General features: G+C 42.5%; 3 protein-coding genes across 21 annotated transcripts in view; 1 reads left to right on the top strand and 2 right to left on the bottom strand.

Annotated features, from left to right (window-relative positions):
• Positions 1 to 12,722: 12,722 nt before the first annotated feature.
• Positions 12,723 to 24,323, bottom strand: LOC110524602 (epoxide hydrolase 4). The gene is made up of 7 exons (XM_021604423.3): positions 23,882 to 24,323; positions 22,664 to 22,749; positions 19,232 to 19,389; positions 16,708 to 16,836; positions 15,469 to 15,572; positions 14,993 to 15,141; positions 12,723 to 13,959 (listed from the first exon to the last, which is right to left on the bottom strand). The coding sequence occupies exons 1-7, from the start codon at positions 24,122 to 24,124 to the stop codon at positions 13,719 to 13,721; spliced, it is 1,110 nt and encodes a 369-aa protein (XP_021460098.1). The 5' UTR covers positions 24,125 to 24,323; the 3' UTR covers positions 12,723 to 13,718.
• Positions 24,324 to 27,113: 2,790 nt separating this feature from the next.
• Positions 27,114 to 43,035, bottom strand: brdt (bromodomain testis associated). 18 transcript variants are annotated; one of them, XM_090236046.1, is made up of 21 exons: positions 42,683 to 43,035; positions 37,584 to 37,880; positions 36,432 to 36,569; positions 36,162 to 36,306; positions 35,850 to 35,980; positions 35,264 to 35,629; positions 34,995 to 35,123; positions 34,617 to 34,850; positions 34,338 to 34,525; positions 33,864 to 34,162; positions 33,616 to 33,735; positions 32,874 to 33,005; positions 31,638 to 31,693; positions 31,323 to 31,431; positions 30,554 to 30,937; positions 30,182 to 30,255; positions 29,761 to 29,881; positions 29,556 to 29,656; positions 29,229 to 29,419; positions 28,795 to 29,059; positions 27,114 to 28,679 (listed from the first exon to the last, which is right to left on the bottom strand). In XM_090236046.1, exons 2-21 carry the CDS (start codon positions 37,785 to 37,787, stop codon positions 28,611 to 28,613), a joined length of 3,456 nt encoding a protein of 1,151 aa, XP_090092172.1. In that variant the 5' UTR covers positions 37,788 to 37,880; positions 42,683 to 43,035; the 3' UTR covers positions 27,114 to 28,610. The 18 variants fall into 18 exon arrangements, with proteins under 18 accessions (XP_090092172.1, XP_090092171.1, XP_090092175.1 ...); XM_090236045.1 differs by having other exon boundaries at positions 37,584 to 37,883; positions 42,683 to 43,023; XM_090236049.1 differs by having other exon boundaries at positions 29,761 to 29,878; positions 37,584 to 37,883; positions 42,683 to 43,023.
• Positions 43,036 to 67,699: 24,664 nt separating this feature from the next.
• The window catches only part of LOC110524600 (transforming growth factor beta receptor type 3), a 134,551-nt gene continuing 130,161 nt past the window's right edge, over positions 67,700 to 72,089 (top strand). The window contains exon 1 of one of the 2 annotated variants that reach the window (XM_021604412.3): positions 67,700 to 68,009. The gene's annotated coding sequence lies outside the window, so the exon portion shown is untranslated. The remainder of the gene's footprint in view (positions 68,010 to 72,089) is intronic. The other variant, XM_021604413.3, reaches the window with a different exon arrangement.

Raw genomic sequence — 72,089 nt, 5'->3', positions numbered from 1 at the left:
GGGTGAATGAGAATATGTACATATAAATATATGGATGAGCAATGGCCGAGTGGCATAGGCAAGGTGCAATAGATATGATATGAGTAATGTAAGATATGTAAACATTATTAGTGGCATTATTTAAAGTGGCATTGCTTAAAATGACTAGTGATCCATTTGTTAAAGTGACCAGTGATTGGGTCTCCATGTAGGCAGCAGCCTCTCTGAGTTTGTGATTGCTGTTTAGCAGTCTGATGGCCTTGAAATAGATCTCGGTCCCAGCTTTGATGCACCTGTACTGATCTCGGCTTCTGGATGCTAGCAGGGTGAACAGGCAGTGGCTCAGGTGGTTGTTGTCCTTGATTATATTTTTGGCCTTCCAGTGACATCGGGTACTGTAGGTGTCCTGGAGGGCAGGTAGTTTGCACCCGGTGATGTGTTGGGTGTAACAGTTTAACTTTAGTCCATCCCCTCGCCCCAACCTGGGCTCAAACCAGGGACCCTCTGCACACATAGACAACTGACACCCACAAAGCATTGTTACCCATCGCTCCACAAAAGCCGCGGCCCTTGCAGAGCAAGGGAAACCACTACTTCAAGGTCTCAGAGCGAGTGGTGTCACCGATTGAAACACTATTAGCGTGCACCACCTCTAACTAGCTAGTCATTTCACATCCCTGCAGTTGCGGGCGGTGCAGTTACCATACCAAGCGGTGATACAGCCCGACAGGATGCTCTCAAATGTGCATATGTAAAGGTTTGTAAGGGTTCTAGGTGCCAGGACAAATTTCTTCAGCCTCCTGAGGTTGAAAAGGCGCTATTGCACCTTCTTCATCGCACTGTCTGTGTGGGTGGACCATTTCAGTTTGTCAGTGATGTGTCCCCCGAGGAACTTGAAGCTTTTCACCTTCTCCACTGCGGTCCCGTCGATGTGGATAGGGGATGCTCCCTCTGCTGTTTCCTGAAGTCCACGATCAGCTCCTTTATTTTGTTGATGTTGGTTGAGAGGTTATTTTCCTTGCACCACACTCCCAGGGCCCTGACCTCCTCCCTGTAGGTTGTCTCGTCATTGTTGGTAATCATGCCTACTACTGTTGTGTCATCTGCAAACTTGATGATGGAGTTGGAGGCGTGCGTGGCCAGACAGTCATTGGTGAACAGGGAATGCAGGACGGGGCTGAGCACGCATCCTTGTGGGGCTCCATTGTTGAGGATCAGCGGTGGAGATGTTGCTTTCTATCTTCACCACCTGGGGGCAGACCGTCAGGAAGCCCAGGACCCAGTTGACCCCTCAAACTTAATGATGAGCTTGGAGGGTACTATGGGGTTGAATGCTGAGCTATAGTCAATGAACAGCATTCTTACATGGGTATTCCTCTTGTTCAGATGGAAGTATGAAGTACTTCCATCTTGAAGTGTGTGGAGACAACAGACTTGGATAGGGAGATATTGAACATGTCCATAAACACTCCAGCCAGCTGGTATGCGCATGCTCTGAGGACGCAGCTAGAGATGCCGTCTGGGCCGGAAGCTTTGCGAGGGTTAACACGCTTAAATGCCTTACTCATGTCAGCCATGGAGAAGGAGAGATCACAAAATAGCGGGCAACATCTGTATTATCCTCAAAGCAGGCGAAGAAGATGTTTAGCTTGTCCGGAAGCAAGACGTCAAGTGTCCGCGGTGTGACTGGTTTTTCCTTTGTAGTCCGTGATTGTCTGTAGACCCTGCCACATACATCTCATGTCTGGGCCATTGAATTGCGACTCCACTTTGTCTCTTTACTGACGTTTTGCTTGTTTGATTGCCTTACGGAGGGAATAACTACATTATTTGTATTCGGCCATATTCCCAGTCACCTTGCCATGGTTAAATGCAGTGGTTCGCACTTTCAGTTTTGCACGAATGCTGTCATCTATCCACGTGTTCTTGTTAGGGTAGGTTTTAATAGTCACAGTGGGAACAACATCTCCTATACACTTCCTGATGAACTCAGCCACCGTATCAGTGTATTGGTCTATGTTGTTCTCGGACGCTGCCCGGAACATATCCCATGATCAAAACAATCTTGAAGTGTGGATTACGATTGGTCAGACCAGTCCTTAGCACGGGTACCTCCTGTTTGAGTTTCTGCCTATAGGAAGGGAGGAGCAAAATGGAAAAATTGTGATCAGATTTGCAGAAGGGATGGCGGGGGAGGGCCTTGTAAGCATCCCGGAAGTTGGAGTAGTAGTGGTCGAGTGTTTTAGCAGCGCGAGTACTACAGTCAATGTGTTGATAGAACTTCGGTAACATTTTTTTCAAATTGACTTTGTTAAATATGGCCTCAGGCCATGTGGTTTACAGTTTGCAGAAAGTCCAGTGAAGTTCTTTGAGGGCTGTCGTAGTATCGGCTTGAGGGGGTATGTACAGTGGCTTGCGAAAGTATTCACCCGTCTTGGCATTTTTCATATTTTGTTGCCTTCCAACCTTTTGGGGGGATTTGTATCATTTGATTTACACAATATGCCTACCACTTTGAAGATGCAAAATATATTTTTAATGTGAAACAATAAATAAGACAAAAAACAGAAAACTTGTGCGTGCATAACTATTCACCCCCCCAGTCAATACTTTGTAGAGCCACCTTTTGCAGCAATTACAGCTGCAAGTCTTTTGGGGTATGTCTCTATAAACTTGGCACATCTAGCCATTCTTCAAGGAAAAACTGCTTCAGCTCCTTCAAGTTGGATGGGTTCCGCTGGTTTACAGCAATCTTTGTCATACTACATGTTCTCAATTGGATTGAGGTCTGGGCCTTGACTAGGCCATTCCAAGACATTTAAATGTTTCCCCTTAAACCACTTGAGTGTTGCTTTAGCAGTATGCTTAATGTTGTTGTCCTGCTGGAAGGTGAACCTCCGTCCCAGTCTCAAATCTCTTGAAGACTGAAACAGGTTTCCCTCAAGAATTCCCTGTATTTAGCGCCATCCATCATTCCTTCAACTCTGACCAGTTTCCCAATCCCTGCCGCTGACAAACATCCCCACAGCATGATGCTGTCACTACCATCCTTCACTGTGGGGATGGTGTTCTCGGGGTGATGAGAGGTGTTGGGTTTGCACCAAAGATAATGTTTTCTTTGATGGCCAAAAAGCTACATTTTAATCTCATCTGATCAGAGTACCTTCTTCCATATGTTTGAGGAGTCTCCCACATGCCTTTTGGCGAATGCCAAACGTGTTTGCTTATTTTTTTCTTTAAGCAATGGCTTTTTTTTCTGGCCCTACTTCCGTATAGCCCAGCTCTGTGGAGTGTATGGCTTCAAGTGGCCCTATGGACAGATACTCCAATCTCCGCTGTGGATCTTTGCAGCTCCTTCAGGGTTATTTTTGGTCTCTTTATTGCCTCTCTGATTAATGCCCTCCTTGCCTGGTCTGTGAGTTTTTGTGGGTGGCCCTCTCTTGTCAGGTTTGTTGTGGTGCCATATTCTTTAAAAAAAAATATATATATATATAATGGATTTAATGGTTCTCTGTGGGATGTTCAAAGTTTCTGATATTGTTTTATAAACCAACCCTGATCTGTACTTCTCCACAACTTTGTCCCTGACCTGTTTGGAGAGCTCCTAAGTCTTCATGGTGTCGCTTGCTTGGTGGTGTCCCTTGCTTAGTGATGTTGCAGACTCTGGGGCCTTTCAGAAAACGTGTATATATACTGAGATCATGTGACAGATCATGTGACACTTATATTGCACACAGGTGGACTTTATTTAGCTAATTATGTGACTTCTGAAGGTAATTAATTGCACCAGATCTTATTTAGGTGCTTCATAGAAAAGGGGGTGAATACATATGCACGGACCACTTTTCAGTTTTTAATTAGTTTTTAAAAATTTGAAAACAAGTATTTAAAAAAAATTAACTTCACCAATTTTAACTATTTTGTGTATGTCCATTACATTAAATCCAAATAAAAATCCATTTAAATTACAGGTTGTCATGCAACAAAATAGGAAAAATGCCAAGGGGGGTGAATAATTTTGCAAGGCACTGTACACGGCTGTGACTATAACCGTAGAGAATTATTTTGGGAGGTAATACGGTCGGCATTTGATTGTGAGGTATTCTAGGTCGGTTGAACAAAAGGACTTCCTGTATGTTATCACAATTACTGTGTACCATGAGTAGTTAATCATGAAACATACACACCCTTCCTTCTACTTCCCGGAGGGATATTTATTCCAGTCTGCGTGATGAACTGAGAACTCAACTGGCTGTACGGACTAAGACAGTATATCCTGAGAGAGCCATGTTTCTGTGAAACAGAGCATGTTACTACCCATGATGTCTCTCTGGAAGGAAATCCTCGCCCTGAGCTTGTCAACTTTATTATCCAGAGACTGAACATTAGCGAGTAATACACTCAGAAGCGGTGGGTGGTGTGCACGCCTCCTGAGTCGGACTAAAAGTCCACTCCGAGTACCTCTTTTCCGTCGGCGGGGTTTTGGAACAGCCTCTGGAATCAGTTCAATCGCCCTGGGGGGTACGAGCTAAGGATTCGATTCGGGAAAGTCATATTCCTGGTCATAATGCTGGTAATGCTGGTAAGTTACTGCCACTCTACATCCAAAAGTTCTTCCCGGCTGTATGTAATTACACAAAATAATTCCTGGGCTAATAATGTAAGAAATAACACATAAAAAAACAAAATATTGCAAAGTTTCCTAAGAACTAAAAGCACGGAAGCCCTATCCGTCGGCAACATTTTCCACTTTTGCGCATAAAAGCATTTCCACTGACATTCCAATTGAGATGGTTTTGGATGAGTTGGACCACAGAGTGAAGGAAAAGCAGCCAACAAGTCCTCAGCATATGTGTGAACTCCTTCAAGATTGTTGGAAAAGTATTGCGGGTGAAGCTGGTTGAGAGAATGCCAAGAGTGTGCAAAGCTGCATCAAGGCAAACGGTGGCTACTTTGAAGAATCTCAAATAAAAAATATATTTAGATTTGTTTAACACTTTTTTGGTTACTACATGATTCCATATGTGTTATTTCATAGTTTTGATGTCTTCACTATTATTCTACAATGTGGAAAATAGTACAAATAAAGAAGAACCCTTGAATGAGTAGGTGTGTCCAAACGTTTTACTGGTACTGTATATTGTACTATTGTACATTGCACTATCAATTGGTTAGAGGAAGCTTCAAATATCACATTTTGTCAAGATGTTGACAAACGCCAGTCATCGCTTTTCAAAGTGTGTTGCATTATGGGTATACAAATGTCTGCAGTTGCACCTCACCAATTGCAACTTGAAGTTGGAACCAAAGCATTGTGGGAGACGACCTTCTGTTTTTTTGGAAGCAAAAGGCACTACATGCTCACAAATTGTTGATGTCACCACCATTGGTTATGCTTGTTGACTTTTCTGGGTAGATGACTATTTAGAGCTTAAATGCTGTATTCTTACAATGTAATTACTTAGGCCTACATTTGATCCAAATGTATAACATAGATAAATAAAATATTCTACTTGTGACAGCATAGCTAATGTATTAATTTAGTTGTTACTATAATGTTGTGTCCTATGAATGTTTTTGTGGACAGCAGTGGCTTCTTCCGTGGTGTCCTCCCATGAACCCTATTCATATTTAGTGTTTTACGTGTCGTAGACTCGTCAACAGAGATGTTAGCATATTCCATATTTCTGTAACTCTTTAGCTGACATTGTAGGATTCTTTTTAACCTCATTGAGCATTCTGCGCTGAGCTCTTGCAGTCATCTTTGCAGAACGACCACACCTAGGGAGAGTAGCAACAGTGCTGAACTTTCTCCATTTATAGACAATTTGTCTTACCGTGGACTGATTGACATCAAGGCTTTTAGAGATACTTCTGTAACCTTTCCAGCTTTTTGCAAGTCAACTATTCTTAATCTTAGGTCTTCTGAGATCTATTTTTTTCGAGGCATGGTTCACGTCAGGCAATGTATTGTGAATAGCAAACTCAAATTTTGTGAGTGTTTTTTATAGGGCAGGCCAGCTCTAACCAACATCTGACCCCACAGTACAGTTTCTGTACAGCACTTTGAGATATCAGCTGATGTAAGAAGGGCTTTGTAAATACATTTGTTTGATCTCCAATCTCGTTTCATTGATTAGATTCCATCCAGGTTAGCTGACTCCTGAATCCAATTAGCTTTTGGAGAAGTCATTAGCCTAGGGGTTCACATACTTTTTCCAACCTACACTGTGAATGTTTAAATTATGTATTCAATATAGACGAGAAAAATACAATAATTTGTGTGTTATTCGTTTAAGCACACTATATGTCTATTGTTGTATCTTAGACAATGAAATTTTATGACCAATTCATGCAGTAATCCAGATCATTCCAAAGGGTTGACATACTTTTTCTTGCCACTGTATAGCTTAAATAATTTCTGTACAGTGAGTGTTTTGTCCTTCATGTGATTAAATTAAGTTATGTTCTTCATATGCTTACTGACAAAAGCAACATAAAGGTTGAGAATTAAAGAGATAAACCTACACTACAGGCTGTAATGATGCTGACATGCAATCAATTACCATACAGTAAGAATCTTTGTGGACTCCATTTAATCACATCTGTTACAATTCCATGTTGCACAATAACATAATAATAAGGAAGGTACAAGGGCATGAAGTAATGGAAAACATAGCTTTTCAATATGCTGCAAAAACACCTATATGTCTCATTCTCTGTCTCATTCTATGCACTCACTACCTGGTTATGTTTTGAGATAACCAAACAAAAATACTAAACAAGTCTTGGGCTGGTATCTAATGTCCTTGTCATCAGGATATTCATTCCTTGGACCATGTTGATCATGTTGAGCTTCGTGTATGAGAAGTGGAATTTCGATAGCGCACACTTCATCAGCAATAACAAAGGCAAATGCCATGTCTGCCTTTGTCGCGTTTTCTAGAAACAGCAGAAGTTGTCTGACTTGCTATCGGTGCATATGTACTTCCCCCGAATTGACTTGTCGACTTCCTTCTACAGTCGACTACAGCATTACCACTCAAACACGCCCATTAATTTGTCCACTGTATATTTATTTTATTTTATTTTATTTCACCTTTATTTAACCAGGTAGGCAAGTTGAGAACAAGTTCTCATTTACAATTGCGACCTGGCCAAGATAAAGCAAAGCAGTTCGACACATACAACGACACAGAGTTACACATGGAGTAAAACAAACATACAGTCAATAATACAGTATAAACAAGTCTATATACAATGTGAGCAAATGAGGTGAGATAAGGGAGGTAAAGGCAAAAAGGCCATGGTGGCAAAGTAAATACAATATAGCAAGTAAAACACTGGAATGGTAGATTTGCAATGGGAGAATGTGCAAAGTAGAAATAAAAATAATGGGGTGCAAAGGAGCAAAATAAATAAATAAATAAAATACAGTAGGGAAAGAGGTAGTTGTTTGGGCTAAATTATAGGTGGGCTATGTACAGGTGCAGTAATCTGTGAGCTGCTCTGACAGTTGGTGCTTAAAGCTAGTGAGGGAGATAAGTGTTTCCAGTTTTAGAGATTTTTGTAGTTCGTTCCAGTCATTGGCAGCAGAAAACTGGAAGGAGAGGTGGCCAAAGAAAGAATTGGTTTTGGGGGTGACTAGAGAGATATACCTGCTGGAGCGTGTGCTACAGGTGGGAGATGCAATGGTGACCAGCGAGCTGAGATAAGGGGGGACTTTACCTAGCAGGGTCTTGTAGATGACATGGAGCCAGTGGGTTTGGCGACGAGTATGAAGCGAGGGCCAGCCAACGAGAGCGTACAGGTCGCAATGGTGGGTAGTATATGGGGCTTTGGTGACAAAACGGATTGCACTGTGATAGACTGCATCCAATTTGTTGAGTAGGGTATTGGAGGCTATTTTGTAAATGACATCGCCAAAGTCGAGGATTGGTAGGATGGTCAGTTTTACAAGGGTATGTTTGGCAGCATGAGTGAAGGATGCTTTGTTGCGAAATAGGAAGCCAATTCTAGATTTAACTTTGGATTGGAGATGTTTGATATGGGTCTGGAAGGAGAGTTTACAGTCTAACCAGACACCTAAGTATTTGTAGTTGTCCACGTATTCTAAGTCAGAGCCGTCCAGAGTAGTAATGTTGGACAGGCGGGTAGGTATAGGTAGCGATCGGTTGAAGAGCATGCATTTAGTTTTACTTGTATTTAAGAGCAATTGGAGGCCACGGAAGGAGAGTTGTATGGCATTGAAGCTTGCCTGTAGGGTTGTTAACACAGTGTCCAAAGAAGGGCCAGAAGTATACAGAATGGTGTCGTCTGCGTAGAGGTGGATCAGAGACTCACCAGCAGCAAGAGCGACCTCATTGATGTATACAGAGAAGAGAGTCGGTCCAAGAATTGAACCCTGTGGCACCCCCATAGAGACTGCCAGAGGTCCGGACAGCAGACCCTCCGATTTGACACACTGAACTCTATCAGAGAAGTAGTTGGTGAACCAGGCGAGGCAATCATTTGAGAAACCAAGGCTGTCGAGTCTGCCGATGAGGATGTGGTGATTGACAGAGTCGAAAGCCTTGGCCAGATCAATGAATACGGCTGCACAGTAATGTTTCTTATCGATGGCGGTTAAGATATCATTTAGGACCTTGAGCGTGGGTGAGGTGCACCCATGACCAGCTCTGAAACCAGATTGCATAGCAGAGAAGGTATGGTGAGATTCGAAATGGTCAGTAATCTGTTTGTTGACTTGGCTTTCGAAGACCTTAGAAAGGCATGGTAGGATAGATATAGGTCTGTAGCAGTTTGGGTCAAGAGTGTCACCCCCTTTGAAGAGGGGGATGACCGCAGCTGCTTTCCAATTTTTGGGAATCTCAGACGACACGAAAGAGAGGTTGAACAGGCTAGTAATAGGGGTGGCAACAATTTTGGCAGATCATTTTAGAAAGAAAGGGTCCAGATTGTCGAGCCCGGATGATTTGTAGGGGTCCAGATTTTGCAGCTCATTCAGAACATCAGCTGAGCAGATTTGGGAGAAGGAGAAATGGGGAAGGCTTGGTCGAGTTGTTGTGGGGGGTGCAGTGCTGTTGACCGGAGTAGGAGTAGCCAGGTGGAAAGCATGGCCAGCCGTAGAAAAATGCTTATTGAAATTCTCAATTATGGTGGATTTATCAGTGGTGACAGTGTTTCCTATCTTCAGTGCAGTGGGCAGCTGGGAGGAGGTGTTCTTATTCTCCATGGACTTTACAGTGTCCCAGAACTTTTTTGAGTTAGTGTTGCAGGAAGCAAATTTCTGCTTGAAAAAGCTAGCCTTGGCTTTTCTAACTGCCTGTGTATAATGGTTTCTAGCTTCCCTGAACAGCTGCATATCACGGGGGCTGTTCGATGCTAATGCAGAACGCCAATAGGATGTTTTTGTGTTGGTTAAGGGCAGTCAGGTCTGGGGAGAACCAAGGGCTATATCTGTTCCTGGTTCTACATTTCTTGAATGGGGCATGTTTATTTAAGATGGTTAGGAAGGCATTTTTTAAAAATATCCAGGCATCCTCTACTGACGGGATGAGATCAACATCCTTCCAGGATACCCCGGCCAGGTCGATTAGAAAGGCCTGCTCGCTGAAGTGTTTCAGGGAGCGTTTTACAGTGATGAGTGGAGGTCGTTTGACCGCTGACCCATTACGGATGCAGGCAATGAGGCAGTGATCGCTGAGATCTTGGTTGAAAACAGCAGAGGTGTATTTAGAGGGCAAGTTGGTTAGGATGAGATCTGGATTTTTAAAAGTAGAAGTTCAAATTGTTTGGGTACAGACCTGGATAGTAGGACAGAACTCTGCAGGCTATCTTTGCAGTAGATTGCAACACCGCCCCCTTTGGCAGTTCTATCTTGTCTGAAAATGTTGTAGTTTGGAATTAAAATGTCTGAATTTTTGGTGGTCTTCCTAAGCCAGGATTCAGACACAGCTAGAACATCCGGGTTGGCAGAGTGTGCTAAAGCAGTGAATAGAACAAACTTAGGGAGGAGGCTTCTAATGTTAACATGCATGAAACCAAGGCTATTACGGTTACAGAAGTCGTCAAAAGAGAGCGCCTGGGGAATAGGAGTGGAGCTAGGCACTGCAGGGCCTGGATTCACCTCTACATCGCCAGAGGAACAGAGTAGGAGTAGAATAAGGGTGCAGCTAAAAGCAATAAGAATTGGTCGTTTAGAACGTCTGGAACAGAGAGTAAAAGGAGGTTTCTGGGGGCGATAAAATAGCATCAAGGTATAATGTACAGACAAGGGTAAGGTAGGATGTGAATACAGTGGAGGTAAACCTAGGTATTGAGTGATGAAGAGAGAGATATTGTCTCTAGAAACATCATTGAAACCAGGAGATGTCATTGCATGTGTGGGTGGTGGAACTAATAGGTTGGATAATGTATAATGAGCAGGACTAGAGGCTCTACAGTGAAATAAGCCAATAAACACTAACCAGAACAGCAATGGACAAGGCATATTGACATTAAGGAGAGGCATGCTCAGTCGAGTGATCAAAAGGGTCCAGTGAGTGGAGAGGTTGGTTGGGGGTCACGGCGATTTAGACAGCTAAATCGGTAGCAAGCTAGCATAGGAGCAAGCTAGCATAGAATGGAGGTCTGTTATTAGCCAACTCTTGCGTTCCGTCAGTAGATTAGAGGGTTTCCGTGTGGTAGAGGGGATTAATCCAAATCACACAACAACAACAAAAATAAAAACAATAGATATAGTTATAGAGGCCCAAGAAGAAAAATAAATAAATAAATAAAAATAAAATAAAAATTGTCCGATTGTCTATTCAGATAGCAGCCGATAAGATATCCAACGGCTAGCAGGCCGCAGATGGGCGCCCAGGCAACGTTGCGCCGGAGGAGCCAGCCGGACAATTCCCTCGGGTAGACAACGTCGGCAGTCCAACTGTGAAGGCCCGGTGGGGCTCCGCGTAGGCAGAAAAACTGCAGCCCAGGAGTGATTGATGGAACTCTTCAGCTGGCTAGCTGCGGAACAATTGATGTTAGCTCCGGAATCGACGAAAGCCGATAGTTACACGGATAGCAGCTAGCTAGCTGTGAGATCCAGGTATGGATGTCCAGAGCCAGCGGCCGAAATCCGGTATGTTCTGTTCCGAGCCGCGCTGCGCTGCACCGCGCCGTACAAGACTGGCGATAGATTCTCGAGCCAAAGGACAGCCGATGACCACAAACCGTGGTTAGCTGAGTACTAACGATTAGCCAGTAAATAAGCTAACTAGCTTCTGAACCAGCTTCAGAGTAGCTTCTGGACCTTCTTCACCATATATGAATTGTGCAAAGTTAGTTCGTTTCAGTCATGTCTTTGGTCACGTTCACGTGGGTCAAATAAAAAACCCTTATGATTAGGTGACAATTGAGCCTCCCACAATGCAGGCGATGGTTGCAGGATGAAATTGGTAAAGAGCAACTGCATAAACTTGCAGTCAAAACTTCATGACATTTGTAAAGTTCATGCAGTCGCAAGTCGGACAATTGTTATCCCAATAAGGCAACACACTTTGGAATTTGAACAAATTTATCTGCTCTAACGTGTCAAATGGCTGTTTTCGAGAGATTCAAATCCGTAATGTATCATGGATAAATAGATCAATCAGTCAGTCAGCAGTTGCCTACACTGTCGGCTGCAATGTTGAACAAGACCAATATTTTAATACCATTTCAATTGAATTTCTTTGCAATGAACATGATTTGCTGTGCCAGGTGACATAAGGAAAATGTACTTTTACCATAAATGCATGAATATAAATGGGAATTAAATGTGCCGTGGCGGAGATCTTTGTGGGCTATACTCGGCCTTGTCTCAGGATGGTAAGTTGGTGGTTGAAGATATCACTCTAGTGGTGTGGGGGATGTGCTTTGGCAAAGTGGGTGGGGTTATATCCTTCCTGTTTGGCCCTGTCCGGGGGTATCATCAGATGGGGCCACAGTGTCTCCTGACCCCTCCTGTCTCAGCCTCCAGTATTTATGCTGCAGTAGTTTATGTGTCGGGGGGCTAGGGTCAGTTTGTTATATCTGGAGTACTTCTCCTGTCTGATCCGGTGTTCTGTATGCTCTCTCTAATTCTCTTTCTCTCGTAGGACCATGCCTCAGGACTACCTGGCATGATGACTCCTTGCTGTTACCAGTCCACCTGGCCGTGCTGCTGCTACAGTTTCAACTGTTCTACCTGTGATTATTATTATTTGACCATGATAGTCATTTATAAACATTTGAACATCTTGGCCATGTTCTGTTATAATCTCCACCCGGCACAGCCAGAAAAGGACTGGCCACCCCTCATAGCCTGATTCCTCTCTAAGTTTCTTCCTAGGTTTTGGCCTTTCTAGGGAGTTTTTCCTAGCCACCGTGCTTCTACACCTGCATTGCTTGCTGTTTGGGGTTTTAAGCTGGGTTTCTGTACAGCACTTTGAGATGTCAGCTGATGTATGAAGGGCTATATAAATACATTTGATTTGTGTAGTAAATGCTCATATTGCATTTGATTTCTCCAAACAAATAAAACACAGTAAACTATTTTGAACTAGAGGGATTGGCATCTCTAAACCAGGCCAATCTAATTTTAATCATGTTCTGATATAATGACATGGCTGGTTCTGTGACACAGCAGGCATGCAAATTGTCACGTTGTGTCTGTCATCCATACAGTCAATAGTCTATTCAGTAGGTCAGTTAAAAAGATTGACAATGACTCCCCAGGCTTCACATTATAGTTTATTTGCTTAAAAAATCAAAATGGTGCAGACCTGGCTCAGTGGATTTCAAAATGCAGTGTGTAGGAAGAGATTCAAAAAAGTGTACAATATTGAACCATCACTGTTGTTCTATACAGGAATTCTCAAATATCTGAGTAAATAATCAAAAAAATACAAAAATAACAATATTTTCCATAAGACAACGCTACCTGATAGAGAGGGTCTGTGGTTACGTCCCAAATGACACCCTATTCCCTGTAAAGTGCACTACTTTTCAAAAGCAGTGCACTAAATAGGGAACAGGGTGCCATTTGGGACAGAGACAAGGGTGTGGGACAAGAGGGATCCCAAAGGATTGTGTCCAAAATAGTGAGGAGCAATCCAGTGACACATATAGCAGACAAACGCCACAGTTCAACCTCAGAAGACATGGCACAACTTTACAACGCCGCAAAACATTATACAACATTACATTAAAAGGCACCACACAATACAAACTCACAAGGAGATTTTGCCACACATTTGTAATGTTGTAACCTACAAACTTTAAGGCGGATGTCATGTGCAAAAGAGTACAGAATGTGTCAAACATACTACTGTACTACTCAGTGTCCTCTCAATAAAATGTGCTTTTTTTCTCTTTCACTTTCTTTTGACATTAAAAAAAATATCTGAAATGTGCAAAGATTTAAAGAATGATTGCATTGTCATTATATTGGTTGGTTTTTCACAGGAATATTCCAGGCTTCTAGTGGTAGGGGTGGATGGTGGGGATGGAGGGAGGGAGTGAAGGATGGAAAAGGCCCCGTTCTATGGTAGGGGTGGCTGGTGGGGAGGGAGGGAGTGAAGAAGGGAGGAGGCCTTGTTTTAATGTGTGTCCCAAATGGCACCCTATTCTCTATATAGTGCACTGCTTTTGACCAGGACCCGTAGGGCTCTGGTCAGAAGTAGGTCACTGTATAGGAAGAAATTGTGCCATTTGGGATATAGACCTAGCTAGATTCAGTTCCTGTAGGTTTTGCGGCCCTCTCCCTCTTTGAGGAAGGTCCATATGAGTGTGTTGACGATGTCAGGCTGGTCCTGCTGTAGCCAGTGGCTGGCCCCGGAGATGATGTTGAGTCGGAAGTGATTCCTGATGTAGACACGGCACGCCTCAGCCATTTCCTGCTCCAGGAAGGCATCTCTCTCACCCCACAACAACAACACCGGGGACTTGACATCATTCTGGCTGAGTGGGAGGGAACTGTGGAGAGAATATTAATAACAGACCTGAGATGAGTTGCTTAAAACTGGTTAAATTCAATCATTTGATGTGCTATACAGATCTGAGATGGGTTGGGGTCAATTCCATTTCTACTCAGTCAATTATGGAAGTAAACTGAAAATTTGAATTTTCCACATTAAAAAGCAACGCATCTGAGAACCAGAAAACTGGTTTAATGCAGACTTGATGTCCAGCATTCACATGGTAACCATGTATGTTACCTGTATTGTAAACTTATGGAGAGGCTAATTGAATAATAGATTTATAGAATATGTTTCTCACGCTAATTGATAATGTGTCAGTGACATTCATATTATATAATTCTGAGCAGAATAAAATATGCTGTTCTGTTCTGACAGACACTGGCTGGCTGCTTAAGGAAGAAGAGCAGATGGTGGAGTCAGTCATGCATGTACAGTTCACATGTGAAAAACACATGTACTCTCTGATGCTGGGTGAGTGAGAGCGAAAGAGAGAACAAGAGAGAGAACAAGAGAGAGAACGAGAGAGAAAGAACGAGAGAGAGAGAACAAGAGAGAGAGAGAGCGAGAGACACCGAGAATGACAGAGTGCCAGAGATGACATTGTATCAACCCGGAATCATCCAGGCTTTCTCTTATTCATTATAGGAGTCAACTTGTCGAAGACAAACAACACAAAAACAACTAACAGAATACATTATTCTAAAGCCCAATTATTTATCATCGTGTAGTCTGATTCCAAGACCTCGGTACGTATTACACAACCACTGAGTTTTCACAAGAGGAACTTATTTTTGAATGTACTGTAGTAGTACACTTTCATCAAAACAGCATTTACAACAGAAGAGGGCGCTAATGAATCACATTATCATAAGGCGCTTGAAGTAATACCGTATCTCAAATGAGGGTACACAACAATGGTGGTCAGCTACGACATGTTCAATGGGCATGTCATACATAAGTAGGGATGCTCACAGGAGACCAAATACAGAGCTCACTAATTAAGAATTTCATTGGTTCATAATCTTAACCTGAAGACATTCCTGTAGTAGTTGAGGGCCCCGGTGAGGGCCCCTGGCTGGGAGAAGGCGTAGAGATAGGCCTCCATGTCCTCTGCAGTGAGCCATCGACCCTTCCTCCCAATCCCTGTACTACGGCTGGTGAACAGACCTTTCAGTGCCTACAGTACAGAGGGGACAGAAGGACACACTGGGTGAGTGTGTGTGTGTGTGTGTTTCCGGATGTGCTCAAGGTGTGATTTGAGCTGGATGGCTCACACAGACAAGGTCGCTTATGTGACTGTCACAGTAATACAGGATGTATGAGGCTCTATAAATGCCATGGCGGTTGTGTCTATAAATTATCGCCATACACAGACTCTTTGAGGCACAACCATCACAACAAGAATCCCCTCCCCTTCGACATACACAAAGGCAACTTCCTGTTGCCTGGAGCAGTTCTGTATTTTTCACCTTGAGGTCACTCAAACACATGCGACATGCTTCACCTTGAAATCATTGATGGAGAGCATGAGCTCTGGGAAGCGAGACAGCTGGAAGAAGAAGAAGTAGCTGGACTTGAGCAGCTGACTGGGATGACGCAGGGCATAATCTAGAAATATGGAGGAAAGAGGAGAGGAGAGAAGACAGAGGGAGAGTGGAGGGCAGGAGAGGAGGGAAGAAAAAGACAGGGGAGAACAGGAAAGAAAAGAGGAGAGGGAGAGAAGGGCAGGAGAGGAGAGAGGGAGAGGATAGGAGAGAGGAGGGTAGGATATGAGAGAATAGAGGAGCGGGTGAGAGGGAAAAGAGGAAAATAAGACAAAAAAGAGGATGAGAAAAAGTTCCAAAATAAACACTTGCATACCACTAAAAATTAAGCAATGTTTTGGGCATGTATTCTAAGTGGCATGCAAGTATGGATGTTAAGCAAGAGACGAATCCAGCGTAGTTGCTAGGGAGAGAGAGGCTGTGGATGTCTGCCAGTGACCTCCCCTCTATCCTCTCCTCTCATTTCTAGCCAGCTGCTCCAGCTCCATATTAAAGCACTACTGTATAATTACCTCCTCCATCTTCCCCTCAATGAAGGAGACTGAGGAAATACCAGATGGATGCAGCAAACACTGCATGGGGGTAATAATACCTCACAATTAAAGATGGTAATCTCTAATTAGCACAAGGAGGAAGAGGAGGTTTCTCTCACATCCGATTGATTTAATAATTGTATATTTGTGACATACAGTAGGCTGTTTCATCTGTTGTTCATCTAAGGACAGTGATGGTGATGACGTACCAGTTAACACAGAGGGATGGGGGCAGTTCAGGACAATGACGTTCCAGGGACTAGTCGATTGGTGTATTCAGTCCACAGTGTATTCACCAATGTAGTCCCTGTCATTTTATGCTAAACTAATTTACTTTGCAAAACTGAAACTTGAAAACAGGGAAGTTAGGATGTACCAGTGAAGACAGAGGAGTGGTGGTAGTTTAGGACATACCACTGAAGACAGATGGATGGGGGCAGTTTAGGACATACCACTGAAGACAGATGGAGGGGGGCAGTTAAGGACATATCACTGAAGACAGATGGATGGGGGCAGTTTAGGACATTAGGACATACCACTGAAGACAGATGGAGGGGGGCAGTTAAGGACATATCACTGAAGACAGATGGATGGGGGCAGTTAAGGACATTAGGACATACCACTGAAGACCGATGGATGGGGGCAGTTTAGGACATTAGGACATACCACTGAAGACAGATGGATGGGGGCAGTTTAGGACGATGAGTTTGGTGACCATCTCGGGGTAGTGGATGGCGAACAGCCAGGCGATGGTTCCTCCCCAATCATGGCCGACCAGGTGACATCTGTTGTAACCTGAGGAGAGATGGAGTAAAGTCTGAGTGTGTGTGTGTGTGTGTGTATTTGTCCAGCCCCATTCATTCACCTTCTTGGAGTTGAGTCTCCTTGCCAAGATACCGTATCTCCTGAAGTAGAACAATCCTCTTACAGTGTGCAATGTGAATAATGTGATGCCTGATTATTCAGCTTATTAGTCATCTTCTTGGTCAGCTTATAGGGAACAACTGAGCCAGTCTGGTGTACAAGTGCGACAGAGGAAGTTTTGGGCAGAAGTCTGGCATAATGAATATAATATGACCACAGCTCATCTTGTTTGTTTAAAAAAGGTCAATATTTTGCCTGCAAAGAAAATAATTGTCAGTTGTACTGCTATTTGAAATATCAGTCTGACAAGGTGAGGGATACTGGTGTTACACAGACACAGAGGACCCCAGGTCTGAGTGGATGCTTCCTGTTTCACTGAGTGATAGAGAGCGTGCTCCGTGCTGCCTGCTGCCAACCTGCTGCCAGGCTGGGGGCTCTGTAGTTAGTGTGTATCAGCACGATGACCCATGGTCAGTCACCATGAGTCAGAGTAAGCCTGTCATGTCCTGCTGTGTTGTAGGCCCACAGGGTGTTCACAGGCTGTCCAGTCCACACAGTATTACAACGAGAAACAAGTTTAACTTTGACTCAGCTCAGGACACCAGGCTGTGTCACCCTTTCTCTTTGTTCCCATGGAGTGATGTTTCATAATATGGGTAGTCATGGTCCCTAAAGTGTCTATCCCTGAATCAGACTGGGCATGATTTGTTTCAACTTCCATCATATATACAGTGGGGCAAAAAAGTATTTAGTCAGCCACCAATTGTGCAAGTTCTCCCACTTAAAAAGATGAGAGGCCTGTAATTTTCATCATAGGTACATTTCAACTATGACAGACAAAACGAGAAAAAAAATCCAGAAAATCACATTGTAGGATTTTTTATGAATTTATTTGCAAATTATGGTGGAAATTGACCAAATACTTATCTCAATACTTTGTTATATACCCTTTGTTGGCAATGACAGAGGTCAAACTTTTTCTGTAAGTCTTCACAAGGTTTCCACACACTGTTGCTGGTATTTTGGCCTATTCCTCCATGCAGATCTCCTCTAGAGCAGTGATGTTTTGGGGCTGTTGCTGGGCAACACGGACTTTCAACTCCCTCCAAAGATTTTCTTTGGGGTTGAGATCTGGAGACTGGCTAGGCCACTCCAGGACCTTGAAATGCTTCTTACGAAGCCATTCCTTCGTTGCCCGGGCGGTGTGTTTGGGATCATTGTCATGCTGAAAGACCCAGCCACGTTTCATCTTCAATGCCCTTGCTGACGGAAGGAGGTTTTCACTCAAAATCTCACGATACATGGCCCCATTCATTCTTTCCTTTACACGGATCAGTCGTCCTGGTCCCTTTGCAGAAAAACAGCCCCAAAGCATGATGTTTCCACCCCCATGCTTCACAGTAGGTATGGTGTTCTTTGGATGCAACTCAGCATTCTTTGTCCTCCAAACACGACGAGTTGAGTTTTTACCAAAAAGTTATATTTTGGTTTCATCTGACCATATGACATTCTCCCAATCTTCTTCTGGATCATCCAAATGCTCTCTAGCAAACTTCAGACGGGCCTGCACATGTACTGGCTTAAGCAGGGGGACACGTCTGGCACTGCAGGATTTGAGTCCCTGGTGGCGTAGTGTGTTACTGATGGTAGGCTTTGTTACTTTGGTCCCAGCTCTCTGCAGGTCATTCACTAGGTCCCCCCGTGTGGTTCTGGGATTTTTGCTCACCGTTCTTGTGACCATTTCCTAATAATTGCTCCCACAGTTGATTTCTTCAAACCAAGCTGCTTACCTATTGCAGATTCAGTCTTCCCAGCCTGGTGCAGGTCTACAATTTTGTTTCTGGTGTCCTTTGACAGCTCTTTGGTCTTGGCCATAGTGGAGTTTGGAGTGTGACTGTTTGAGGTTGTGGACAGGTGTCTTTTATACTGATAACAAGTTCAAACAGGTGCCATTAATACAGGTAACGAGTGGAGGACAGAGGACCCTCTTAAAGAAGAAGTTACAGGTCTGTGAGAGACAGAAATCTTGCTTGTTTGTAGGTGACCAAATACTTATTTTCCACCATAATTTGCAAATAAATTCATAAAAAATCCTACAATGTGATTTTCTGGATTTTTTTTTTCCTTTTGTCTGTCATAGTTGAAGTGTACCTGTGATGAAAATTACAGGCCTCTCTCATATTTTTAAGTGGGAGAACTTGCACAATTGGTGGCTGACTAAATACTTTTTTGCCCCACTGTACATCTGTCTCTGTGTGTATTTCTGCATAAACTACATAAACATGGATATAAAACACAGAAAAAATATGTGGTTGTCCACTCTTACCTAGGTATTCGACAATGTCCTTGACGTCTGTGACCAGGTAATCAAAGCGGTAGCTCTCTGTGGATGACGGCAAGTCGGACTCCCCATAACCTCGCATGTCAATGGCCACCACACGGAACTCACTCTTAAACTCACGCAGCTGGTGGCGCCAGGAAAACCTGGGGGCAGGTGGACAGAGGGAGAGACACAAGAACCATCTTAGTCTTGGTGAGAGGAGAAAGTCCCACACAAGACAGTACTTCATTATTAAACCCCATCTCCACTACGGCAATCAGAAGAGGACATTCAGCATAGTGCACACTGCTAAATAACCACAAACTTCTACCTATGCATATATTCTTCTATAAAAACGCTGTGTGTTTCTCTCTTGAATATACCTACAAAGTTGCTGTATCTTAAACTGTATTATTTCTACTGGCACTCGGCTTCCCTTCTTCCCTTCCAAACGGAGTGAAGGTCACCTTTGTAAACTCAGCAAAAAAAGAAACTTCCTCTCACTGTCAACTGCGTAAATATTTGCATGAACATGACAGATTAAACAACTGAGACATAAACTGAACAAGTTCCACAGACATGTGACTAGTAGAACTGGAATAATGTGTCCCTGAACAAAGGGGGGGGGGGGGGAATTCAAAATCAAAAGTAACAGTCAGTATCTGGTGTGGCCACCAGCTGCATTAAGTACTGCAGGGCATCTCCTCCTCATGGACTGCACCAGATTTGCAGGTTCTTGCTGTGAGATGTTACCCCACTCTTCCATCAAGGCACCTGCAACTTCCCGGACATTTCTGGGGGGAATGCCCTAGCCCTCACCCTCCGATCCAACAGGTCCCAGACGTGCTCAAAGGGATCCGGGCTCTTCGATGGCCATGGCAGAACATTGACATTCATGTCTTGCAGGAAATCACGCACCGAACGAGCAGTATGGCTGGTGTCATTGTCATGCTGGAGGGTCATGTCAGGATGAGCCTGCAGGAAGGGTACCACATAAGGGAGGAGGATGTCTTCCCTGTATTGCACAGCGTTGAGATTGCCTGCAATGACAACAAGCTCAGTCTGATGATGCTGTGACACACCGCCGCAGACCAAGACAGACCCTCCACCTCCTATTCGATCCCACTCCAGAGTACAGGCCTCGATGTAACGCTAATTTCTTAGACGATAAACACGAATCCGACTATCACCCCTGGTGAGACAAAACCGCTACTCGTCAGTGAAGAGCACTTTTGCCAATCCTGTCTGGTCCAGTGACGGTGGGTTTGTGTCCATAGGTGATGTTGTTGCCGGTGATGTCTGGTGAGGGCAGCATGCCTAAGGCACGTTCACGCAGATGAGCAGGGACACTGGGCATTTTTCTTTTGGTGTTTTTCAGAGTCAGTAGATAGGCCTCTTTAGCGTCCTAAGTTTTCAGAACTGTGACCTTAATTGTCTACGGTCTGTAAGCTGTTGGTGTCTGAACTACTGTTCCACAGGTGCATGTTCATTAATTGTTTATAGGTCATTGAACAAGCATGGGGAACAGTGTTTAAACCCTTTATAATGAAGATCTGTGAAGTTATATGCATTTTTACGAATTATCTTTGAAAGACCGGGTCCTTTTCTTGCTGAGTTTTTAATATGAATGTTCGTTTCCCCAATTCTAATCCGCTCAATCATCATAGTGGAGAGCAAAAGCTCTCTAATTGAAGATCTTGTCTGCTGTGGATCTATCTGCTGTGGACTGGAGGCTGAGGCTCCTCAGAGCTCAAATCCCCACAGAGGAGGAGCACAAGGCCTGACTGGGGTTCTGTTGAGTCAGGATAAGAGCTGGGCCCTGGTCAAAAGTAGTGCACTACAGGGAATAAGGTGCCATTTGGGACATAGTTCTGGAGCAGAGAAACCCAACATCTTAGAATATAGATGAGGTTTAAAATAACACAGGCACTTCCAGTTCCTTCACAGCCTTGCACCCCACCATGCACCCCAATCACCCACACAAAAAGCCTCTCTCTATTCTGAGCGATAAGGGAAACTTGAGTTTAGCACTTTTTAAACACTGAATTAAGTGAGAGAAGAACGTTGTAAGTGGAAGAGAGTCTGTCTGTCCAGCCAGCACGGCAGAGAGAGACGCTACGTCCCAAATGGCACACTAATTCTATAAATGCACTACTTTTGACCAGGACCCATATGGCTCTGGTCAAAAGTAGTGCACTATATACGGAATAGGGTGCCATGTGGGACACATTCAGAGTTCATCATGGATTCCTCTGCAGTAGATGGGCAGTGAGGCGGAATAGACCCAAGAAGACCGTTAATTAAGCCCGGTCCTGTCCTTTCTGCTGCTCCGTGAGTTCCCTGAGATATGGACTAGCTTACAGCACTTGACAACCTCTTAATTTAGCCCCATTCCAGAGGTCGACCTCACTACTACACTCCATATAATTTTTTATGAAACATGGTGGAAAGAGGAACAAGGAACTTTAGAGCCTTAGCTATCCTAATAAGCAATAAAGTCTAATAGGAATGTTGTAATTGAAGAATCACATAGTATGAAGACCCCAACTGAGATATGGTCTTTTGATGCAGAAGTAATGTACAGCAGAGCGTTGGTTACATGATACAGTACTGTTGTGTGGGATCGATACAGTAGTTATGGGATTGGTAGTTTTTCTTGTTGTTGGTATTATTATTACCACTTTTTTGTGATATCCAATTGGTAGTTACAGTCTTGTCCCATCGCTGCAACTCCAGTAAGGACTCAGGAGAGGCGAAGGTCGAGAGCCGTGCGTCCTCCGAAACATGACCCCGCCAATTCGCACTGATTCTTGACACAGTGTTCGCTTAAGTCGGAAGCCAGCTGCACCAATGTGTTGGAAGAAACACAGTACAGCTGGCGACCGAAGTCAGCATGCAAGCGCCTGGCCGCCACAAGGATTTGCAGGAGCCCAATGGGACAAGGACATCCCAGCCGGCCAAACCCTCCCCTAACCTGGACGACGCTGGGCCAATTGTGCACCCGCTGGGACATGGGTCTCCCAGTCGCAGTCATCTGCGACACAGCCCGGGATCGTACCCGGATCTGTAGTGACACCTCTAGCACTGCAATGCAGTGTCTTAAACTGCTGCGCCACTCGGGAGACCCCGGGGTCAGTGTTTCATGGGGGTCCTGGTTAGTTAGTTTGCAAAGGAGCTCCTTTCCAAAATGCTTTCTCAGCATAAAAACACAAAAATAAAAAAAATGAACTGGCCAGGCAATACCAATACATTAGTTGAGTCTCTATGTTTCCTGGACACAGATTAAGCCTAGTCCTCGACTAAAAAGCTAAATAAATTGAGAATTTCAATTGAAAGTGCTTTTGGTCCAGAACTAGGCTTAATCTGTGCCCGGGTTGAAACACCAGCCCTTTATGTGTGTATAATATGCAGACGCACTGTGTAGTCTAGATGTCTTACCAGAACTCTGGGAAGCCATGCAAAAACAGCATGAGCGGTTTCCCTCTCTCTCCAGCAGCGACATAGTGAAACCTCAGACCAGACTCCTGAGAATAAAGACGGAAGACAGATCAGTCAGTCACCAGGGACACACTGTTATATGTCAACACTTCCCTGATCACTATCACGTGGGCTCTTACTGTCTGCTGGTCTCTGGTTGTGTCCCAAATTACACCTTATTCCCTATATAGTGCACTACTATGGGCTCTGGTCGAAAGTAGTGCACTACATAGGGAATATGATGCCATTTGGGACGTAGTGCTCTCTGTGACATAAAACTCTCATCCTCCAACATTGCTGTATGCTTTATGGCGCTGTAAAGCAGGGATAGAACAGGGAGAGAGCAGGGCCATCCCATAAACTCAGCCTTGGCCTGCCTTCTGCCTGGTCATTCCAGTATGATGCATTCTTTATATTATGAAATCAATCTGTCACTAACATTTATAGCCAATTCTATTCAAATTATTGTGAATTCATGTTGCAATGGTATGTAGAATAGGTTGTTCTTATGGTTACCCGTTGAGTAAAGTGTGGATAATATGCATGGCCTACCTACTTTATCTAATTTCTGATTTAATAACATTGTCTAGATCAAGCGTTTTCTGGTCAAATGTAGCTACTTACTGGCACAAAGTTAAATCGCACAGGTTACTTAATAATATAGGGGATTGTTCTTACAACTGAACTGCCACATTGTTATTGTGAGCATGCGTTCATGCTATGTGAATCCTATAAGGGATAATGTGTTGCTAAATAAACATTTAAACGAAAAATACAAATGAAATGTGAATCTACAGTTTATAGCACCTTTAATCTTGGTATTCGTGTGAAATCGTGGCATTTGTCACGAATTACTATTGCTGCTGCTATGGGGGACTGTCCGTTCAGCACTACCTACCTCTGAGGCTTGAGCGCATATACAGAGACAGTAGATTGGAATAATAACAGAAGCCTACACTGCAAATATATCGGCATATGGCGTTTCGCTGAAATTCCCTGCAAATAAAACAGATGCCCCACGATTTGCACGTACCCTGCAGGACTATTCGAATTGATTTCAATTATACAAGCACATTAGATACATACGGAATTACCTAAACAGACCTCTCACGCACACAAAAGGCTATTTCCCAATCTCAAATGGGCTCCCACTCACGTGCAATGTAAAGTGTGCCATACCTTTATTCGAACGTAACAGTGGGTTCCCAAGGACGTGTCATTCAAGCAAGCAGGGGGAGTTTCGCGAATTCCCCACTGAAAGGTGGCTGACGGCCTTAAAATGATGCTCCACCAAAGTTTCAGCAGCGCTACGGCAGTGCAGAGGGCACAATAACCGTATATCAACGACCAATACCCTAAAACTCGGATCTTCAGCGTGAGTCTGATTGTAAACAGGAGCAAGTTGTTGAGCACTCTCGCCATCTTTACATTACTCAGGTAAAACAACGCAGATCACGTCACCTAACTATTGATATATTAATTTGTTAATTATCTTGAAATATCACTCATCGTTATCCGGTAGCTCCGCTAACAGCGCATCTGCTTGCCCTGTCGATCTGCGGCTGTACTAGGGAGGATCCCTGAATGAAATGTTCAAGAGGGGAGCAGTACGTCAGAACTCACGCGTGCGTGTGATGACAGCAGATAGGATGTTAAATTTGAGATGGGTGTTTAACGCTTCTATTCTTTTAATCTAAAAGCCTAGAAATTAATCTGAGAAAAATATGAGACGCCACGTCACCTCCAAAACAGATTCGTTTCTGAAACCTTTTCCACGTGTTTAGACTGCAAAATAAGAGAGGTGAATGAGCAAGTGCGTGACTCAGACTGACCTAGGGACATGATTGAGAGACCTAGAGCTCTCTGGGATTAATGGTGAATGACAGTTAATGCCTCAAGGGAAGAAAATGGTGATCTGACTCCTAGGGCTGTAATCCACTGCTCAATCCAAGGGTGATGGATGCTGATATGGGCAGTATGAATGTAAAAAGTTAATGTACAGGACTGACTCTCAGTGAGTGTATAGCTATTATTGCAGTATACTAGCATGCAGTTGGAAAATTGCTAAAATGAACACTAAATTGAGGCATTGAGTCCAGCTTGTCTTGTCAAATCTCAGTCGCTGAACAAATGCAAGTGTGTAGATCTGAATGTGCACTCTGTTTTCAAGTATTGTGTCATCTTTTTGTTGTAATGAAGACTTTCTGGATATCCTCCTTGGACTGGCTGATCGTTAGTGCTGGACTTGGGCAGGAGCTCACCGGAACAGCAGCTAATGGGGATCTCTAATATATACAAATACAAGTACAGGCATCTAAAATGTTATATTGCTTGAGTTCCTACACATCTTATAAAAAATTAGCTTAAAAGTATTGTGAAGTTCCTACACTTAAATATAAACAGTCCAGACACCGAAAATTAGTACCGGAACCTATTTCAGTCCAAGTCAAGCACTTCTATAAATCATCGTCATCATCCATTAATCAAATCAAATAAAACTGTCACATGTGTTGACATGTGTAGACCTTACAGTGAAATGCTTACTTACAAGCCCTTAACCAACAGTGAGGTTCAAGAAAGAGTTAGGAAAATATTTACCAAATAAACTAAAGTAAAAAATAATTAAAAAGTAACAATAGAATAACTAGGCTATATACAGGGGGTACCGGTTAGTCGAGGTAATTTGTACTCCTGTGGCGGGCTGGGCGCAGTGTGCGCTAGCCAAGGTGGCCAGGTGCTTCCTCCGTCACATTGGTGCGGCTGGCGTCCGGGTTGGATGCGCGCTGTGTTAAGAAGCAGTGCACTTGGTTGGGTTGTGTATAGGAGGACGCATGGCTTTCAACCTTCGTCTCTCCCGAGCCCGTACGGGAGTTGTAGCGATGAGACAAGATAGCAGCTACTACAACAATTGGATACCACGAAATTGGGGAGAAAAAGGGCTAAAAAAATTAATAAAAAAAATAACATTTTACATGTAGGTAGGGGTGAAGTGAATATGCATAGATAAACAGCGAGTAGCAGCAGAGTAAAAAAAAACAAATGTGGGGGTGGGGTGTGTCAATGTAAATAATCTGGTGGCCATTTGATTAATAGTTCAGCAGTCTTATGGCTTGGGGGTAGAAGCTGTTAAGGAGCCTTTTGGACCTAGACTTGCCGTTCCTGTGCCGCTTACTTTTCGGTAGCAGAGAAAAGTCAATGACTTGGGTGACTGAAGTCTTTGACAATATTTTGGGCTTTCCTGACACCACCTAGTATATAGGTCCTGGACGGCAGGAAGCTTGGCCCCAGTGATGTACTGGGCCCTACGCAGTTCCCTCTGTAGTGCCTTACGGTCAGATGCAGAGCAGCTACTATACCAGGTGGTGGTGCAGCTGTAGAACTTTTTGAGGATCTGGGGACCCATGACAAATATTTTCAGTCTCCTGAGGGGGTAAAGGTGTTGTCATGCCCTCATGACTGTCTTGGTGTGTTTGGACCATGACAGTTCGTTGGTGATGTGGACATCAAGGAACTTAACTCTCGACCTGCTCCACTACAGCCCAGTTGTGAGCAAACTTAATGCTGTTGGAGTCGTGTTTGGCCACGCAGTCATGGGTGAACAGGGAGTACAGGAGGGGACTAAGCACACACCCCTGAGGCGCACCCAGCGTTGAGGATCAGCGTAGCAGACATGTTGTTGCCTACCCTTACCACCTGGAGGCAGCCAGGCAGGAAGTCCAGTTGCAGAAGGAGGTGTTTAGTCCAAGGGTCCTTAGCTTATTGATGAGCTTTGTGTGCACTGATGTTGAACGCTGAGCTTTCACACATAGGTGTTCCTTTTCTCCAGGTGGGAAAGAGCAGTGTGGAATGCGATTGAGATTGCATCATCTGTGGATCTATTGGGGCGGTATGCAAATTGGGGTGGGTCTAGGGTGTCCGGGAGGATGCTGTTGATGTGAGCCATGACCAGCACTTCTTGGCTACTGACGTGAGTACCACAGGCAGTAATCATTTAGGAAGGTTACCTTAGTTTCCTTGGGCACAGGAACTATGGTGGTCTGTTTGAAACATGTAGGTATTACAGACTCCATCAGAGAGAGGTTGAAAATGTCAGTGAAGACGCTTGCCAGTTGGTCTGCGCATGGTTTGAGTACACATCCTGGCAATCCGTCTGGCACTGCAGCTTTATGAATGTTGACCTGTTAAAAGGTCTTGCTCACATCGGCTACCGAAATCGTAAGCCCACAGTTGTCCAGAACAGCTGGTTCTCCCATGCATGCTTCAGTGCTGCTTGCCTCGAAGCTAGCATAAAAGGCATTTAGCTCGCAGCTGTGTTTCACTCTGTAGTCCATAATAGTTTAAGCCCTGCCACAGCCAACGAGTGTCAGAGGAAGTGTAGAAATCATCAATAAACAAATACAGAAAACACTGCTTTAATGAAAATCTTTTTATGATTTAGCTTTCAGAGTGTGATCTTCTCAAAAGTATATTAGTTCTTTCTCTATAAATGGCATGACATTCACGCATACCACAAGATACAGAATAAAGTGCTACTGTTCATGTCAGAGAGAGAAAAAAAAACTGCAGAATAGCTAGAACCATAGGATCAAAAAAACAAAGTCTTACATGTCTCCCAAAACATTTAGTCAGGATTGGATCTTGATTAGAAAAAGCCAACAATGTAGGCACCAACAATACCTAAAGTTTGCTATAATCACACCACTATACATGGCACTTAAACTTTTTCAAGCAGAAACTCAAAACAAGTGTATAGTTTTAAATAAGTCCCACATTTGAAATAGACATTTTGGCAAAGATCGACACATCTTCAGCCTCCGCGTAACAAAATACTAAGTATGATTTCATACAGATAAACAAATATGTTTGGAACAGAAAAGGCATTTTGTTTTACTAAAGTCAATCAAATAGGACATGCATTGTAAAACTCATATTGAACATTTTTCCACAATAAGGTGCAGAATTTTAACTATGAATGAAGTATGAAGATAAGAACTATAACTGGAGAAACTATACAGTGCAGTACATGGATATACATAGTATTACTATTTGGGAGTGTAGCAAACACACAAAGGTCAGGTTATGCATTTCAGCCAAGTCAGAGTTGGAATGTTAAGAAGTGTGTGAACCGGTTGATGTGCACTGCAGTCATAGGAGAACGACTCACCAAGTAGTGTCCCAAATGGCACCCTATTCTCTTTATAGTGTACTACTTTTTACAAGATCCTATGGGCCCTGGTCAAAAGTAATACACTACAAAGGCAATAGGGTGCCATTTGGGAAGTAACCTAGGTGAAAAGGAACAGAGGACTCTACGTGTTGGAGGAAAAACAAGTTATTTTCAACATTTATTTTTTTCAACAGCTCTTCATTTTGCTAACTTTTTACTTAGTCTTTTTCTCTAAGAGGTAAGCATTACTTCAGTGCAGCAGATATTTACAAAACCACCATCACCATGAGTAGAAAAAGGAAAGTCAAAATGCCATCTATATATGGTCCATTGTTTTTTTTGTTGCAATATCAATATTTTACATCTTACAGTATCTTCTTACAGTTGACAACTATACTAAAATGTACTGGGGTTATGTTATGTGATGCTGATATAGTACAGTACAAGCTTACCCTGGTAAGGATAGTAATAGGCTGTCCCAAATGGCACCCCATTTCCTATATAATGTAATCATTTTGACCAGACCCCAAAATTGGGTACTATATAGGGGGTAGGATTGTCATTTGGGAAGCAACAATGACCCGTTTCCTTAATTTAGATGCAGCTCGCTCTGTTCAGACAGCCAGTGTCTGGAGGGAGAGAAGAAGCCTAGGGTGCTGTCTACTGGAACACCATGCTCATTTATTTATTGTCCAACAACAGAAGACATCAGTCGGTCACAAGCTGCACTGCCATTTTATGTTAGTCCAGGTTCTTCTCAAACGTTGCCATGATGTCACTCTGCATGGTCATGTCAATGATACCAGACATCTGAGGAAGGAGAGGCGGTAGGTTATGAGATTACAGTCTGGGATTCAACTGTATAAAAGAACAGAAGAATGACTGGCATAATAAAATACATGGAAGAGGAATAAAAGGAACGTACAGCCTCCCGTCTGCGTCGCTCCTGTTCTCTCCTGCGGGCCATCTCCCTCTCCCTGTCCACAGAGGTCTGAGTAGTGAGGGGCGGAGGCGGGGTTGGGGCAGCCGCTAGAGGCTCCTCTCTTAGGGCCTCTGGAGCTTTAGGAGACGGAGGCTCCACGATGACCTCTGTCTGCAGGGGGATCTCTGCTGGCTCTGGGGTTGGAGTTCTACAGGGCAGGGGCTCCGGTTCTGCTGCTCTAGGTGGCACTGATACTGGCATAGTCAGGCTGAAAAGAAAACGTCACAACAATGTCAGCTAGCGCATCAAGTATCACTCACATATTGATAGAGATCTACTTCATTATTTGAGGATTTTGGACGAGGAATTATTTCCTACAAGACATGAAACTGATACGACTAAGAAAATATGTTTATGACTGGATGGATGAATAATACCTGCTCTTCCCAGAAGCCATCTCCTTCATCTGCATCCTCCTTAGAATCAGAGCTTTCTCTCTCTCCTCCTTTTCTATGGCTGCCCTGCGAAACTTATCAAAGCTCTCCTTCGATGACCTCACCGTAGAAGGAGTGGAAAGCGACATCTTCCTCAGACTAGCCCAGGAGTCTGCGTTCTTCAGGACAATATCCTACCAAGGATAGTTTCCCAAATTAAGTTTCACTTTTTTCTGACAAATAATATGAATGAATCTATGGGCATGCATACAATGTTTTTCAAGTAATTAATGACAATGGTAGTGTTAAGTTCCATTCACATTTGCATACCTTTTTGGCAGGCGTGTTTTTTCCGTCAGCAGTGGTTTTATTAGCTGGATGAGATAGGCTGGTGTTGCCACCATCAAACACACTGTCAGAGTGTCTGGTATCTGGGGAGGCAGAGTAAATAGAATCCATTTAAAAGATTTCTGGAAAATTCTAAAGGAAAACATTTACACAGCGTACGTACACACATACACAGAGTTGTGCTTACTAGTCTGTTTCTGCAGCTTCCTGTAGGGAATCTCCTCCAGTGCTTCCGAGGGCCTCCTGTCATCCTTCACAGGCTGTAATGGGCTGTCTTGTAGAGGGGACAACAGCACTGGGTACAGCTGCTACCAAAAAGTGAGATTTACAGTGTTAAACCGCCATTACCACTCCCAGAGCTAAGGCCAATGCTATTTCACACAATCTGTCTCCATTAATGATTTGGCCAGTAAAAACAGTTAAATCGCAACAAAAAGGAAAAGAACACAGTAGACTTGTATCGATATTAACCCAATTTCCTTCCCCCAAAAATATACCAGCCAACTCTTTTGATATTAATAAATACCAAGGACAGAGACATTCATTTAAACAGTGATTTAATCCAGCGTCACAATTCATCCTTCAACAACAGGAAGAGGAGGGCATACCTCATATCTGTTGCCAGCAGCCTGTAATAAACCTACAGGAGGAGAGGTCAGAGGGGACAACAGCGCAGATAGACCTGATGGACAGGAGAAAAACAAAGCAGTGCATTATTCTCCACAGACAGACACCAACACTGTGGATGTAAGCAAGCAGCAGTTGATGGTGAGCAGAGCGGGATGAGACATGCAGCCTAGGCTACAGCGATGGTGACATGGCATCTATAACACACTGCAAACAAAGAGACAAAACACACCATCTACAGATGACACACAGACATGATCAGCTATGGGCTGAGAAGCAGGCAGCACACAGGGGAGTGGACATGCTAACAGCTACAAGCTAGGGGGATGCTTAGCTGACTGAAGAGATCTTACCTTCCTGTTGTGCCCTATCAGGTAGATTGAGATAAACTGGCCCAGTTTTCACCTCGTGTGTCTGGCCTGGTGACTGACAATGAGGAGAGGTGAGGAGTGCTAAGGGAGAGGGCTGGGGCAAACAGAGTAGGCTGGAGGGAGGTTCTTGTGTGGGGGTGGATGTTGTGCTGAGAGGGTCTGTGGGCAGAGTTAGAGTCAGGGAGGGGTCACAGGAGGCGGCAGAAGGGGGAGTGAGGGAGGGGGAAGTAGGGCTCTCAGATAGGGGGTCTTGTTGTTGGGGCTGACTGTCAGTGAGCTGCTGGGGGGCCACCATGTTTTTGCGAGGTAGTGGTGCTGCTTTGGAACTAGGTCTTGAAGGCTGCGGAGGCAGGCGGCTGTGTAAGGCTGAAGACAAGTGGGGAGGGGAGATTCAAGAGTAACAGTAAGATAAGGCTTCCATCCCAATCTGACTTCATAGCTAAAATCAACTCAACTTCATCCCACGAGAGACAGAAACACTGACCAGAGAAACCTGGCACCCCACCTATTTAATCTCTAACCCAAACAATGCAATCCTTGGTCCAGCCTGAGACTTTCAATGGGCTTAAAACCTGCTGGTTTACAGGATAAATTGCATTTCCATAGCTAGGGTTGACACTAAGGACTTTGGAAGAGCAGTGTCAACCACCTTTAAATCATTAAAGGGCAGTGTTACAGAACTTGACATGGTTGTCCATTGGGTTCCTTTATAGCCAACACACAGAACATGAAGGCAACAAGCATTTATTACCTGGGGGTGAGATGAGCAGATCTAGAGGAGGCTGGGCTGGGTACTGCTGTGTAGACTGGCCTTTAGTGACTGGTGCTGGGGGTAGAGAGGCAGGCAGGGGCTGGCTGGTCTGGAGAGAAGATTCAGACAATGAGTCTTCTCAGATTTCTTATTTTTATATTTCAGTTGAGAAGGAAAGGACTTACAATTTATAATGAAAATGCACTGTAGTTCCAACCTTCAAGTATATTCATCCAAATATCACAAAAGTGAACATATAACCATGCGAATTAGGCCACTAGTTTAAAGGAAGCAGGGCCTATGTTACAGATTTACCTTGGTCTTGACCTTGTGTGGATCACCTTTGCTTTTCTTCTTCTTGGTTTTCTTCACTGAAAGACAGGTACAATAGTCATTTACATTTACCCATTGTAGGATAACTGGAAAATAAAAACAAAAGATCTACTTCACTTACTTTCAAGTAATATCAAAACAATTCCACTGACCTACTCTGGAATCACTACTCTCATACCAATTCTCAGCTGAAGCTTAAGTTGTGATCGCAAGCAAATGTGTCTAGTAGGCTTTACGATTTATGATAAAAATGAAAAGAAAAACAACAGTAAAATGTCAAATTGTTTATGAAAATGTATTTATTTGAACCTTTAGGTGTCGACCACCAAGACTAACTATGTTAAAGGTTAAACTGGAACAAGAAAACATTAGCACTGGCTACAAAATGTATAAGTGCAGCAGAAATCCTACTCCATCAAGGTCTGCATTAACGTTAAAATCTGTTGATTACTTTAAATACATCATAGATTGTATGAGTTTTAAGCTAATATTGCTCTATACTAAATCATGCAAAAACCCAACACAAAAAGTACAAAAATCAAAGTACAATCAAAACCAGTATAATTGTGATGAGGGCCAGCTGTGACTCTGCAATGGTTCAGCGTATGGAGGGTGAGACGAGGGGGGCGAATAGTATGGTAACACTGTCTGGTACTTCTCTAGCCCTACCCATCTGATTTTTGTTATGTTTATCGAAAGATGTATAGCTACCGGTAGGTGTGAAAATAAGATCTCTGGCTTATAATTAGTGGCTCGTCTGTATGGGTAGTTTTTAATAACTTGTCCCCATGCAGCAGCAGTCTGGGGCCCGTTGGAAAATTAACATTTTGTACAGAAGACTGGCTGTTCTCATTTCAAACCTAACCTATAGTTTGTTTTCAAAAGGTCAAATAAATTCAGTGAAACTACAACAAAACAATAACATTATCAAAAATAAATATAACACCCTAATAATCTGATGAGGTTTGTGTGACAGAGTTGGCTCTATAGACAAACTAAACGTACGTAATAATACAATTTAAAAAACAATATTTCTTCAAGTATTTTGGTTTCGCCAGCAGGTGAAAAGGTGACTGAGTTCTACTGTGCTACAGAGGCTAGAGTCCCAGTGGGTTTTAAGCCATATCTTTTTCACTCAATCCATGTGTAGAGAGTGGGGAAAGGGAGTGGGTAGGTAGGGAGGGAGAAAAGTGCTTAGTGCGGAGGAGAACAGCTAACCTGAATCAGAGTCACTGCTATCAGAATTGCTAGAATAACTACTACTGCTGCTGGAGCTGTCAGAGCCGATACCCTCACGGAGACGGGATGGCTGGGCTAGGTCTGGGACAGCAGGAGCCCTGGGGAGCTCATCTGGAGAAAAACAGAGAGGGACAACTGTTATGTATAGGACAACAGAGAGAAAGACTGAGGCAAGCACTGCACAGTTGAGTTATTCACTATTGGACAGAAGAGAGAAAACATAGAAGAACCCATATTCCCTGACTCTAAGGACAACAAGGCCCCTAGATCACAGACACACTGGTCCTTGACAGATCCATATATAAATACGAGAGGCCCAGTTTTCAGAATGGCTGCCATGTTAGCGCTCATATAGAACTTTATTCTTGAAATGTTGGTGATGTAACAAAACGAGAGCACCTACTACAGTTCCCTATGAAATGACCTGCTGTAAACAAGCAAAACAGCGCAGGGAATTTTACGTTTATATTGATTAGCATTCAGGGTAATGTGTATCCAAGTCTTTACTGTGTTGTAGTGTCAACAAATTGCATATCTGCTTTCACTGGACATCTTCATAGGTTTTGAAAACTATCAGAAATACATACAACGCAAAAGCGTTATCACTTAGCAATGGAGGAGAAAGTGGCGCCCTCTGAATGTTCAACCGCATTGACCCAACTCTATATATACACACTGTATGGCTCTGGTCCTTGCTACCACAGATTCAATGTTTACTTACTTGTTGTCTTTTTCTTCTTTGCCAGTGAGCTCATTTCTTCAGTAATACTCTGGAGATATTTCTCTGCATCCTGCTTCTTCACAGTCTGTATTGGTCCTTTGGTTTTCACCAGCTTATTCACTGGTAGAAAGAAGATGGAAAATAACTGACATTTGGGCCTGTCCTTGGTCAGCAGTACTGAGATATACAGTGCAATGATCAACCCGCAAGGAAGCTCAGAAAGAAAGGTGTGTACTACAACTACTCACGGTTGTGTTTCTTGGGCCGTTTCCTGAGGCAGGTCATGGCGAAGCTCTCCAGGGCCCTGAGAGTGGAGGGCTTGAGGGTCTCGAAGTCGATCTCGATCTCCTCAGGGTTGGCATTTCTGAGCGAGGCCTCCCTGGCCTGGATGATGTTCACCACCTTACCCAGTTTGTCCCCCGGAAGCTTGTTGATGTCCAGGCTCAGCTGCCTCTTCTCACTGTACGACATGGGCAACGCTGGCACCTCTTCCTCATCAGACTTGTAGGGCACCATTGGGAGTGCCATCTTCCTCCTCTTACCGTGCCTACAGAGGGGTGAGAAGACATTAAGAAACTCTTGGTAGGACAATGGAAGTTAGTTTCAAAGTAAAATTGGCAACAATAGTCAGTAATCCTGTGTATTGGCTGAAGAAAAGGAGTTACACTGGGGATCGGGATTAGAAAACAATTAGAGCAATTTATCAAGGATTTGCCACTTACACTGCAGACGTGCCCTTATTGATGCCCCTCTGCTGTACTTTAGGTTTGGTCTTCCTCAGGTCTTCTTCCTGCTTCGGTCTACTACTCGTTTCCTTCTTTTTTCTTCTCTCCTTTGATTTCTCTTTCTTCTTTGGTTTGAGCAGGGGCTCCTGGGTGAGTTTCTGCAGCTGATCGTGTACCGCTTTCAACTGAAAAGAAGAGAGTTAGATCAGTTAGATACGTGGCAGTAGGTAACAGAACAGTAATGTCAGCATGGCCAGGTAAGATGACACAACATACCTGTTCCTCTAGTTTAGCCAGCCGTAGAACTCTGGCCTCCTCTTCCTCCTCCTCCTCTTCCTCCGTACCAGAGGAGGACTCTGATTCAGAAGAGCTCTCGCTGTCACTGCTGCCTGTGCTGGAAGAGCACTCAGGCCCATCTCCTCTCGCTTTCTTGTCCCTGTGGTGACCTGGATCACCCGCACTCCTCACTGGCTCGTCTGGAAGCTTCAGCCAGCGTGCCTCAAACACATCCTGGTGGGTAAGGGCCACAAGTGATCTAGTCAAAACTTCTCACCTACCATCTATATTCATTCATATTGCACTTTTGTTATTCCATCGCAATTTATTTAAACAACTTCTAGGGACTGGACTAGCTGAAACCAAGGGCAATCATACCTGGAGTTTTCTTGCCATAATAACAACTTCGTGGGTGGGTGGGTTGTATTTGTAACAGTTGGAAAACATGAGTCTGAAATCAGCAGCAAACTCCTGGGCATCCATGTACTCACGTTCGTCCATTTTTTTCTGTGAGAAAACACGCAAATACTGTCATCTTCATAATAGTGAGAGAGATCAAGGAACAAGATACAGCTACACCAAAGTAACCTTGGCAGATACTAACTAGCCTCTTGTTCAACAAGTTTAGTGTAACACGGCTATCTAACCCGTATGGTGCCCAGGTCCATGGGCTGCTTGATGATGTCGTGGTAGTCGCGTAGACCCAGGGCCTCCGTATCCACCGGCTTATAGAAGGGCCAGCCGTAGGCCGCGTGCCTCTTGGTGAACATCTCCTTCAGGATGCAGTTACAGAAGCGGAGCTGATCAGAGAGCTTCCTCTTCTTGCTCTGGTGGTGCTGGGGAGAGTCCGGCAGGTCTTTCCTGGGGGGTTTGATGGGCCGACTGCTGCCCCGCCTGGAGAACAGCTTACAGGCCGTCGAGCCATCAACAATGGGGGACGACTCGCAGCTGGTGATCGGAGCAGAGGCTGTCGGCGTGGTGGTGTCTGCTTTTCTTTTCACACCCTTCTTGATCTGAAACGATACGAATACATCAGCGCTGGGTGTTATCTGAGAAGGGTGGAAATTCAATCAAACTACAGACTAAACAGAGGTTGCACATTAACATGTTACAAAGTATTCTGGAAACTACAAAAGTGATGTTTATGTGGAATGTATAAGTGGTATAGAGGTTAAAGTTGCTGTCAAAATATATACACAATACACACTGAGGTAATTGTGAAGAGGTACTGACTTTGGCTGCTATGTGTGAGGAGAGCTGGGCAGCAGGGGGGACGGTGTGGAGGGCCTCAGGAGGGATGACTGTCACTGTCTGCTGGAACACCACCTCAGACACAGGGGACTGGGGCCTCAGCTTCACCACACCTACACAGAAGAACATAGGACATTTAGAAGGCAGTGTGTACTCCTAGGAGTATATAATAGATAGTATGGAGCTATATGGCCCTGGTTGAAAGTAGTCACTAAAGGGAATAGGGTGCCACCCATTTGGGATGCATACAATTTATGTGCAAGATTAAGCAGCTGGAGCAGCTGTGTAGCCTACTAGCAGAGGAGGACTTCCTCCCACCCTTCACTGGTGTCTTGGTTGTGATGGCAGATATCTCAGTCTCTTCCTGGGGCATCTCAGCCACTCTCTGTAGGAAGATCTTCTCCAAGGCTTGGGCCATCAGAACTATGTCATCTCCAGGCTGGAAAAATGTAATCCCAATTATTGTGCATTCTGTCACTCAATAGGAGACCATGTAGGCCTACACTATTGGTGCGCGGCAAATGAATAAAATATGATTATGAAGTGTTAACTTTTTTTCCTTACCCGATTATATACATAGCAGTTGGTGAAGAGTTTGTTGAAGTCCTGTATGCATTCCAATGCTTTGCAGTAATAATTATTCTGAAGACGCTTCTTGATGGTGCTCAAGTCCATTGGTGTCTTGATAATTGTATAGTAATCCTAAAATAGAAAAATAATGGGAAAACGTTAAATACAAAAAGATTATCAAGGTGGAGGAAGGATGGAGGAAATGGAAAATGAACAAGTACAATTTTAGTCATTTAGCAGACACTTACCTAGAGCAACTTAGTCAGTGCACTCAACTTATACTGAACAAAAATATAAAACGTAACATGTAATAGTAGTGTAATAATAATAATAATAATAATAATAATAATAATGTGGTCGCATGTTTCATGAGCTGAAATAAAAAATCCCAGAAATATTCCATAAAGCTTATTTAAAAAAATAATAATTGTGCACAAGTTTGTTTACATCCCTGTTAGTAAGCATTTCTCCTTTCCCAAGATAATCCATCCACCTGACAGGTGTGGCATATCAAGATGATTCAACAGCATGATCATTCCACAGGTGCAATAAAAGGCCGCTCTAAAATGTGCAGTTTTGTCACACAACACCAGAGTTGAGGTGATCTTTTTGAGGGAGAGTGCAATTGGCATACTGACTGCAGGAATGTTCCCCAGAGCTGCTGAAAGAGAATTGAATGTTCATTTCTCTACCATAAGTAGCCTCCAACGTCATTTTAAAAGAATGTGTCAGTACGTCCAACTGGCCTCAACTGTAGACCACAAGTAAACACACCAGCCCAGGACCTCCACATCTGGCTTAATCACCTACAGGATAGTCTGAGACCAGTCACCAGGACAGCTGATGAAACTGAGGAGTATTTCCATCTGTAATAAAGCCCTTTTGTGGGGAAAAACTAATTTTGATTGCCTGGCCCATGCTGCCCAGTGGGTGGGTCTGGCTCATCCCAGGCCCACCTCTGGCTTCGGCCCTGCCCATTCATGTGAAATCCATAGATTAGGACCTAATTCATTTCAATTGACTGATTTCCTTATATGAACTATGACTCATTGAAATGATTGTGTTTAAATGTGTGTTTAGTATAGTTTAGTAGGGAAAAACAACCATATATAAAAGTAATTGCAAGTAACAAAAAGTGAGACTCACTGGAATGTGCAGTCCGACAGCATCAACAGGCGTCCTGAAAGGCCAGGAGAAGTTGTGTCTCCACAGGGCCTTGACCACCACCTTCTCCAGGTACTGCAGCTGGTTGGTTTGGCGACCAGGTTTCTTTGGGTTGTTGAACTTCGGCGGAGGAGGGTTCACGCCTCCCACCCTGGACACCGAAGGGTATTTGGCGTCTGTCATCATGATGCAGTCCAAAGCGCGGTGGACACGGGGTAGCAGTTGAGAGCGACACTTATTTTCCGTAGCTCAGCTCTCATCACACATCTTCCTCCAATACTACTGAAAGAGAGGGGTGGTTTTCAGCATGGCTGGGCATTTCTCTATAGATAACCGTACAACAATAATAATAATAATAATGACAAAACCCCTTTTGATCCCCTGGTACAATATCCAGAGCAGAATCACACTGCCATGGAGATGAAGTTTCTGGATTGACTGTTTTATTAAGATAGGAAGGCTTTGGCCATGAAAATTTCATCTGCATAAAATCAAAGATGGCTCTGAAATCCCAATACGTAAACCCATCACTGCTATATCGTACACCAGTATGTCCATAGACGGTGCCATACAGGCAGGTTGATATGGTGTTTTTGTGCAGGGGAAAGGTTTTACTGACAAGGGTTTTGCTAAATAAAATTGAGCGCAAAACATAACTACAAAAAACAACCAATTAATCATATGATATTCAGAACTGGTTTCTACTGCCATCTACTGGACCTGTGCATTGTGAGCTACAGGCAACATTACAATTCTGATGTCCAATGTGGCAACTAAAGCGCAAAATTTTCTTACCTCATATCTGTCAGAGAAACATCGCTTGACAAATAAAACCGCAGATATTTTAAAAAATACAAATTCTCCCCCTCTGTAAGCAGTGCTATCGTCTACCATCCAACCAAATGGTTTTATGAAAAGTATGGGCATATCAATTGACTCGACAGAGCGCAATGCCAACTGATGAACTTGTAAGCATCTATGTTTTCAGTCAAGCATTTTTGACAAGTAGTTACACTAATAAGTAGCAACATTCTAGGCACCAATACTTTATGAAAAGCATTAGGCCTATTCACATCACAGAAAAAAATAGAAAAGTCATGAAGTTCAAGGTTCTACATCACAGTATCAATGTAATATTCCAGGAAAATCATATTTTTATGATTATTCAACCTAACCCTTTGTTATTCCAAACATTCATAAAATACCTAACTTCCAGCCATAAATTATTAAACATTACCAAAGATATGAATTACATAACATGCATATGAACAAACTACGCTGTCCATTATACAGTAAACTATAGGCCGAATTTCTCTAAGAAATTCCCAATCAGTTGAACGTTTTCAACTTTTCACCCAAATTTGAAAAACACCTCCAATACACTTGTAGGCAGGGGACGTTTAGTGTAATTCACAGCCTTAAAAATCAAACTAGGTACCTAACAGTTCACAAAAAAAACATTTGTGCTGGCACAGATGGATGCCCTTGTTACCCACTTACCCCATCAAGAATATTGCAATCTTCCAAAAAAAGGTACACATTCAATGAGATTTGACTTTTGCCCATACCCAATCAAAGAATTTACATTACAAGTTATGTTGATATTTCTAGGCAGTTTATTTTCTTTCAATAAATACATTGTATTGTTTACAGAGAAACTATAATTTGCACTCCCAAGGACATACAAAACATTAGAAAATTAACATTAAACATAAACAGAACATACAATTCATAACAAGACTAAAATTGGTTTATAATTAACATTACCTAATGTTATATAATTAAGTAGTATGTTATGAAAAAAAATACATGCAGCTAATACTGAAAAAAACATTTTTTTTTTGGGGGGGGGGGGGGGGGGGCAAAACTTAAGCCTTGGACTGAATAGAAAGAAAAACAGCATCATGCATTTTTATTTACCAGGAGAGCGTAACGTTACAGATTAATGTGTGCATTACATGTGAGAAGTGATGGATGTGTAGGTGCATTTTATTATTTAAACATGCAGTTGTTTACTCTGACCAGGGTTGTCACTAGTTACCTCTGCCACGAGAAACAATGTGTCACTGTGTAATTTCTGACTGCCCTCTACTGGTAGACATGGAAGTAACTAGTTGGCATCAGGCCAGGGTCCGTGCAATCAGAATCCATGGGATATCTCTATAAAGCTCAGTTCTTGTGACCTTACTCCTAATTTAATGAATAATGATCCACCTCCAGAAACAGGCCCAATAACTTATCGGTAAAAGAGTGTGTGTGTGTATCATTTCAGATGTATTTATTGTTGGACACTACAACACTGTTGGAGCTAGGAACACAAGCCTTTCAGACAGCGGCAATAACATCTGCTAAATATGTGAACAATAAAATGATTTGGACCATGCATAGTCTATGATTCATTATGCACTCTAAAAAGTTTTATTTTTGTCATTGCACTTTTAAGATGCCATTTCTAATTTAAGAGCTTTGTTGCGCATTTAAAATACCCAAATGCAGGACAACAGGATGATTTTGCAGGTCAGTGCAGCCTACATTAACTTTTGGGGGACTACTCAGCTAACCATCCTAAAATCTTATAAGATATTAGGTGGTGTAAACAGTAACACTGCTATTATAATTGGTTCTGTTATATAGAATCATTACGTGATCTTCCAAGACATTGATTCAGCTTTGATCGTACTTTACTAAAGGAGAACAATTGTGAGAAGAGGCGGGTGCACTACAGCAGTACTACACTCCTGTGTAACCAAACAAGCTAATTGAATCACACCTAGCCTACTCTTGCCTCATGCAACATTTGGTGAGGCAGAAACAAGAGTTAACATGTATGTTATGAAAATGTGGAAATATTTGGCCATGGATACATTGCTGGTTGAGCTCAGCTCTCAGGGGGGAATGTAAAACAGTTAGGAAGGGAGACTGAAAAATGGGAGAGTGAAGTACCAGAAAATATGCTGAATGAGCAACTAATGAGCATGAAGAGCCTTGAATTTGACAAAATGACCTTATATCCTTCAGTCTAACACGGCGATTTACCTTTGTAACTTTGTCAGAAGCACACTTTTTGTAAGTAGTCAGTCCCAATTGTCCACCAAGTTCAGCTGAAATGTATCCCAAAATGATTTAAGAAATGTGATGAAGATAGGCCTATGGATACTGGCGCACGTCTGGTCTTGCGCAGAATATCAGATCTCAGCAACGATTGAGATTGGGCAGCAGATAGCCTAGTGGTTAGAGCGTTGGACTAGTAACTGGAAGGTTGCAAGATCAAATCCCCGAGCCGACAAGCCCCTGAACAAGGCAGTTAACCCACTGTTCCTAGGCCATCATTGAAAATAAGAATTTGTTCTTAACTGACTTGCCTAGGCAAATAAGGTAAAATAAATAATTTGAGATGTGCTTAACACCTCGATCACACCGACAACATCATTGCACTAAGTGGTATGCAGCATCATCTGGATGTGTGCTACAAAAGATAAACATTCACCGTATCCTTCCATTTCTGTCAAGCAATCGAACCATACAGTGATGCATACGTTCGATAAATCAAACGTACCATTGGAAATGAATTTACTTCCGACGTCCCAGAATGCAATGACACTGTCAGTGTGATCAAGGCTCTACATGGGCATTCCGTCGTCTGCACTGGCTGTGAAGAAAGTTGGTGTTTATACAGGACCGCTCGCCCTTACCTACCATCAACCAAATCATGCGGAGCTATACTGAGCCCGTATTACACCATTTGAGAGGCACACGGCGAAGCAGTATGGAATTCAATTAACGTTAGGCCTCTGCGTGCTCCGACCACATTTTCGGATCAAGCATGACAGGCTCTTACAGTTAAGCACCGCGTTAAAAGACTAATTCCCTTCATTTGAATATAGGAATGTCAGCAAAAATCATGGGTGCCAGTTAAGTGCACACAGCGTAACAGACTAAATCAAATGAGAATACGTTTTGTAATATTTAGTAGAACAGACATGCTCCTGTCGGTATTAGGCAGTCATCTGAAAAGCAGCCCCCCCGATAATGTTATTGCAGAGCTACACTGAAAAAACGACCTCTTCAGATTCCATGACGGAAATCCGTCGCAGTGACGGAGAACGTTCCCCCTGCTGTACATAGCTAGCTAACGTTAGTCAGCTACAACAAGTTCCAGACTAGCTAGCTAACGTCAAATAATGTTACATAGTTGAAGTTAACAAACGTTAGTGAGCTATAGTTTGTGCGCATTATTGGTCAACTCCATGCTTGCATGACGCAATCAACGTGGTTGGACCGAAATGTGGTGGCTAGCACGTGAGATAATTTACAACCTGACTTTCGTACCAAAAAAACGAAAGCTTCGCCCAGCCAACAAATGTGAAATTCTACCTTGTAGCTAAAGAATTGAATCCAGAACATGGCTCAGATTTTGCAGTAAATGTGACAAACGAATCTTGGTTGGCTAACGTTAGTTATAGCTAGTTAGCAATGCTAGTTAGCTTTATGTAACAAAATGGTGACAGGAAACGATTTCCGTGTCAAGGGCCCACACAAAACGGAGGCCAACCGCTCAAACTTGAAACAGCTCCACCACACACACACCTTCCATATCAACGTTATAAGGAGATACACATAAAGTAACCAGCGGATTAAATGCAATGTGTTAACGTTATATATCCCTGACCTCTTTTCACATTTACCTTTCCGTCTCTGGCACAACAAGATTGTTTTTACTGCCGAACTGAGACAGACGTTCTTTGCCGACCGTGTTCTGCTGGAAGGATGCCAAATGAAACTGTCGCCGAAGATGCGGTGGATTAAAATGTTGCTGTTTTTAGTTTGCTAACAAATAATATTTTAAAAAACAATACACGGTTTTACCAATATCAAGTACATTGAAAACGAGTCTTCAATGGCGGACGTCTCTATGGGCAACCGCCTCATATTTATACACTTCAATTCAGAACTCAAGCGGTGATTGGTCAAACCAGTTCACGTGATACATTCAGTCCTTGATTTCCTCACTAGCGTAGGCGAGGATTTCGTTTTACTAAATAAAAATATCCTAGATATTGTTATATCAAACATCGGTTCACCTTGAGCTCACTGACATCCGGGTCCTCTTTTTCGATGTAGTAACCTAAATAGTTTGAAAGTTAAAGAAGGCAGTCGTTAAAAAAAACACGGAAAAGCAAGGGTATTTTTCAAAATGCAACATAACTGGTCAAACCACATCACATGACCATTCTAGAACCTTCCATTGATGTGTAAGAATGAAAATTGCCGCTAAACAACACATTTCTTGCGAACATTATACACAAATGTGTTTCTAGTCGCTGTTTCATCGATATGGTGCCTGTCCCAAAGAATGCGTACAGCCAAGCGGTGTAGGTAGTTCAGCTGAGAACTATCACAGTTTCGAAGCCAACATCGCGAGACTTCCGGGAATTCTTGCCAAACAGACCAATCCGGGGATTGCCGTTTGATATGTCAATAAGAACAATTCTTCATTAGTTGTAAATTTTCGCGAAATCTAAAGGCACAACCTATATTCGTGCCAATGTCTTAAATAGTTGAACATGTTATTTCTCCAACTTCGTGAAAGTGACAAACTGACACGTTTTAATTTTCGTCAAAAACAACTTTATATCGAACGAGTGCCTTTTGATTTGAGGCAATTTGGCTTTACCTGACGTCATGTCTAGCCTTGTTGTTGGCTCCCTTTTCTGATCATCACTTGATTTCCCTGAATTTACAAGCTACTAAAAAATCAAAAGGTACTCGAGGATATTGGACATTAAACAATACACTTCTTAAAGATACTGATCTCATTGAAAACATCCAATCATTAGCTAAATATATTTTTGCTAGAAAATATTTGGGTCATGGGAGCAGATGGGAATTTTTCAAATATAAAGTCAGAGTGGTAGCCATTAAACTCGCCAAAGAGCTGATGCAATTAAAGAACCATAGAGAAAAGGAGATGATGAGCAAGCTTGACAGTTTTCTAAAGAAAGATAATCTATCTGAAGAGAAGAGGAGTCTGTGTTCAGGTCTTTACAACTAGAATTAGAACAGACTTACACGGATTTGGCAAAGGTCAAGAGCAAAATGGATTGAAGAGGGGGAAAAAACACTAGTTACTTTTTTGCACTTGAAAAGAGAAACTACAAAATAAAATATATAACTGCACTCAAAATTAACAATGTTTTATGCAAAGATCCCATTACAATATCATAATTTGTCAATTCCTTTTATGAAAACCTTTACAGCTCTCAATTTCAGGAAGATGGTTGTGAAAGTTACATTTGCCACATTCAGAATTGTGTCCCTGTAATTGAGGATGATTTCCACTCAGTTTACGATTCACCTGTGTCAACTGAAGAAATTAGAGAGGCTCTGAATTCAATGAAAAAAGGGAAATCACCTGGCCCTGATGGCCTGTCAGTTGAATTCTATAGACAGTTTTGGGAGTTACTAGAAGACCTGATTTTCAATATGTTTCAAGATTGCATTAAAAATGGGGAAATGGTCTCCACTATGAAACAGGGCCTTATTTCATTGATTCCGAAGCCTGATAAAGACCCTTCTCTCATTGACAATTGGAGACCAATTACTTTATTAAATGTTGATTACAAATTGATTGCTCTGGTTTATGCCAAAAGATTAAAGAAAGAAATAGATACCATTATAAATGAGAAGCAAACAGGGTTTATGAAGGGCCGTCACATAAGCTCTAACATTCGTTTAGTCTTGCACCTTATAGATTATTCAGATGCAATTGACTCAAATGCGGTTGTCCTATTTCTGGACTTCTGTAAAGCTTTTGACACAATTGAACATGAATTTCTCTTTAGGTCTCTTAAACTGTTTGGATTTGGTGAACATTTTATTAAAGTAATTTGCATGTTTTTCAAAGATATAAATAGTAATGTGCTACTAAACCTTAATACTTCCAAAAGATTTAGTATCAACAGAAGTGTATAACAGGGATGCCCAATTTCGCCATTTGTATTCATTTTGGTTGTGCAACTTCTATCTCTAGATATTCTGAATGATGCAAATCTGTATGGCTTAACCATTTTTTTTTTTATAAATCAAAATTTCCCACCTGGCTGATGATACTGCTCTCCAGGTCGCACATGCCCTTAATGCTATAACTGTATTTTCTATTGCATCAGGATTAAAACTGAATGTTTCTAAATGTGAAATCTTATGTTTATTTGACTCTGATGACAAAGAAATTGAAAATATTCCTGTAAAGGACTGTGTTAAATATTTAGGAATACATATGTCAAAAAACCACTTAGACAACATTTGAATTTCTCTCCTAAAATTAAGAGAACTAAAAATATATTTAATAATTGGCTACAAAGAGATCTTTCTATACTTGGGAGAGTACTTCTGTCCAAGGCAGAGGGACTGTCTCGTTTTGTGTACCCCTCATTATTGTTATGTGTAAATCCAGCTACTTGTAAAGAGATCAATAAGACCTTTCTTGACTTCATCTGGAAAAATAAGTCTCACAAACTAAAAAAATATGTCCTTTCTAACAAAAGAGCTGAAGGCGGTCTAGAAGTGTTGGATTTTGTTGACTTAAATAACACTTTCAAGATAAACTGGTTGAAAAAATGTTTGCTCGATACTGATTCAATATGGTATTTCATTCCAAATAATGTGTTTAATAAATTGGGAGGTCTTACATTTTTACTGAAATGTAATTATATTCCTGAAAGATTACCTGCTAAATTGGCTAGGTTTCACCAACAAGCTTTACTGGCCTGGAAAATATGTTTCCTGCACAATTTTTCCCCTCATAAAGCTCTTTTGTGGAATAATTCAGACATAACTGTAAGGAATAAGTCATTGTTCTACCCCAGCTGGCACGAGAGGAATATTGACTTTGTTATTAATATTTTCGACAACAAGGGTATTATTCTCACATATGAACAATTTATAACATTGCAAGAGTTTCCAATACCTTTCAGAGAGTTTATTTCTGTGATCAAAGCCGTTCCCAGTGGTCTAACTACACTTATGAAAAGTGGTGTCCACATCACCAACAAACTGTCATGGTCCAAACACACCAAGAAAGTTGTGATGAGGGCCCGACAACGCCGTTCCCCCCCATCAGGAGACTGAAAAGATTTGGCAGGGCTCCCCAGATCCTCAAAAGGTTCTACAGCTGCACCATCGATAGCTTATTTATCTAAAATGTTGTAAACACATTTACAGTGTCTTCGGAAAGTATTCAGACCCCTTGACTTTTCCACATTTTGCTATGTTACAGCCTTATTCTAAAATGGATGACATTTTTTTCAAATCCTCAGTAATCGACACAAAATACACCATAATAACAAAGCGAAAAACAGGTTTTTAGAAATACTTTATTTACATAAGTGTTCAGACCCTTTGCTATGTGACTTGAAATTGAGCTTAGGTGCATCCTGTTTCCTCTGATCATCCTTTAGATCAGGGGTGTCAAAGTCAAATGGACGGAGGGCCAAATAAAAAAATCAGCTACAAGACGAGGGCCGGACTGTTCGAATGTTCATTGAAACATTTTTAAATGACGCATATAGTCTAGTGAACCTAATTGAACCTACTGAAAACCTAACAAATATATTACAATATGATCAGATAAATAAAGCAATATTTTCTTATGGCTCTGTCAGTAATCTTTAATTTTCAACAGACACAAAAGACAAATTTCCTTTATATAAATATCCCCATAACATGAACATTAAATGAAAGAAACCGGTATTCAAGGCACCATCAGTAGACTATATTTTCTATTTTAGCAAAAGTGGGCTAAATTTACTTCAAAGAAAAAACAATAATAGCAATTTTCTATCATCCACTCAACTGAAATATTTTTAAAATATAATTGGATTGAAATACAAAAAAATAAAGTGCAAAAATCTATTAATCAAAAACAACACTTTGTTTAAGGAGAAGTAACATGCAGTGAAAACAAATATTACATTTTAACTTTTAAACTTGAACTGAGTAAAAACTCTAAATATGTGATTGCACAGTAATGTTCACTTGTTTGAGGTTGAGGGTGATACTTGGTGGTGTCCCATCTTTTCCACAAGTTCATCAATGTTCGGGGTAAGGCTCTGAGCTGAAGAAATCCTCAGAATTGAGTGGAGGTGTTCAGCAGTAAGTCGACTTCTGTGTGATGTTTTGTTCAGGTTCATCAAAGAAAACAGTTGTTCACACAGGTATGTGCTGCCAAACATAGACAACGTTTGAGCAGCCTGGATGCGCAGCTGGGGCATTGTGCCGGGGAGGAAACGGGCAAACTCCGCAGCACCCACTGCCGCATATTTTTCCCTCAGTGCATCATTGCATTGGAGGTCAATCAACTCCATTTGGAGGTTTGGTGGTGAGCTTTCCACGTCAACAGCAAATGGGTTACCGAGCAGTTCCAACCTGCTTTTTTGTGCTTCAAAGTCAGCAAATCGGCGTCGAAAGTCAGTGGTAAGCATACCTATTTTATCAGCCAACTGTGTGCTCGGGAACGCACTGGTAGAGAGCTTCTCTTTCATGGTCTGGCAGCTGGGAAAGTGGCTCAAATTTTCTTTCCGCATCTGCGTCTCCCACAGAGTCAGTTTGGTTTTAAATGCCTTCACTGTACTGTACATATCAGAGATGACACGATCCCGACCCTGCAGCTGCAAGTTTATTGCATTCAGATGACTCGTAATGTCACACAGAAAAGCCATTTCACACAGAAACATTTCGTCTCGGAGTTGTGTTGTGTCTTTCCCTTTGCTGTCCAAGAATAGACAAATCTCCTCACGAAGCTCGAAACATCTTTGAAGCACCTTTCCCTGGCTTAGCCATCGCACCTCTGTGTGATAAGGCAAATCACCATGCTCCGTTTCTAACTCCGTCAGAAATGCCTTGAACTGGCGGTGATTCAAACCTTTGGCTCTGATAAAGTTAACTGTGCGCGTGATGATGCTCATTACATGCTCCATTTTCAAGGCTTTACCGCACAACGCTTCCTGGTGTATGATACAATGATAAGCTGTCAGCTCACCTGTCGCGTTTTCCTCTTGCATCTTTTCCCGTATCTTCGCCACCAGTCCGCTCCTGTGTCCACACATCGCAGGTGCTCCGTCGGTTGTCAAACCCACGAGTTTTTCCCAAGGCAGCTCCATCTCATTTACACATCTTGACACCTCTTCATACAAATCATGCCCCGTAGTTGTGCCATGCATAGGACGTAAAGCCAAAAACTCCTCTGTCACGCTTAGGCTGGAGTCCACTCCGCGGATGAAAATTGACAACTGGGCAATGTCAGAAATGTCGGTGCTCTCATCCACAGCCAAGGAATATGCAATAAAATCTTTTCCCTTTTTCACAAGCTGCTCTTTTAGATTGATGGACAACTGGTCTACTCTCTCGGCAATGGTGTTTCTGCTCAGACTCACATTTAAAAAGAGTTGCCTTTTTTCTGGGCAAACTTCGTCACAAACTTTAATCATGCAGTTTTTGATGAAATCCCCCTCCGTAAATGGCCGGGCTGATTTAGCGATCTCTTCTGCCAAAATAAAACTGGCCTTGACAGCAGCCTGGCCTTGTGATTTGGCTTTTTTGAACAGAGCCTGTCGAGATTTGAGGCCTCGTTTTAATTCCTCTGCCTTTTGTAGCCTTTGTTCCATGTCCATATTCTTGTTTTTGTCCGCGTGTTTCGTTTCATAATGTCGTCTCAGATTATACTCTTTCAGTACCGCCACACTTTCTCCACACAGAAGACACACAGGTTTTCCAGCTACCTTCGTGAACATATACTCCGACTCCCACCTTGTTTGAAACCCCCGGTTCTCAGTATCCACCTTCCGTTTTGCCATTTTTGATGGGTATCTGAAAGTTAATTTTACTGTGATGCTGACGACTGCTGTGCCAATAAATATTGAAATGAAGCAGCCTACTGCTCGGTGCGTCACCTTTGCATTGTGGGAAATGTAGTATTGGTGCGTGTAAAAGATCTGCGGGCTGCCGGCTTGCTGCGGGCCGGTTCTAATAATAAATCAAGATCATCCCAGGGGCCGTAAAAAACCTTCTTGCGGGCCGGATGTGGCCCGCGGGCCTTGACTCTGACATATGTGCTTTAGATGTTTCTACAACTTGATTGGAGTCCACCTGTGGTAAATTCAATTGATTGTACATGAAAAGGCACACACCTGCCGATATAAGGTCCCACAGTTGACAGTGCATGGCAGTGCAAAAACCATGAGGTCGAAGGAATTGTTTAAAGAGCTCATAGACAGGATTGTGTTGAGGCACAGATCTGGGGAAGGGTACTGAAAAATGTCTGCAGCACTGAAGGTCCCCAACAACACAGTGGACTCCATCATTCTTAAATGGAAGAAGTTTGGAACCACCAAGACTCTTCCTAGAGCTGGCCACCTGGCCAAACTGAGCAATCGGGGAGAAGGGCCTTGGTCAGGGAGGTTACCAAGAACCCGATGGTCAATCTGACAGAGCTCCAGAGTTCCTTTGTGGAGATTGGAGAACCTTCCAGAAGGACAACCATTTCTGCAGCACTCTACCAATAAGGCCTTTATGGTAACGTGGTCAGACTCCTCAGTAAAAGGCACATGACAGCCCACTTGAAGTTTGTTAAAAGGCACCTAAAGAATCTCAGACCATGAGAAACAAGATTCTCTGATCTGATGAAACCAAGATTCAACTCTTTGGCTTGAATGCCAAGCGTCAAATCTGGAGGAAACCTGGCACGATCCCTACGGTGAAGCATGGTGGTGGCAGCATCATGCTATGGGGGTGTTTCTCAGTGGCATGGACTGGGAGAGTAGTCAGCATCGAGGCAAAGATGAATGGGGCAAAGTATATCAAGAGCTCCTTGATGAAAACCTGCTCCACAGCGCTCAGGACCTCAGACTGCAGCGACTGTTCACCTTCCAACAGGACAACAACCCTAAGCACACAGCCAAGACAACGCAGGAGTGGCTTCGGGACAAGTCTCTGAATGTCCTTGGGTGGCCCAGGCAGAGCCTGGACTTGAACCTGAAAATAGCTGTGCAGCAACACTCCCCATCCAACCTGACAGAGCTTGAGAGAGTCTGCAGAGAAGAATGGGAGAAACTCCGCAAATACAAGTGTGCCAAGCTAATAACAATATTTGAATTTAGTTCAATTGCCATCAAGGTATTACAAAATGTAGTTAACTAAATGTAGTTCAACTAGTAATTTTACTATTCCCCAACACTGGTAAGGTGTGGTCGAAGAGTAGATGATTAGGGTTCAAACTTCTCTAATACGTTCTGTCATGGTAGGAGAGATATGGTAAGCCTGAGTGCCAGTCTGTTTGTGCTATCATTCCAACTCCTTGTAATTAATTTTATGCCAAACATATGGGGAGAATCTCAATTGGTTTTGCCCGCCTCCTCTCCTCTGTCCTCTCCTCACATCTTTATGAAAAGGGTCAGAGGTAATCGAGGAGCGAAGGCTCTGATTCTGCCGGGAGACAGTGATGAGGGGGAAGATGGCGGAAGTGGATGCTGTGCTAGAATTAAGCAGCACGTCAAGTACATTTTGTGAAGACTAATGTTCTGAATAGACAACAGTAGTATCAAAAACTGGAACAAAAAGGAAATTGTCTAAAATTGGAGTGGAGCATACGTGTGTAAATGATAATGAATAACTTCTCGTTGGTATGCATTTGTTGAGTAAGGATGCATATGTGGGAAACCCGTTTGAGTTGTCAAAAATTGTGAAGTATGCGCTTGGAAAAGTGCAGTCTGTCAGAGTGACCAGGAGTGGTATTATTTTGATTAATTCTATTTCTGAAGAGCAGAGGAAGATTGCAGTCGGCCTGAAAAGAATCCGGACAACGTAAGTTTTGTGTTTTGAGCTTCGGAGTAGAGCACCCGTCAAAAAACAAATCAAATTTTATTTGTCACTTGCAATGAATACAAAAAGTAGACCTTACCGTAAAATACTTACTTACAAGCCCTTAACCAACAATTCAGTTCAAGAATAAGTTAAGAAAATGTTTACAAAATAAATGAAAATAAAAAATGTAATTAAAAGTAACACAATAAAATAACATTAACGAGGCTATATACCAGGTGTACCAGTACCGAGTCAATGTGCGAGGATACAGGTTAGTCAGAGTAATTTTTACATATAGGTAGGGTTAAAGTGATTATGCATAGATAATAAAAGCAGTGTAAAAATAAGGGGGGTCAATGTAAATAGTCAGGATGCTCTCGATGGTGCAGCTGTAGAACTTTTTGAAGATCTGGGGACCCATGACAATCTTTTCAGTCTCCTGAAGGGGGAACAACGTTGTCGTGCCCACTTCACAACTTTCTTGGTGTGTTTGGACCATGATTGTTTGTTGGTGATGTGGACACCACGAAACTTGAAACTCTCGACCCACTCCACTACAGCCCTGTCGATGTGAATGGGGGCATTTGGCCCTCCTTTTCTGTAGTCCACAATCATATCCTTTGTCTTGCTCATGTTAAGGGAAAGGTTGTTGTCCTGGCACCACACTGGCAGGTCTCTAACCTCCTATAGGCTGTCTCATCGTTGTCTGTGATCAGGCCAACTACTGTTGTGTCGTCAGCAAACTTAATGATGGTGTTGAAGTCGTGCTTGGCCACGCAGTCGAGGGTGAACAGGGAGTACAGGAGGGGACTAAGCCGCACCCCTGAAAGGCCCCTGTGTTGAGTATAAGGGCAGTGTGGAGTGCGATTGGGATTGTGTCATCTGTGGATCTGTTGGGGCCGTATGCGAATTGGAGTTGGTCTAGGGTTTCCGGGACGACGGTGTTGATGTGAGCCATGACCAGCCTTTCAAAGCACTTCTTGGCTACCGACGTCAGTGCTACGGGAAAGTAGTCAATTAGCCAGGTTACCTTCTCTTTCTTTGGCACAAGGACTATGGTGGTCTGCTTGAAACATGTCGGTATTACAGACTAAGTCAGGTAGAGGTTGAAAATGTCACTGAAGACACTTGACAGTTGGTACGCAAAATCTCTGAGTAAACTTCCTGGTAATACATCTGGCCCCGCGGCAATTGGAATGTTGACCTGTTTAATGGTATTGTTCACATCTGACTTGCCTAGTTAAATAAAGGTTAAATATATATATATTTTTAAACATTGGCTACGGAGAGCGTGATCACACAGTCGTCCAGAACAGCTGGTGCTCTCATGCATGCTTCAGTGTTGCTTGCCTCGAAGCGAGCATAAAAGGCATTTAGCTTGTCTGGTAGGCTCGCGTCACTGGGCAGCTCATGGCTGGATTTCCCTTTGTAGTAATCCATGGCTTCGGGTTAGGATATGTAGTACGGTCACTGTGGGGATGACGTCGTCGATGCACTTATAGATGAAGCCGGTGACTGAGGTGGTATACTCGTCAATGCCATTGGATGAATCCCGGGAACATATTCCAGTCTGTACTAGCAAAACAGTCCTGTAGCATAGCGTAGTGTCCTCATCATTTGACCACTTCCGTATTGAGCGAGTCACTGGTACTTCCTGCTTTAGGCTTTGCTTGTAAGCAGGAATCAGGAGGATAGAATTATGGTCAGAGTTGCCAAATGCAGGGCGAAGGAGAGCTTTGTATGCGTCTCTGTTTGTGGAGTAAAGGTTGTCTCTATTTTTTTTTGCCTCTGGTTGCACATGTGACATGCTGGTAGAAAGGATGTGAAATGGTTTAAGTTTGCCTGCATTAAAGTCCCCACTAGGAGCGCAGCTTCTGAATGAGCATTTTATTGTTTGCTTATGGTCTTATACAGCTCGTTGAGTGCAGTCTTAGTACCATCATGGGTTTGTGGTGGTAAATAGATGGCTAAGAAAAATATAGATGAAAACTCTCTTGGTAGATAGTGTGGTCTACAGCTTGAGGTACTCTACCTCAGGCGAGCAATACCTTGAGAATTCCTTAATGTTAGACATTGCGCACCAGCTGTTATTGACAAATAGACACACATCCCCACCCCTCGTCTTACCAGATGTAGCTGTTTTGTTCTGCCGATGCACGGAAAACCCAGCCAACTGTATATTATCCATGTCGTAAATTCAGCCACGACTCGGTGAAACACAAGATATTACAGTTTTTAATGTCCCGTTGGTAGGATAGTCTCGAACGGAGATCATCCAGTTTATTCTCCAGTGATTGCACAATTACCAATAAATCGGATGGAATAGGTGGGTTTACCCACTCACCAATGAATTTTTAGAAGGCACAGGATCTCCGCCCCCTGTATTTCCATCTTTTCTTCACGCAAATGATGGGGATTTTAGCCTGGTCTCGAAGAAGCAGTATATATTTCGCATCGGACTCATTAAAGAAAAAATCTTTGTCCAGTTCTATGTGAGTAATCACTGTTCTGATATCCAGAAGTTATTTTTGGTCATAAGAGACGGTAGCAGCAACATTATGTATAAAATAAGTTACAAACAATGTGAAAAAACACACAAAATAGCACAGTTGGTTAGAAGCCCGTAAAACGGCAGCTGTCCCTCCCCAGCGCCATTGTAGTACTCGTCATCTCAGGGGTGACGACGGATGTTCAGGTTGAATACCTGAAGAGAATTCCTGGTGTGGTTGGTGCCCGGCGTCTGACCCGCTGGGTGAATGGAGAAAAATAAGAAAGTCTGTTAGTCCTGTTGTTTTTTGATAAAGAGCAAATACCTAGGCATGTGAAGCTTGGTTATGTAAGATACGCCTTAAGAGCTTTCATCAGCCCAAACCACTGCAGTGTAATGATTTTAAAGGATTTGGAGGTGTTTCAAGTGTGTGCAGATGAACAGAGTATACTGAAGAAAGGTGTGTAGAAGGACGCCAGTGTTGCAATTGTGGTGGTGATCATGACCCTGAGTTCCTGGAGTGCCCTGTAATGGTGAAGGAAATTGAGGTGGGAAAAGTTAGTGGTCAATTGAATCTCCTATGCGTGATGCTAGTGAAGAGATGGTAGTGGATACCCCACAGCCTGTAGGAAATATTTGCTGTCAGACAAAAGATACCCTGTGTGTTAAAAAGGTGGATTTTGTTGCGTTCATTGCCATAGTTATAAACTGTACAGCATAAGTTTCAAAGAAGTCGTAGAAACTAGACCTTATTGTGGCTGCAGTAGAAAAGGTTTTGGGATTCAAGGATTTTACACCGGAAGACTTGAAAGGGGTACTGGTGCCGGAAGACATGCCCTCACAGGTTCCCCTTGAGCCTGTGTAGGGATCAGATCAGTTTTTTACATTTATTTTTTAACAGAAAAGTTATTTGATTTATTTGATTTATACATTTTTTGGTTGTTTTTTGGTAGTTCAGTGTTTTGGGGGAATCCTGTTTCCATCCCGTATAGTAGGTGGCGGGATGCACATTCAAATATGTGATTGCCAGTATACCATAGAAGAAGAAGAGAAGAAGAAGAAGAAGAAGAAGAAGAAGAAGAAGAAGAGGAGCGAAGGTGAGAGAGTAAACATTGAAACAAAATACGCTTGTATGAAATGAGACTCTCCTTCTCCACTCTCCTTCTCTCAAAATATTTATTTTCACTTGATTGGAAGTGTGGTGGGTTTTAAAACACTTCCACCGAGAATAAAACACTCCCATCCTCTGCCGAAGTAGCTAATCGAGGAGGGGAGCAGACTCCTTAATTCGCCTACTAACTAATTGATTCTCTCCTTGATCACTGGACCATTTATCAGTTTCTGGACGGACGAGTCTTGGAGAGGACAGACTCTTTCCCAATTGAGAATCTCTGCCATGGTGGGATAGGATAACAAAAACAACCATAGTTCCTGCTGGCACTCTCACATTGGGTTATAGGAGTGAAAGTTAGGCGGTATGGCGGACTGGCAAAAATAAATAGTGAGGGTACGCCATAAAAGTAAGACATGAGCCTATGACAATAATTAAAACAAAATGTCAAGAAAACTGTAGGCTTTTTTACACCACTTTTTATCATGACCAAAATTAGCGAATTAACTTCAAAATAGGTGGTATAACCTATGCTCCAAAATGCGATGTGGTTTGACGAAAACACTGAAAGACACCAAGACATGACATTTTTTGGTGTTATGTGTAACAAATGTCTCTTTCCATTCACTACTGTTGGGAGATTGTCTAGTAAAGAAGCCCTTTGAAGTGACTGTTTGACAATCATTTGAATACATCATGACGGGTTGTGTTTATTCCATAATAAAAGGTAATACATTTTGAAAGTAAAATTACAAGTCTTAACAACATGGCCAACATCGATCTTATTGAATTAATAGTGATTCTATATGTAATTCTATGATTAAGCCCTCAAAAATAGTTGGCTATAGGAAGTCCCATACCTGGAAGAAATGAATTCTACTTTTACCCCTGCTTGTGGGCCACGGGTCGCGTAGCAAAGATTGTCTATTAAATCACAGATTATCCATTATATTGACCAGATACACAAGTGGGATCTCTAACAATGAAAATACAAAGGCAGTCGAGAGGAGGCGAGAGGCGAGCCAATGAGAAGGCAGCTACGCGTGTGAACAAATGCACATGTCTGATATAAAGTTATTTTTCTCAAAGTTGAAGGGATGTCACGTGTCCTACTTATCAGTACACTCGTAACAACCTAAGCATTACAAAACTTCTATTTGATCAAATAAGTCTCACATAGCTAATAATTTAGCATATTATTCCAATGCTAGCCTCGCTTCCTGTTAAGGCAAAGGCTGATTTCAAGGTTTTACTGCTAACCTACAAAATATTACATGGGGTTGCCCCTACCTATCTTTCCGATTTGTTCATGTCGTACATACCTACATGTACGCTACAGTCACAAGACGCACGCCTCCTTACTGTCCCTAGAATTTCTAAGCAAACAGCTGGAGGCAGGGCTTTCTCCTATAGAGTTCCATTTTTATGGAATGGTCTGCCTATCCATGTGAGAGACGCAGACTCGGTCTCAACCTTTAAGTCTTTATTGAAGACTCCTCTCTTCAGTAGGTCCTATGATTGAGTGTAGTCTGGCCCAGGAGTGTGAAGGTGAACGGAAAGGCACTGAAGTGATGAACCACCCTTGCTGTCTCTGCCTGGCCGGTTCCCCTCTTTCCACTGGGATTCTCTGCCTCTAACCCTATTACAGGGGCTGAGTCACTGGCTTACTGGTGCTCTTCAATGCCGTCCCTAGGAGGGGTGCGTCACTTGAGTGGGTTGAGTTACTGACGTGATCTTACTGTCCGGGTTTGTGCCCCTCGGGTTCATACCGTGGGGGAGATCTTCGTGGGCTATACTCGGCCTTGTCTCAGGGTAGTAGGTTGGTGGTTGAAGATATCCCTCTAGTGGTGTGGGAGCGGTGCTTTGGCAAGTGTGTGGAGTTATATCCTGTCTGTTTAGCCCTGTATCGTCGAACAGGGCCACAGTGTCTCCCGACCCCTCCTGTCTCAGCCCCCAGTATTTATGCTGCAATAGTTTATGTGTCGGGGGGCTAGGGTCAGTCTGTTATATCTGGAGTATTTCTCCCGTCTTATCCGGTGTCCTGTGTGAATTTACAGATGAAGTCGGATGTCAAGCACTCCACAACTTTCTTGCTAACAAACTATAGTTTTGGCAAGTTGGTTAGGACATCTACTTTGTGCATGACACAAGTAATTTTTCCAACAATTGTTTACAGACAGATTCTTTCACTTATAATTCACTGCATCACAATTCCAGTGGGTCAGAAGTTTACATACACTAAGTTGACTGTACCTTTAAACAGCTTGGAAAATTCCAGAAAATTATGTAATTGCTTTAGAAGCTTCTGATAGGCTAACTGACGTAATTTGAGTCAATTGGAGGTGTACCGGTGGATGTATTTCAAGGCCTTCCTTCAATCTCAGTGCCTCTTTGCTTGACATCATGGGAAAATCAGAAGAAATCAGCTAAGACCTCAGAAGGAAAATTGTAGACAAGTCTGGTTCATCCTTGGGAGCAATTTCCAAATGCCTGAAGGTACCACGTTCATCTGTACAAACAATAGTGCGCAAGTATAAACACCAAGGGACCACGCAGCCATCATACCGCTCAGAAAGGAGACGTGTTCTGTCTCCTAGAGATAAACGTACTTTGGTGCGAAAAGTGCAAATCATTCCCAGAACAACAGCAAAGGACATTGTGAAGATGCTGGAGGAAACAGGTACAAAAGTATCTATATGCACAGTAAAACGGTTCCAATATCAGCAAGGAAGAAGCCACTGCTCCAAAACCACCATAAAAAGCCAGACAACAGTTTGCAACTGCACATGGGGACAAAGATCGTACTTTTTGGAGAAATGTCCTCTGGTCTAATGAAACAAAAATATAACTTGCAAGGGGGAGGCTTGCAAGCCGAAGAACACTGTCCCAACCGTGAAGCACGGGGGTGGTAGCATCATGTTGTGGGGGTTCTTTGCTGCAGGAAGAACTGGTGCACTTCACAAAATAGATGGCATCATGAGGGTGAAAAATTGTGTGGATATTTTGAAGCAACATCTCAAGACATCAGTCAGGAAGTTAATGCTTGGTCGCAAATGGGTCTTCCAAATGGACAAGCATACTTCCAAAGTTGTGGCAAAATGTCTTACGGACAACAAAGTCAAGGTATTGGAGTGGCCACCACAAAACCCGGACCTCAATCCTATACCAAATACTAATTGAGTGTATGTAAACTTCTGACCCACTGGGAATGTGATGAAAGAAATAAAAGCTGAAATCATTCTCTCTTCTTTTATTCTGACATTTCACATTCTTAAAATAAAGTGGTGATCCTAACTGACCTAAAACAGGTACATTTTACTGGGATTAAATGTTAGGAATTGTGAATTCTGAGTTTAAATGTATTTGGCTAAGGTGTATGTAAACTTCTGACTTCATCTCTCTCTCTCTCTCTGTCTCTCTGTCTCCCTGTCTCCGAGGTGCTGACCTGTTGCACCCTCTACAACCACTGTGATTATTATTGTCTGACCCTGCTGGTCATCTATGAACGTTTGAACATCTTGGCCATGTTCTGTTATAATCTCCACCCGCCTCAGACAGAAGAGGCCACCCCTAAGAACCTGGTTCCTCTCTAGGTTTCTTCCTAGGTTCTGGTCTTTCTAGGGAGTTTTTCCTAGCCTGCTTCTACATCTGCATTGCTTGCTGTTTGGGGTTTTAGGCTGGGTTTCTGTACAGCACTTTGTGACATTAGCTAATGTAAAAAAGGCTTTATAAATACATTTGATTGATTGATTGATGATAAGCCATAAAAATGTTTGTTGACCAAATGTCAAACTCACTCATTGACCTTCATTGCTAGCTTGCTTGGTTGGCGAAAAAACACCATCTGCTAGAGAAGACAGATTTTGGGCCGAGTTGGGCCTCTCGCTTCGCCTCTTCCTCTTTGATTATATTGACATGATATTTGAGTGACCGCTCTAACAATGGAAATACATGTCCTCAAAGATGGAAGGCAGGTGAGATCAGGTGGGACCATTCTAGCCAATGAGAGGGTAGATACTCGTGGGCCATAGAGTTAGAGGGCTAATCTTTGTATCTGCCATTATATTGTATGTGGCGTCCTCCTCCTTTTTAAAGTAATACATTTTCTTCTTCATTGGCTGATTGCTCCCATCTCATGGAATCCCGACCCAGTTGACTACTTTAAAATGGTGGAAGCCTTCAATGGCAATGTTGATGCTAAAACAGGTTATATCCATTATGAGTCCTCCATCTATCTCTATGACAACAGGAACAACTCTGATATAAAATTGTTTTTGGGTAGGTAGCAGAAATGCCACCTGCGTCCACTATTATCAGTTCATTCTTAACAACCTAACCATTACAAATCCTCAAAAACATTTTCCCCTTTCAATTAAGACCTAGACAACCAGGTGATGGGAGTTCTTTACTAATTAGTGACCTTAATTCATCCATCAAGTACAATGGTGGACTGGGAAGAACTTGAAAGGGTGGCCGGAAAAAGAAAATGCACACACCACTACGAAGGGTTTGGATTTAAATCAGCTGGGTAAGAACAAGATGTATGTCAGAAGATGGATAGCATTATCACGAGGAGACATATACTTAGATTACAGTGGCAGAATGGAGGAAAAAAGAGAGGCAGAGGTCAGAGAGAACGGGAAGAAGAAGGTGAGCCTGAATTGGTTAAAAATGGAGAATGGTAGAAAGTGTAAGTAGAGTGAGCTGTATGCCAGATCGAAGACGAGTGAGTGAGGTGAGTGATGTATTGGAGGTGGTAGGTGTATTGGAGGTGGTAGGTGTAGTAATGGAGGTGGTAGTTGTGGTGAAGTTCTCAGAGCCCGAGGCTTGCACCGAGGGTCAGGATAAAGATGAGTTTGTGATGATAGGTGTGTCATTTTGTGAAAAAGTGGACCCTTGCCTCTTGGCTGATCCATTTGTGGTTTCAGGGTGGGTGAAAACAATGATGGGTGCTGTGGAATTGGTGAAGGTAACCAGAAGTGGACTTGTAATAGTTGTTTGTGTTTCTGCTGGTCAGAGGGAGCAGGCGCTCCGCGTTAAACGAATGGGGACCAGAGATGTAAGGAGTGATTACTGGGGTAGTGGTAAATGTGAAAGTTCACCAATTTGAAGGGGAAGATTCCCGGTGTTTGTGATGCTTGTCGTTTGGTGCAACGCAGACAGGGTGGCGTGAGTGGTGAAACAGAAGAGTCGTCTGCTCTTTTGAGTTTTGATGTTGAGTCTTTACCAGACAAAGTGATGTTAGGATATATAAGTATGAGCTTTTGTGCTGAATACATTACGTTTTTACAGGTGTCAAGCTTATGTGGCAGCAGTGTGTAGGAGGAGGTTCCTAGGTTTGAGAAGTGTGCAGAAGGGCATGAGACAAAGCAATGTGTAGCATTGGGGAAAGTATTGGTATGTGTTAATTGTAGGGGTGCCCATGGGGCTGGGGATCAGAAATGTCCCGTGCAAGAGAGACAGGTTGAGGCTTCCAGGGTTAGAGTATTGCAGAAGTTGTCATATGCTGAGGCTGTGAAGAAAGTAGAGGAAAATGGGTCAAGGGGGAGGGATCCTGAGAGGAGTGGTGTGAGTAGTAGATCTTTATCAGTACAGAGGGATAGGCCAACAAGTGATACATGCTTCAGTAAGATTACATTTATAGCTATGGTTATCAACTGTACTGCAGGGATGGAATGTATGTTGCAGAAAACTGAGGATGTGGCGGCAGCTACAGAGAGCTATTTGCGAGACTTAACGTCAGAAGAGTTACAGGGTGTGTTGAATTGTGGTGTCCTGTCCTTTCAGGCTGTTGGCCTGAAGTAGGACTAGATGGATTTAAATAGGTGGATTGAGATGTTTTAGTGAGTGTAGGGTATTTGTTTATTTAAAAAAAAAATCCAAGCAAAGTATAAGGGAGTTACTCCAGTCTAGTAGGTGGCGGTAATGCAACACTTATTAGATGCCAACCTCTGTTAAATCTCATCAAAGAAAAAGAAGGGAAGAACTTCCTGCTCGAAGGAAGATGGTTGTCGGCGGTAAGTAGGTGGACAGGAAAAAAAGGAGGAACGTGGAACATATGAGTAAATATGGAGTGGGGGATTGCACAAGCCTTCTGGAAGATATGATGAAGGAGAAAATGCCCCGACAAGAAAAAAGGAGAAAAGTGGATAATGTTTTGAGTGAATATGGAACGGAGGATTACACAGAACAGAACAAGAGCGACAGAAGGAAATTTAACGTGACAAGAGTGAGGATTAATTAACTGCGCTGGAATGTGTAGTGATGACCGCAGAGAAGGAGCTGAGTGTAAAGGAAAGCGGTGGGGTGAGGAAGGTTGTCGCCAAGTGCAAAAAGAGGGATACGTGCTCTAGTAGCTTAGAGATGTAACCTGACGAGCGTGAGGATACTTGTTGAGTCAGGTGCGGTGAGGACCGTTGAGTTTGAGCCTCTTCCTGATAATGACAAGGATGATTCTGGCCCAGTGGGAGTGAGATTTGTGGAGAGAATGGATCCTTGTTTTCTGGCTGATCCATATGTGGTGTCAGGTTGGGTGGAGAAGAGGTTGGGGACTGTTGAGTCGGTGAAAGTAACTCAAATGGGCTCATGATGATTTACTGTGATTCTTCTGTCCAGAGGGAATGGCGCTGTGACTTGTTTTTCTCTTCAGAGCAGGGCGCCGTTGGAAGGAGTGGTAACGTGGGGTGGCATTAAGTGTTGAGGAGGATCAGCTGAAATGGAAGATTCCTGGTATCTGTGACGCCCTGCGTTTGGTGCGACGTGGACCCAGTGGAGTGCATGGTGAAATGGAGAAGACCGACAAGGTCAAGTTAGGATGTGTCAGTTATCCAAAAATACTACAGTGTTTTTGGTCCAAGCTTATGGTCATGTTGCAGCAGTGTCTAGGAGGGAGATTCCTAGATGTGTGAAGTGGGCATGAGATGAAGGAATATGTAGTATCGGTGGAGAAAGTTGTATGTGTTAGCTGTGTGGCCTGGAGATTTGAGGTGTCCAGTGATAGAAATGCAGGTTGAGGTTGCCAGTGTCAGAGTAGCACTGAAAATGTCGTATGCTGAAGCAGTGAAGAGCAATAGAGAGTAATGGGAATAATATCTGCTTCAGTAAGGTGAGTTTCTTAGCATCCATAGCCAGTCACAGAAAGTCGTGGTGGCAGCTGCAGAGAAGTACTGCAAATAAATTGTAGAGGGTGTTGAATGGGGTGTTGAACATTTTTTTTCTTTACCTTTATTTAACTAGGCATGTCAGTTTAAGAACAAATTCTTATTTACAATGATGGCCAAACCTGGACGACATCCATATGTTGCATTACTGCCCCCAACTGAACTATAATAAAGAGCCATTACACTTTGTGATACGAAATGAGAACCGGGAAAATAAACAAAACAAAAAATATACATGTATTTTAATTACCCTACCAACTAACCCTATACTCATTAAAACCCATCACCTTATTTCACTACTTTAACCCTCTCTGATCCTACCCCAGGCCAACAACCTGAGTGGACTGGACACTGCCACAGAACACACACTGTGACTCTTCTGAAGTCAAATCTCCTACCCACAAGTACTGTTTTTAGAATGAGATGTCAGAAAATCATGGGCATTAATATGGAGTTGGTCCCACCTTTGCTGCTATAACAGCCTCCACTTTTCTGGGAAGGTTTTCCACTAGATGTTGGAACATTGCTGTGGGGACTTGCTTCCATTCAGTCGTCGTTCCAATTCATCCCAATGGGGTTGAGGTCAGGGCTCCTTGCAGGCCAGTCAAGTTCTTCCACATCGATCTCGACAAACAATTTCTGTATGTACCTCGCTTTGTGCATGGGGACATTGTCATGCTGAAACAGGAAAACTGTTACCCAAATCTGTTACCACAAAATTGGAAGCACAGAATCGTTGAGGACATACAAAAAAAAATTCTTGCTTCAGCACTCGTCGGTCCCATTCTGTGAGCTTGTGTGGCCTACCACTTTCATGGCTGAGCTGTTGCTGCTCCTAGACGTTTCCACTTCAAAAGGGCAGTTGACTGGGACAGCTCTAGCAGGGCAGAAATTTGACGAACTGACTTGTTGGAAAGGTGGCATCCTATGACGGTGCAATGTTGAAAGTCACTGAGCTCTTCAGTACAGGCCATTCTACTTCCAATGTTTGTCTATGGAGATTTCATGGCTGTGTGCTCTATTTTTTTGTATATACCTGTATATACCTGCAACGATTGTGGCTGAAATAGCCTAATCCACTAATTTATAGGGGTGTCCACATACTTTTGTAGTGTATTTTCTGTCATTTACGTTCCATTTCTGAGGTACAGTTGATAACCCTTGCTGTGAACGCTAAGAAGCCAAACTTACTGAAGCATATATCACTCATTGGTCTATCCCTCTGTGCTGGCACAGATCTACTATTCACAGGGATCCTCTCAGAATTCCTCACCCTTGACCCATCCTCTACTTTCTTCACTGCCTCAGCATACGACACCTTCTGCACTACTCTGACTCAACCTACCTCAACCTGCCTCTCTCGCACCGGACACTTCCAATCCCCAGCATCATATGCACCCTTACAGTTGATTGACCCACACCATTTTATCCACCGAAACTACACAATCATCTGTCTCATGAGTCCTGCACACTTCCCACATCTTGGAATCTCCCTCCTACACTGCATGACCATAAACATTTGCACCTGAAACAGAGCAGTGGATTCAACAGAAAAGCTCTAACAGGATAACTGATATATCCTAATATGACCTTGTGACTCCTCTGTTTCACTCCCACACTCACCATCAGGTCTGCGTCGCACCAAACGGCAGGCGTCATAAACATCAGGAATCTTCAACTTCAATGCTCCACCTCAACACTTAACGCTACCCCAGAAATCACTCCTTTCAATGGTGCCCTGTTCCTAAGAGCAAAGGAAGAATCAGATCTTGACCTAAGTTACGTGACAGAGCACCCACTCCCTCTGTTCAGAAGAAGGAAAAAAGGGGGGAAAGTCCATTACAGGTTACCTTCACTGATTCAACTGCATCCAACTCCTTTCCTACCCACCATGAAACTACAAATGGTTATCCCCTGTCCCCACAGTAGGCATTTTGCCTCTTGCCAGGCTTTTTGTTATTGTAAATATGAATGTGTTAATTAACTAGCCTGGTTAAATAAAGGTGTAAAAAATCATCATTTTTACCAGGAATTGTTAGCAAAGGTAAGAGAGAGCGCGATTTTAGCTGTCTCACTAGAACGCTTATGAAATGAATCTCATCATGTTTGTAATGTAATATTTTGTATTGGAACTCTGTATTTTGTATTCTACAATAAATGGGAACATCACTCAAATAAATATCTTTCTATGCTATGTGGACAGGTCAGGAACTGCTCTCAACATGTCCCAACAGCGTTTCATAGGGAATCGAAAGTAATTAATGTTCATTCAGCAAAGTTTCTTTGTAAGTGCCTCTGATACACCAATAATACTTATTCAAACTTACCAATAGTGCTTTGAATAACTACAAAATACATAAGCATTTGTCTGACAATACAGTACTGAAATGACAACAGAAGGATGAGGAAAAAATTGTTGGCCTTGTCTTTGTATGAATCAGGAGGAGTGCTATTTAGAAACAGCCACACGAGGGCAGTATTACCTACATTATGTGTGGTGCAGAAACTCCTCTGCCGAAGGCTAACTGGAGAACTGACGTGCAAGGACCATACATTTAATATACTGTTAGTTTCCATAAATTATTTGACAGCCAGTGTTTTGGTCACTGCTCGTGTGTTTACTGTTTCTGTTAACTTGTGGATGTCTATATTCTGTTTGCATATTTTGTCTGTTGCCGGCAGCAACACTTCACTGAGTTAAAATCCGGGTAAATGCACTTGGTGAATAAAGTGATTCTGATATATCTATCAACAATCAATAGTCTCTCTCATTATTTAGGATTTTCTTTCTCTGCACAAGATGAAGATGCTGTGCAATTATGTTGGCTAGTCCTTGACTTTTTCACTATATTCAGACTGTGAGCTATTGTCCAATGGGCAACCTTTAATGCCTTTTTCATGTTGCTCATACATAACTCACATAATACATAATCACTCTTTGTGAGACAGAGGTCAGGGGTTATGTATTTCCTTACTCTTCAGGTTTATATTAAAATGTACAGAATTCATTACAGAATTCATTACAGAATTCACCCCAGCCCCTCTGCCCCTTTTTATCCAATTCTCAATGTATTATTATTTTTTTACTGCTGTCTAATAGGCTACTAACTATAGTACTACTTTTACTTCCCCAAATTGGAAGATATCATGCTATTTTTATTTCCTTATTCACACTTAATTTTTCTCTTTGCTGAGGTGTCGGCCTACCCTCAGCCCAAACATTGAACACCAAATAAACATACAACAATATAAGCAGGCCTTTCACTGTCATCATACATACATACATATGTATGAGACGTAAAATGATTTGAGCCCTTTGAGCGTTAGCTTGTCAACTCTCAGAAGCGGCACATCAGTGTTGTTGTGAAGGCATCAAGGTGTTCCGAAACAAAGTTTCCTCCCCTCTTGTCACAGGTACCGGCTCATTAGTGGCAAATCATCTCTCTGACATTTGTGTTGTACCCTGCCATATAGCATCTCCCTTCTCTGTGGAGAGATGATATCACATCAAAGCAAAACAGATCTGTTTGTTCAGAGATACGAGACGACTTGACGAGGTAGGTACAGATTATATGCAGCTAATAATATCAATATACACACACACAAACACACAGTGATTTATGCTTGCTAGATGATAGCTATCTGGGAGGAGGGGAGCACATGGAACATTTGACTAGTCCCAACTTTAATTTTTTTTGTACAGAATCAGTTGATTCATTTTTTTTTTGACCAGTCAAAGCTAATACAACAGTCATGTAATAAACATGTAGACATTGGTAGGCTTCATCAATGGCATGAAGAGAGAAAACCAAGGAACAACACCTTGAGGGAGAGCACAAGGACAGTGAAATGCCTTTCTTGCAAGCTCCAAACCCAACAAAGTCGGAAGTTTACATACACCTTAGCCAAATGCATTTAAACTCACATTATCACAATTCCTGACATTTAATTCTAGTAAAAATTCCCGGTCTTAGGTAAATTAGGATCACCACTTTATTTTAAGAATGTGAAATGTCAGAATAATGGAAGAGAGAATTATTTATTTCAGCTTTAATTTCTTTCATCACATTCCCCGGTGATCAGAAGTTTACATACACTCAATTAGTATTTGGTAGCATTGCCTTTAAATTGTTTAACTTGGGTCAAACCTTTCGGGTAGCCTTCCACAAGCTTCCCACAATAAGTTGGGTGAATTTTGGCCCATTCCTCCTGACAGAGCTGGTGTAACTGAGTCAGGTTTGTAGGCCTCCTTGCACGCACACACTTTTTCAGTTCTGCCTACAAATGTTCTATGGGATTGAGGTCAGGGTTTTGTGATGGCCACTCCAATACCTTGACTTTGTTGCCCTTAAGCCATTTTGCCACAACTTTGGAAGTATGCTTGGGGTCATTGACCATTTGGAAGACCCATTTGCGACCAAGCATTAACTTCGTGACTGATGTCTGAGATGTTGCTTCAAAATATCCACACAATTTTTCACCCTCATGATGCCATCTATTTTGTGAAATGCACCAGACCCTCCTGCAGCAAAGCACCCCCACAACATGATGCTGCCACCTCCATGCTTCACGGTTGGGATGGTGTTCTTCGGGTTTGCAAGCCTCCCCCTTTTTCCTCCAAACATATGGTCATTATGGCCAAACAGTTCTATTTTTGTTTCATCAGACCAGAGGACATTTCTCCAAAACGTACGATCTTTGTCCCCATGTGCAGTTGCAAACTGTACTCTGGCTTTTTTATGGTGGTTTTGGAGCAGTGGCTTCTTCCTTGCTGAGCGGTCTTTCAGGTTATGTCGATATAGGACTAATTTGACTTTGTATATATATACTTTTGTACCTGTTTCCTCCAGCATCTTCACAAGGTCCTTTGCTGTTCTTCTGGGATTGATTTTCACTTTTCGACCCCAAAATACGTTAATCTCTAGGAGACAGAACGCATCTCGGCTGCGTGGCCCCATGGTGTTTATACTTGCGTACTATTATTTAAACAGATGAACGTGGTACCTTCAGGCATTTGGAAATTGCTCCCAAGGATGAACCAGACTTGTGGAGGTCTACAATTTATTTTCTGAGGTCTTGGCTGATTTCTTCTGATTTTCCCATGATGTCAAGCAAAGAGGCATTGGGTTTGAAGGTAGGCATTGAAATACATCCACAGGTACACCTCCAATTGACTCAAATTATGTCAATTAGCCTATCAGAAGCTTCTAAAGCCATTACATCATTTTCTGGAATTTTCCAAGCTGTTTAAAGGCACAGTCATCTTAATGTATGTAAACTTCTGACCCACTGGAATTGTGATACAGTGAATTATAAGTGAAATAATCTGTCTGTAAACAATTGTTGTAAAAATTACTTGTGTCATGCACAAAGTAGATGTCCTAACCAACTTGCCAAAACTATAGTTTGTTAACAAGAAATTTGTGGAGTGGTTGAAAAACGAGTTTTAATGACTCCAACCTAAGTGTATGTAAACTTCCAACTTCAACTGTAAATGCAGCACAAAAAATAATAAAGTAGAACAAAAACACACAAGAAATAAGAAGATCACAAGAAAGTAAGAAGCTATAAACAGGGTCAATTCCAATAACATATTTACAATTTGCAGGGATACTGGAGTTATAGAGGTAAAAATGTATAGGGGTAAGGTGACTAGGCATCAGGATATACTTGTACTTGTAACCGAAAGGTTGCAAGATCGAATCCCCAAGGTAACAATCTGTCGCTCTGCCCATGAACAAGGCAGTTAACCCACTGTTCCTAGGCCACCATTGAAAATAAAATACGAATTTGTTCTTTAACTGACTTGCTATGAGGGAAAATAAATATACAGTGAGCTCCAAAAGTATTGGGACAGTGACATTTGTTGGTGTTGTTTTGGCTCTGTACTCCAGCACTTTGGATTTGAAGTGATACAATGACTATGAGGTTAAAGTGCAGACTGTCAGCTTTAATTTGTGGGTATTGTCATCCATATCAGGTGAAAGATTTCAAAATTACAGCACATTTTGTACCCAAAAATTTTAGGGGACCAAAAGTTTTGAGACAAGTTCACTTATATGTGAGTGAGAAAGTTACAGACTGGGCTGTCCGCACCACCCTCTGTAGGGCCATGCAGCCGAGGGCGGTGCTGTTGCCATACCACAGCTGTATAACTTTTTGAGGATTTGAGAGCCCATGCCAAACCTTTTCAACTTCCTGAGGGGGAAGTCATTACAACTAATGACTTATTATGTGTTGAGTTTGAAAAAATAAAACAACGATAACAACATTGGAAAATGCTGCTTATAAAGGGAACCAAACATTATCATTTTAATATGACTTATTAATCATTATTAAACCCAATAATAACAATACTATTTAATTATTTTCATAGTTCAATTAGCCTATACTGTGTTTGCCTAAAGTCGTAATGTGCAATCTGTTTGAACCATAATTATACTTTCACTGGAATGACAGCAGCAACTGTCTGCTCTTCTCCAATGAAAACCAATCTGTTGACTTATGTAGCTAGCTAGTTTACCTCGCAGCCTCCTCCCACCACAAGACCAACCCTCAAAATGAAGTGCCTCGTGAAAACGGAGATAGGTATTTAAAACGTTTAAGCAATAGTAGTGGACTCACTATTCATAAACTCGGCAATTTCTGTAACCTGACATCTAACGTTGTTTTCCAAGGACGCGGAGGGGGTTTTCCAGGAAAGGATACATATCGCATCCATTCGAACCACTGCAAGACAAGCAAGCTACAATTTACAACAAAGTTTACTTTGAGATTCCTGGATATTCTGCATGGTACGTCAGAGTTCTTCTTTAAGCGTTAAACGTTGTGAAACATGTTATACTAGCGTACAGAAAGAAAAGTTACATTAGGCCTACATAGTAATTGTTTTATGAAAATAATGTATGTGTTTATCATCTGCATGTTTTACTGAACATCTCTGGGATAAATAATTGCTGTGTCCCCTCCCCTGCTCACAACCCCGCACTGCAAGGATGCAAAATAGTGCACAGAATATGAACATCCCTGCCGGTCAGCAGAATATGTCTGATATTCTGTGATAGGCTGTATTGTTGCAAGTGACAGAACAAACAATGACATGTTCTTCCAATGCACACACAATAGTTATTCGGATAAACCGTGATGAACTTCAGCATTTTGTTTTCCCTCTTATCAACTTGAATGACGTCCTATGCTTTCCTGACTGAACAACTATCCCAAAAGCTATTTGCAATCGTAAGATTCTGAGTATATTGAAGCTGTCAAGCTCTCAAAACCAAACACGCATGGCCAGTTGCATGGTCCTTGCGCACACCTACAGCTACCCATCACCCCTCAATTAGTGTCAGCATTGTTGCTTTTAATATGCAACTGGTTTATAACTGTTTATAACTAACTAAATTTATACATATTCACATTGGATAATTGATTTCAATAATTTATTATAACATTGTAAATAGTAAACAGTAATGCAGACTTATGTATTAGGCTATTTATTTGTGCAACCTGATGTAGACAACATGGTCAGAGGATCACTGGTGGGAAGGAACTTTAACATTACACAACTGACCTGCCAGATATCACACCTTAGTGCTGAACATCACTTTGCTGTATGATTTTGTTTTGTATCTCTGCCTTAAACAACTTCAAGTTGTGTTCCAGTGTGGCATCACTGATGTGAAAGCAAAGCATGATACCAAACTGTCTACAGCAATTTCTGAAAGGATGTGCATTTTTTTTTACCATCATGATTTATACATTTGCAGTATGTACCTATCTTCCTTTAGTTTGAGTTCTCTGTAATTTTTGCAGATTTAGTTCTGCAATTCTGTCATTTTAGGAGCCGTTTTCAGAAACCTTTGATGCATTATAATACTGTTATTGACTTGGTAAAAGTAGATATAACTGTTTGCCTTGTTATGATGAAAGAATAGCAGATTTATACAGGAGTATGTCTGATATGGGACAAGTAATAATTAATGTAGTTATAAAACACGAGCTGAAAAAAAGCTTTAGATTACAGATCTGTGTCAGAAAGCTATTTGAATTGCTTTCTAAATACTTGCTTTAGAGATTTCCTAGGAGGATTGTTGTTTGGCAGCCTTGTAGGGCAAGGTAGGCAGAGTCTGGGGCATGATAGGCTATGTTAAGCTTGATGGCAGCTGTAGTGTTGTGCACATTTTTAATAGCTATATATTTGATATCTGGTCTTGTGCCTGTGTTTAGTAGCCGAGGTAAGGGCTTGTACCTACCTATTCCATGGTGTCAGAAGTAGGGAGACGGGTGAGAGATCTGTAAGTCATGCCTTAGGTGAGGTGAATAAAACACACAAGGTGAGGCTGAGCATAATATGATATCAAATCAAACCTAAAGATGCCCTCAGTCTCAATATCAGTGAATAACTGAACTGACTCAGAGAGAAAGAAAAGCAGGACCAGGGAATATGCATGTTGATATGTACTCAGTTGTTGTGACTCACTCATATAGATCACACATGCTGATGACATTCAAGTGTATGAGCAGAGAGTCTGGCTCTGTGTTTGAGGAGATTGTGTGTGCATATGGATTGACTTACTCAGGGGTCAGTGCACATATGGTTGGGGAGAGTGAGTAGCTCTTCAGTCCCAGTCACTATATTAAGTAATCAGTATGTGTTTGTGTTCACACACAAACATTTACATTCCATTCCAGAGCAACTTACAGTAGTGAGTACATACATTTGTGTACTGGTTTCCCTCAGGGTTTGACCCCACAACCCTGGCATTGCAAGTGCCATGCTCTACCAACTGAGCCACACAGGAGTACACCACACAGGCATGCACACAGGCATGCACACAGGCATGCACACACACACACAGACAGAGAGAGAGAGAGAGCTAGTCAATACATGCATCCCTAGTGTGCATCCCTTGCATTGACACGTGGCGTCTCACTTCCACAAGAGGAGATGTGGGGAGGGAAGATTGGTCTCTTCTGGATAAGCACATTGTTTATTATAAACAACAGTAGTTACTCTGCATCATCGGTGTCTTATACAGTTGAGAAACATAACTTTGTTTAGACTGAACAAGCCAGCCTACACTCTTTTTAAAAATGTATTATTATTATTTATTTTTTTATATTATTTGACCCCTTTTTCTCCCCAATTTCATGGTATCCAATTGGTAGTTACAGTCTTGTCTCATCGCTGCAACTCTCTTATTGACTCGGGAGAGCCGTGCGTCCTCCGAAACACAACCCAGCCAAGCCGCACTACTTCTTGACACAATGCCCACTTAACCCGGAAGCCAGCCGCGCCAATGTGTTGGAGGAAACACCCTACACCTGGCGACCGTGTCAGCGCGCACTGCACCCAGTCCGCCACACAAGTCGCTAGTGCGCAATGGGACAAGGACATCCCTGCCGGCCAAACCCTCCCCTAACCTGGACGACGCTGGGCCAATTGTGCGCCACCCCTTGGGTCACCCGGTCGCGGCTGGATGTGACAGAGCCTGGACTCGAACCAGGATCTCTAGACCACTGCGCTACTCGGGAGGCCAGCCTGGACTCTTAGAAAAAATGGTTCCATAAGTGTTCTTCAGCTGTCCCCATAGAATAACCCTTTTTGGTTCCATGTAGAACCCTCTGTGGAAAGGGTTTTTACATAGAACCCAAAAGGGTTATACCTGGAACCAAAAGGGTTCTACCTTCAACCAAAAAGTGTTCTTATAATTACAACCACAGAACCGTTTTAGGTTCTAGATAGCACCTTTTTTTTCTAAGAGTGTACTTCATTCAGTGAACTATTGAAATGAGAGCAGCCAGATTAGTGTCATTTTAGGTTATGAAGCTTCTCAATTTCTTATTGCAAAAACAGAACTCATATTCTGGATGGGTAGTTGTCCAGATGGACTAAGGAACTGAGAAGAGGTGGTTGGAGACGCTCATTCAGACACATTAGCTGCATTTAATAGGTGATTTATACTTGACCCGGCGTAAGAGTAGCAGAGCATGCAAGTCACTGGTCTCTGGGTGGTTTGCGGCCAGCACTGGACATCCTTCATTAGACAGCTTTTCCCTTTGTTAGATAGGAGGGACTTACAGTGGGGCAAAAAAAGTATTTAGTCAGCCACCAATTGTGCAAGTTCTCCCACTTAAAAAGATGAGAGAGGCATGTAATTTTCTTCATATTCATCATGATGAAAATTACAGGCCTCTCTCGTCTTTTTAAGTGGGAGAACTTGCACAATTGATGGCTGACTAAATACTTTTTTGCCCCACTGTATAATAGCCCTTTTTAACACTTTTGATTAATAATTGTAATAATTTTGCATTAGATGTGACTAGGGGCCATATGTATCAAGTGTCTCAGTATAGGAGTGCTAGAATCAGTTTTGCCTTTTAGATTACAATTCACAAGTTTACATGGTTGGGGGACTAATCCTAGATCAGCACTCCTACTCCTAGATGCTTGCTACATACGACCACAGTACTAAATTCATTAATCTCAGTTTATCTTAAGCCCTGAATGCTGATTGGCTGACAGCCGTGCTATACTAGCCCGTATACCATGGGAATGACAAAACAATTATTTTTACTGCTCTAATAATGTTGGTAACCAGTTTATAATAGCAATAAGGCACCTCGGGGGTTTGTGGTATATGGCCAATATACCACGGCTAAGGGCTGTGTCCAGGCACTCTGCGATGCGTTGTGCCTAAGAACAGCCCTTAGCCGTGGCATATTGGCCATATACCACACCCCTCGTGCCTTATTGCTTAAGTAAACAATTCTGCCTCGTTTCCTGGATTCAGGATAAGGCTGCTGCGCTTTGGAAACCATGTTGCATTTACGGTCCCTCCTACGCTGCAATAGTGTAGAGTACCTAATAGCTA

This window comes from Oncorhynchus mykiss, chromosome 5 (assembly GCF_057628025.1).
Source record: "Oncorhynchus mykiss isolate SJ-2025 chromosome 5, ASM5762802v1, whole genome shotgun sequence".
In the NCBI taxonomy this organism is placed as follows: Eukaryota; Metazoa; Chordata; class Actinopteri; order Salmoniformes; family Salmonidae; genus Oncorhynchus; species Oncorhynchus mykiss.
This window is presented reverse-complemented; position numbering and strand designations above follow the sequence as displayed.

Coding starts and splice junctions, on each gene's coding strand:
- LOC110524602 (XM_021604423.3), bottom strand. CDS start 24,124: ATGGCGAGAGTGCTCAACAACTTGCTCCTGTTTACAATCAGACTCACG. Junction 22,750..23,881: donor ACTGTTACGTTCGAATAAAG/GTATGGCACACT, acceptor CTTTATTCTCAG/GAGTCTGGTCTGAGGTTTCA. Junction 19,390..22,663: donor CATGGCTTCCCAGAGTTCTG/GTAAGACATCTA, acceptor ACCTGCCCCCAG/GTTTTCCTGGCGCCACCAGC.
- brdt (XM_090236046.1), bottom strand. CDS start 37,787: ATGATGACAGACGCCAAATACCCTTCGGTGTCCAGGGTGGGAGGCGTG. Junction 34,526..34,616: donor TGGCTAAACTAGAGGAACAG/GTATGTTGTGTC, acceptor TCTTCTTTTCAG/TTGAAAGCGGTACACGATCA. Junction 30,256..30,553: donor TGATAGGGCACAACAGGAAG/GTAAGATCTCTT, acceptor CCTGTCCATCAG/GTCTATCTGCGCTGTTGTCC.